At 50.7% G+C, this 70,401-nt stretch overlaps 2 protein-coding genes across 3 annotated transcripts in view; both read right to left on the reverse strand.

Moving 5' to 3' along the window:
* Positions 1 to 6,294: 6,294 nt before the first annotated feature.
* LOC123346489 (butyrophilin subfamily 1 member A1-like) lies at positions 6,295 to 37,936 on the reverse strand. 2 transcript variants are annotated; one of them, XM_044983919.1, is made up of 8 exons: positions 37,925 to 37,936; positions 37,440 to 37,556; positions 35,457 to 35,804; positions 28,083 to 28,364; positions 26,049 to 26,165; positions 14,822 to 14,842; positions 14,692 to 14,718; positions 6,295 to 6,914 (listed from the first exon to the last, which is right to left on the reverse strand). In XM_044983919.1, exons 2-8 carry the CDS (start codon positions 37,543 to 37,545, stop codon positions 6,355 to 6,357), a joined length of 1,461 nt encoding a protein of 486 aa, XP_044839854.1. In that variant the 5' UTR covers positions 37,546 to 37,556; positions 37,925 to 37,936; the 3' UTR covers positions 6,295 to 6,354. The 2 variants fall into 2 exon arrangements, with proteins under 2 accessions (XP_044839854.1, XP_044839855.1); XM_044983920.1 differs by lacking the exons at positions 37,440 to 37,556; positions 37,925 to 37,936 and adding an exon at positions 36,518 to 36,599.
* Positions 37,937 to 60,541: 22,605 nt separating this feature from the next.
* LOC123346683 (E3 ubiquitin-protein ligase TRIM39-like) overlaps positions 60,542 to 70,401 on the reverse strand; it is an 18,456-nt gene continuing 8,596 nt past the window's right edge. Inside the window, exons 3-6 of the mRNA XM_044984158.1 lie at positions 70,003 to 70,233; positions 69,457 to 69,479; positions 69,254 to 69,357; positions 60,542 to 61,163 (exon numbers count right to left, since the gene is read on the reverse strand). Coding sequence (XP_044840093.1) covers positions 60,610 to 61,163; positions 69,254 to 69,357; positions 69,457 to 69,479; positions 70,003 to 70,233 — 912 coding nt within the window. The 3' untranslated portion in view covers positions 60,542 to 60,609. The remainder of the gene's footprint in view (positions 61,164 to 69,253; positions 69,358 to 69,456; positions 69,480 to 70,002; positions 70,234 to 70,401) is intronic.

Genomic DNA, 70,401 nt, shown 5'->3' on the forward strand with positions numbered 1-70,401 from the left:
CTCCCCGAGTGTTGCGCCGCCCAAGTCCCCGCCCCCCAGCGCTGTGTTGCGTCACGCTGCCCAAGTCCCCGCCCCCCCGCGCCACATCGCACCGCCCAAGTCCCCACTCCCCCAATGTCGCGTCGCACCGCCCAAGTCCCCGCCCCCGAGCGTTGCGCTGCCCAAGTCCCTGCCCCCCCCAGCGCCGCCCAAGTCTCCGCCCCCCCCAGCGCCGCCCAAGTCTCCGCCCCCCCCAGTGCCTCCAGGCCAAACCAAAAACAAACCCCGATCGCCACCCCCTCCCAAGGTGCTGCCCCAAGCACGTGCTTGGTAGGCTGGTGCCTGGAGCCGGCCCTGATTCAAGGTGAAGTGGCCAGTTAACAGATTCAGGCTGTGTGAGGTTTGGTTGTGGCTGTGGGCTGGGTTTTTTTGTGTGCAAATGAGGAGTGTGTGTGACTGTTGCAGCTGCTGTGCTGTTTGGAGTGTAATGTATGTAACTGCAGCCAGGTTGTCACAGCGAGTCCACCGGCTCTGCAAGTGCCTATGGGATGGTCATTGCAGATGGTGCATGGGGAATGATATTGATCCCAGCAAAGCCAGTGAGTGGACTCGGGGTGGGGTGGGAAGGGCTCGCGGGGGGCTGTGCATCCTCCGGGGGAGTTCAGGGGGTGAGGAGGGGGGAAACCTGGTCTGGGGAGCAGCCCCTGGGCAGGATGGCCCCTGGGGTCTATAAAGGCTCATTGCAATTTGCCCCACAATGAACCGATGTGCAGGGGGAGGAGGAGAGGTGGAAGTTTTGCCTAGGGCGCAAAATATCCTTGCACCGGCCCTGGTTCTGCCCTGGTCAGAAGCCTGGCCAATATAAGCTCATTACCCAGTCCGCCCCCTCCCTTGATGTGGAGAAGACGTGAACTAGCCTTTGTAAATGTAGCTGAGATGTTCCAAGCACTTCAACCAAAACACACAGTTTTAGTTAAATATCAAACAGATTTATTGGCTACAGAAAGATCGATTTTAAGTGGTTATATGTAGCAAATGTAGAGATCAAAGCTGGTTACCTAAGAAATTAAAATAAATTTCCAGTCTAAGTTCTACAAACTAAAGAGGATTTGAATCAAGCAGTGTCTCCCCCTGACAGATGGTCTAGTTCCTCAATACGCAGGCTGGGACTCTTTTCCAGCCTGGGACCCCCTTCTGTTATAGTTTCTTCCAGCTTGCTGGAAAGATCTTTTGCTGTGACGTGAGGGTCAGTCAGTCCCCACTGGTCAAGCTGTCTCCATAGTACACAATCTCTGGAGAGTGAGTTCTTTCCTTAATGGGTGTTGATGAGCCATTTACCGCTGTCTGGCTACTCCGTTGTTGTACCTGAAAGGCTAGTTGTGATGTTCCCAACCTGACAACATATTTCAGTAACACATGTAGCAACAATTCATAACTTCACATACCATAACACATACAATCCAACAGATCAAGACTTTTAGAATGATACCTCACAAGGCATACTTTGTACTAAACATATAATGATCTGACAGTGGTTAATATGGGGGTTGCAGGGTGCTGCTTTGAGGTACAGAGGCCTTATGTTCAACTCAATGCATTTCACCTCTCTGTGTGTAACACAATAATGTTTCAATGCTGCATCTGATCAATTCCAACACTTCAGCGAATGTTCTAGGCATCAGCAGGCAGAACTGCACTGATTGTGTCAGAAATCTGGAAGCAGGAAATGGGAGACGCTCAGAGGGCCTGGCACTGGGTGAGATGGGCAAATGGGGACCTTCGATGACAGAGTTGGGGGTAACTGAACCTTTAATCCCCTCTGTGGTCTATTGAGAAGCCACCTACAGCAGTGTGTGTGTGTCGGGGGGGAGCAATAACTCCTCGTGGGGAAGCCCCAGCCCAGCCAGTTTGGTTCTGGTGAACAGGGCAGGGATTTAGCAGGAGGCCTCCACACGCCCTGCTGGGACGGTGGACGGTATTTACACCTGTCCGTGAAAATCTGCCTCTAACTCCTCCCAGCTGTGAGTGATGCAGACTCAGCAGAAATTCTGCCCACAGTTCGAAATCGAGGGCCCTAGGAGAGGAACAGGGAGGGGAAATTCAGTCTCATTCATTCATTTCACCACCATGGGCCTCACCTCATGAAATGAGCTACAGGCAGAAAAGCCCAAAGCCCTGAGCCCTGGCACTTTAAGGCCTGTTCACAATTGATTCTGCTTCCCCCAGGATCGCTCCTTAGACTCTCCCCTGTTGCACTGTGCGTTCCAGTGACTCACCAGGCATAGGCGGCGAGTTATATGGGCCCGTGGTGCCCGTGCTCCACCAATATTTAGGAACGTGGGCCCGGCTCCACCAATGTTTGGGCTTCTATTTTCAGAGCCGTCCCATCCATAAGACAGACCAGGGAAACCGCCCCGGGCTCTGCGCTTCAGGGCGGCCTGGGCGAGGGGGGGGCTAGTGAGGGGCTTGGCACCAGCAGCAGTGAGCAACCTCACCAAAGCCCACCCCTGCTCTGCCCCTTCCCTGCCCCCACTCCACCCCTTCCCCCAAACCCCCATCACCCCGCCTCTTTCCTGCTTCCAACCCCTCCCACAAGCGATGCCGAGAGCCGGCAGGGCGGGGTGGGCTGGGGCCAGTTACCTTGCTGCTGCCGGAGCCAGGCCCCCCACTAGCCCCCTGGCTGCCCTGAACCCCGCATCCCCCTGAAGTGTGGGGCCCCCCAAAGCACGGGGTCCCATTCATAGTACAGATCGGGCAACTGCCCTGGACCCCACATCCCCCTGAAGTGTGGGCCCCCCCAAAGCACGGGGTCCATACTATGAACAGGATGGCTCTGCTTGGACTCCATGTTCCCCGAAGCATGGGGACCCCTAAAGCGCGGGGTCCAGGGTGGTTGCCCCGGTCCGTACTATGGACAAGATGGCTCTGCTTGGACCCATTCTGGGCACCACCAAAAATGATACAAACTTGGCACCCCTGTCACCAGGGGCTCTTGCTTAGGGGCCCTGTCCCTGCAGAGACCTGTCACCAGCAGGGGCAGCTCCTCCTTGCGGGAGGGTGGAGTGAAGTCCCAGCAGGAATGTAACTGCTGTGCAGTGCAGCTGAGGTACTGTAGGGGGCAGCACCACCTGCTGCCACTGGGGAATCCTGGAGGCTGCAATACACCAGGCTGCTACCAATGCCTGTGTCCCTCAGCCTGTAGGCAGCACAGGGAGGAGCCCAGAGCAGGACCCAGAGGTGGCAGTGGGGCTGTTTCAGCTCATACGCACTGTAAGGTCTCAGGGGGGTTGGTGATGCAGGGTTCCCAGAGGCAACATGGAATAATGGGGAGCCCAGCGCTGGCCTTGGGGGAGATGGTTGCCCAGCCCCACAGATCTCACTGCCAGGAAGTTTCCCCTGAGACTCAGCCTCACTTTCCCCTTTGTTAATTTCTCCCCATCCCCCCTGCTCTTTTTGCCCCTAAATTCTTTATGTTCAAAAACAGAACCAGAAACAATAGAACCCCCCAGTTGGTGGCCACAGAAAATACTGACTCTAGGATCAATTCTCAATACACATCTCACACTGCCCATGAGACCTCCTGTTCTCAGTCATATCTCTGCCCACAGTCCTGCATGTCTGGATGGGTCCCTTCACAGCTGGGATGGGCAAATCCCCTCCTGCAGACCCCTCCCCTCACAGCTAGGATGGGGGACTCTGGAAAGTCTGGAGGATGCAGCCACATTAGCATTGGCCTCCCCCCTCCTCAGATGCAGTTGGTGGGGCCAGAAATGAGAAGATCCCAGGAGGGGGTTCATACAGGATTTCATGCCAGGCAAAAGTCCTGTCTGGATTGGACTTAACTTTACAACCCCTGCAATGAAGTGTACCTGAGCGGGTGGCTCCCTGTTAAATCTAACACTTTGCATCTCTCCCCATGTTAAATACATCCTGAGTGTTTTTAAACATTGGCCAAGCAAATTGTTTATCGTTCTCTGTATTTATTATTGCTGCACAATAACAGCAGTAACACAGTGCCCCTGTGAACTAATGGATGATGTGGAAGTAGAGCAAGAACGGACAGGGATTTCAATGCATGACAGTCTCTGTGAGCAAGAGTCAGGCTGGCTGTAACCCTAATAACGCGAGGTTTGTAGAAGCGAGGATTGTGTGAGGCGAGTGGGAAAGAACCGTGGGAGAAGTCGTTGCGACCTTGTGTCGATAATGAATGTAGACTGGCGTCTAAATAGAAGTGAGAAAAATAAGATAACAAAATAGCCTATGTATAAACAAAATGCAGCTGTTGCCTATTATTGTATGTAACAAAATTGTAATTGTTTACCTGGGGAGAGACCTGCCTAGGACTGGGGAAACCCTGTGTCCTAGGGCACTCCCTCCCTCTATACAATTGTAAAGAGAAAATAAAGTATCTGACTCTGATGCACCCAACCAAAAAGTGAGAACTAAGTTTTTCTCCGACAATGACAGAGTGCAGCAACGACTTCTATTCACCATTGTTCTGGCACAGCGGCAGGGGCAACAGGTTTGTATAATTTTTGGTGGTGCCCAGAATGGGTCCATGTCCTGCGCCTCCCCTCCCCCCACCACCTGCCTTGTAAGCCGATCTATATATTTTTAAAATAATGTAAAAATGGACTGGAAACAGTAAGCGCTTAACAGTTTCTCTCTATTGCACAATATCACTATTGTCAGAAAAATGTATTTAACTAAGACTATCAACTTGATTAATACTGTTTTGAATACGGAAACAACGCAGCACTCTTGGATCAATAACCCATAAAAGCAAATACCAAGCCCTAGCTGCTCAGGTCCAGACTCCAGAAAGCCCCCTCAGAATCAGTCATCTCCCGGTGGGTGCTAGGGGGAGATGCCATAACATGTGTGTCTCCTCCCCTCCTGCCTCTGCTGGCGCAGTCCCTTTGTTGTGAGGTAGCACAGCATAGAGTGGCAGGGCAAGGGACAGCTCCATCCCCCACTGGACAATGATGAAAAGTGTTTGCTGCCTCCTGGAGAACATTGCAAAAGAAGGGGCTACATTTTGTTTTAGTTTTAGAAAGTATTTGCTTTTATGGCTTATTGATCCAAGAGTGCTGCTGCACAGGGCGCAGGAAGGGATGCCAGCAATGCCTCTCTGCTATGTACATCGGCCAATCTGGACAGTCCCTGCGGAAAAGGATAAATGGACACAAATCAGATACTAGGAATGGCAATATACAAAAACCTGTAGGAGAACACCTCAACCTCCCTGGCCACACAATACAGGATTTAAAGGTGGCCATCCTGCAGCAAAAAAACTTTCAGGACCAGACTTCAAAGAGAAACTGGTGAGCTTCAGTTCATCTGCAAATTTGACACCATCAGCTCAGGATTGAACAAAGACTGTGAATGGCTTGCCAACTACAAAAGCAGTTTCTCCTCCCTTGGTGTTCACACCTCAACTGCTAGTAGAGGGCCTCACCCTCCCTGATTGAACTAACCTCATTATCTCTAGCCTGATTCTTGCTGGCATATTTATACCTGCTCCTTGAAATTTCCACCACATGCGTCCGATGAAGTGGGTATTCACCCACAAAAGCTCATGCTCCAATATGTCTGTTAGTCTATAAGGTGCCACAGGACTCTTTGCTGCATTTAATTCTATCATTTTTTTCAACTATTAATTTTCAAAGATGTAGTGCAGGACGTGAGCATATGTGCCCTGCCTTCCAGAGAGAACCAGTCAAGACAACAAGGGGGCGGGGAGGGGGAGAAAGAGAGAGAGAGCAGCTGCACGTGTGATGTTTATGACACTTGTACATTTGTAACTGAACAACCCAGTCTGACAATTTAATAGTTTATTTTGTTAAGATAAATATTTTGGATTTCTTGAAATTCCACGGTTGAAATACAAATGACGTTATTTAGAGAAGTTAAACTTCAATATAGATTTGAGGGAAGAATTTAAAAAAATGTAAATAATTGCAGTTCTACAAATATGTTTAGATGCTTGTTTTTGAAAGTGTTGAAATGTTAATTAAAATATTCTTGAATTTACACCTTGTTACAATAATATTTTCTAAATTAGAATCATCTTTCTTTCTTTCTTTCTTTCTTTCTCTTTCTTATTTCACATTGAGATTCCCAAGGGTAGAAAATTCTGACTGGAGTGAATGACCCCATACACCTCCATCTGCTACCCCTGGGGCAGGGGACGGGAAAGGTGGGGGCTGGGAGTTCCCAGGTGTCCAGTTTTCGACAGGAACCTCCAGTTGAAAAGGGAAACTGGCAGCGTCCGGTCAGCACAGAAAGTCCAGTTGCTGCAGTAACTGGCCCCCACCTCTGGGGGAGGAAGAGCAGCAGGGCTGGGAGGGGCCAATCTGTGCCGCGGGGTCACTGTCAGGGACCGAGATTCCCTCCGGCCTGAGCTGGGACCGGGCAGATTATCAGGGGAGCCGCGTTTGTACCCCCAGCGTTGAGACCAGGAAAGAAATAAGGGCGGAGCTTCCCGGAGAAGGTGCCAGTGAAAGTGAAGAGATGGGACCTGTCAGTCACATTGTAAAACGAGACCTCGCCCGCCTCATAGTCCAGGAAAATCCCCACCCGGCTGGGCCTGACGCTCACAGGGAGGGGGGTCGGGGGGGAGGTGCAGGCCGTGTATCCCCCATCCCTCAGCCGCACGACCCAGAATCCATTCCCAGGTGTGAGTGTGCTCTCCCCCTTCCTGCACACAGATTCCCTACAAACCCCCAGTACCCAGTCAGTCTTGTCTCCCACCTCCACCTCCCAGTAACGCCTCCCGCCCGCGAACCCCTCAGCGCCCAGAACTTCAGGGTACGTATCAAATCTCTCAGGGTTGTCGGGCAGATCCTGGCGTTTGTCTCTGAGTCTCACACGTTTCAGATCCTCAGACAGGACGAGTTTGGGATGAGCTGTGTCTGGATCCAGAGTCACGTCCACTGGGGAGAGAGTCACAGAGTCAGGGTCGGGGGCAGGGGCTGGTCACTGGGATCAAAGGGAAATTAACCTGCATCCCCATTAATCACTGGGGCGGGGGGAGGGGGTGTTGTTGCCTGAGGGGAGTCAGGGCCCCTCTGCCTGGGAGGAGACAATGAGGGGAAAGGGCAGGAGGAGCGGGGGGGGGGGGGGGAGGGGTGAGAAGGTGGCGGGGGAGGGGAGGTGACAGACTGATGTTGGGAGAGGAAAGGGGAGGGGAAGGTGACAGGAGCAGAGAGGGGGAGCAGGGAGGGACATGGAATGGGGCAGGCACAAGGGCTATGGGGTGATAAGGGAAGGGAGGGGCACCAGGAGGACAGGGGTGTGAAGGGAAGGGCAGATTCCAGGGGGCTGCAGAAGGTGAGGGGAGGGGTGGGCACCAGCGCAGAAGAAGGGGATGGACCACAGGGGCCCAGGAAAGCAAAGGATGGGACAGCAGAGGAGGGTGAGGGGAAGGGTGGGAGACATGGCACAGAGGAGGGAAAGGGGAGAGGTGGATGCCAGGACATAGTGGGGGTGTGAAGTGATGGGAGTGCTCCAGGGTGCAGAGGATGTTTGGGGGAGAGGGGCAGATGCCAGGAAGGCAGGGGGGGGGGAAGGGAGGGGCTGTCCCAGCGGGGCAGAGATGGGTGGAGAACAGGGGCATGTGCCAGGGAGGCAAAGTGGGAGTAGAGGGGGCAGGGGCCCAGGGGAGCAGAAAGGGAGTGAGAAGAGCGGGAGGGATGTTGGTGAGGGGTCAGAATAGATGCAGGGTCCAGGGTCCCTCACAGGGGTGGGGGAAGGGTAAGGGAGGGGCTGGAGCCAGAGAGTGGGGAGGGAGAAGCAGGCCCCAGGGAATCTCTGTTGCTTTCGGGCCATGTGTGGTTGGTTTCTCTCAGAGCAAGTCGGTGCTGTCCCCACACACACTCAGGGTGCAGCCCTGTCCCAGGGGGAGCAGCTGGGACTCTCCATGCTGGCAGGCCCCACAGGCCCCACCTTCCAGCCGGGAAAACCCCACAGCCAGCCCCTCCCCTCGCCAGGCCCAGCCCCACCGCCATGGGGGCAGTTGTCTGGATTGGGCTCTCTTGGGGGGGCATTACAGTGGAAGATTTGAGGGGGGTATAAATGTGTACTAATGGGCTGTTGCTAATGAGGCCAGGGCAGTGGGGAGGGGATGGGGCATGTCATAGGTCTCACCCCCACTTAGAGCTGTTGGGTTCCAAAATGGGGACCTGCATGGACTCCCCTAAACTAAAATCCTAGTTTAGATCTGGTAAAAGCTGCCACCACCCAATAATGTTCGTGTATTGGGACACAGTCCTTCCCCAAAAATCCTTGGGGATCCCAAGAGCCCCAAATCCATGGAGTTCTTACACCTAGGAGTAATAAACCATTCCCTCCTGCTTCCTCCCCCCTCCCTTTTCCTAGGAGAGATACCGGGCTCCAACTACAGAGGGATGCCGTCCTCCTCCCTCCTCCCCTTTCCATAAGAATGCACCCAAGGAAAGATCAACCAAGTCCTTAACAGAAGAGATTTATTAAAGAATAAAAAGAAAGTAACTGTCTCTGTAATACCAAGATGGAACAATACACAGGGTCTAAATTTATTAATCTCTGGAGAGAATCCCCCCTCCTTTCTTTCTCAGTAAAAGCAATAACAGTACAGAATTAAAGAAATTCTATAGCAAAACACACAATTGCAAATGTAGAAATCAAATTATAAGACTAATCCGCCTTTCTAATTAATACTCACTATTGGATAGTAGGAACTACTCCAGGAGAACTTGGAGACATGTCTGTCCTCTCTTAGATCCAAAGAGAGAACGAACAATCCAACAAAGAACACAGACAATCCACAGAGATTTGAAATTATCCTGTCCCTTGATTGGTCCTCTGGTCAGGTGTTTCTCAAGTTACTGAGCTTGTTAACCCTTTCCAGGTAAAAGAGACCTTAACCCTGATCTGTTTATTTATGACAGGGCATTTCCCCACTTACTGCCCCCTCCATCTGGGAGAAGCTGCACCAGGGACCAGTCCCAGTTCACACCTGCACAGCGCGTCTGCACTAGGGGTTTGCACTGGTGCAGCTACATCAGTGCAAGGAAACCCCGGCAGACATGGCCTGAGACACTGCTGTGCCAGAGCCCGTAACCCCTCCCCTCACTGGGGTTATGGATCAATAATTACAGGGTCACTGGAGCAGGGGAGCTGGACTCTGGGCTCCCAGGTGGGGCTTGACCCACTGGGCTGCAGAGTCATTCTCACCCCCATGCTCTGGCCCAGTGCCCATGGCAGTGTTCAGCCACAGGGGGACATCATCAGACACCTGGAGCCCAGCAGGTCGAGCTCTCATGGCATCACACCGGGGGAGTGAACCTGGGGCTCCCAGCTGAGGGCCCAGCCACTGGGCTAAAGGCTAAAAGGGAAGAGGCGGCACCTTTTTGTCTTAATTGAAGCTAGTCAGAGATGGATTCACGAATAGTTTCTCTTGACCCAAAATATAATTTTGCAGCAAATAAACTATTTGTCCAAAACATTTCACCCAGCTCCACTGCAAACCTGTCTGAGCAACTTAGGAGCCCCAATCCCAGTGACTTGCAATGAGAGACTGTCAACATCCCCAGAAACGCAGGTACAGGCAGGCCAGGCTCAGGACATCAGCTATGAAACACTCCAGAGCTGCTGGTTAATTTGCCCTTTGCAGACAAATGCCCCCTGGGCCCCTGATCTCACCCGCACAAATCAGGTTGAAAATGGAGACTTGGCTCCAGCCTGAACTCTCTGCCCAGAGCAATTTGTCCTCTGGACTCTGATAGTAGCACAGTCCCTCTGCAGCTGCACCTGGGCATCTCCCAGAGCGGATAACAGTCACAGAGACCATCTCAGAGCCCCAGGAGCTCAGGTGTCTCCATCTAACGACTCTGCCAGCCACCCCCCACCCCCCCGCTCTCATTAACCAGCCCTGGGACAGACACCCTGGGAACTTTCACACCCAGAAGCTGGAGACACTTTGGGTCCTTCTACACAGCCTGCAGCAGCGAGTCTTGGAACAGGGTGGACAGATTCAGGCTTACGGGGCTCCCTCTTTGGAATAAAAATAGCCGCATAGATTTTCAGGTTCTGGCTGGAGCTCAGGCTCTGAAGCCCAGGGTGGAGCCAGGTCTGCCCCTCACAGAGCAAAAGGGGACATTGTCTGTGTCCACATTCCCTTCACCCCCTTCCTGGGATGGGGAACAGCAGCCCCAGGGCCCCTCCCTTCACCCCCAGGACAGGGGAGTGAGAGCTCTCGGCCTCCTGGGCAGTGGGGCCTCCCAGCACAGGTTCCTGGGTGAGCATGAAAGTGTCTCCACACAGAGAGCTCTGTGCACCCAGCAAATACACAGATGTGCCCGTGGATCAGGATCCGGGATGATGCTCTCCCCAGGAGTGATGGAAGCTCCCTCAAAGTAGAGGGGTCACCGGTTCGTGCCAGCCCTTCTCCCTGAGCTCCTGTCCCCGCACCCCTGAACCCTCGCTCTCACACTGCCCCTCCTTCCTGAGCCCCTGTCTTCACACCACCTCTTCCCCCCAACACCCTGGTTGTTCCTCTCGGCCTCCTCCCCCCTCATCGCTCACCCTTACAGCTGGTAAAAAGTGGGAACGAACAGCCCTCCCATTGGTAAAAGTGATGGGGCCATGGCCTCCTGGTCCCCCTCTTCCAGTGCCCCTTACTCACCCCCCAGCCCCGGGAGGAGATGAGCCTTGGGGCAGTGTCAGTGAGTTCAGTGCTGGGGGTACGAGTCGGGTTTAGACCCTGGTTGCTGGAGCTCTGTGTATTGAGGGTACTAGGACATCACAGCAGTTGTGTGAGCCCCTCACTGTCCTGTCAACATGGCTCAGCCCTGACATCTGCCGGAGCCTCTCCCTGGGGAGGAATCACCCCGGGGCCCATTCAGGCCTTGGCTTCCTTGCAGAGGTGGCCGGTGAGGCTGCCGTTAAAGTGAGTTATGATGTGAGCTCCTGTCCACTGGGAACCGGACTCTCAGCCTGGGCTGAGATCGGTGACTGGGGAGTGAAAGGCCCCAGCTGCAGGACTCGCTCCAGGGTTTTTGCTGCCACAAGCCAAAAAAAAAAAAAAAGCCACGATCCTGATCTATGGCACTTCCGCTGCGACTCTACCACCACCGCTTCATCCACATCAATTCGGCAGCAGGTCCTTCCCACCAAGAGTGAGTGAGGGACTCGCTGCCGAATTGCCAGACGTGCCGCCCCCTTCCATGCACTGCTCCAAGCACCAGCTGGCTATGCTGGTGCCTGGAGCAGGCCCTGCCCAGCTGCCCTCACTGCCCCGAGCCAGCCCAGCGCCTCCAGCCATTCAGTGCAATAACAGCGATGCTCACACTTGGTGACACAGCCAGTGCCCTTAGCGGGCAGGGCGAGGGCCTGTCCAAGGAGCAATGGGCACAATCTGCAGCAATGGAGGTTGAGGCTGGAGATGAGGAAACACTTTCTAATTCTCAGGGCTGTGAAGCTCTGGATCCTACTCCAGGGGAGGTTGTGGGATCCCCGTCACTGGAGGTTTGTAAGAACAGGTTGGACAAATCCCTTCCAGGGATGTTCTAGGCCCTGCCCCAGCATGGGGGTGCTGGACTAGGTGACCTCTTGAGGTCCCTTCCAGCCCTGCATTGCTCTGGTTCTAGGTTACAGCAGTTCCTGGGGCTGGGCTCAGGGCCTGGGGGCTCTAAGCCTGGTGAATGAAACGTGACAGAGTTAACACTGTTAGTGACCATGGCAGTTGGCAGCTCAGCGTCCCTGCCAGGGGCCTGGGCTGGCATGTGGCTGCCTGTCCCTGGCTCAGCAGGGTGTTACTGGGCCATGTGGACAGGACCTAGGGTTGGCACCTGTCCATAGGGTTGCCAGGCGTCTGCTTTTTTATTGGAACGCCTGGTTGAAAAGGGACCCTGGCAGCTACGGTTGGCACCACCGACTGGGACATTAAAAATCTGGTCAGTGGCACAGCAGGGGCCCAGGGCTAAGGCAGCCTCCCTGCCTCCCTAGGTCCATGCAGCTCCTGGAAGCGGCCACCGATTTACTTACCTGGAGTTTGAAACTTTTCTAGCAGAGTCTGCAGAGAGGAACATTTTACATAGACGGTCACCCCTACATTACCCTCACGCCAATGGGGAAATCGAACGGTTTAACAGACGTTTGAACGAGAGTTTGCAAATGGCTGAACTGGAAGGGCGATTGTGGATACCCTTCACTACCGATTTCTTGCAAGCATTCCGGGCTACATGACATTCCACAACGCAAAGATCACCCGCAGAGTTACTACGTGGGAAACAGATGAATACTAAACTGAACATTGTTGGATTGTTAAAGGCACGACCTGAGGCCCCTACCAAGGATGATGTGCAAAAAAACAGTTGAACGGAATCAAGCAAAATATAAGGCTTTCACAGACAAGTGGTGGGATGTTAAGGAACCAAAGTTTGAGTGTGGTTCCTTCGTTAGAATACAAAAACCTGGAATTTTACGCAAAGGGGACCATAAATTCACAGCTCCTCTTAAAATCATAGAGAAGGGACCTTACACCTATCGACTTTCTGATGGGCGGGTATGGGATGCTTATCTTGAACCTGCCTATGCACCAAGAGGAGATTATGCCAACACCCAGTGTGCATTAGATGACTTCACCATAGTATCCACACAACAAGACATTGCGCTGGAACCGGGGCTTGAGAGACGGCCTGTCAGACCCAGACGACCATCTGTCTGGACTAGAGACTGTGTTATGTAGTATCTACAGTGTTTTCAGTGTAATATTTCTGCCAACAGTGTAGTGTCTTGTTTCATATTTGTTCCTGTGGTTAGAACACCAGTGTTTATTCTAATTGGGAGAGTTTCTTAAGAGAGGAGGGAATGTCGTGTTTAGATGTTTGAAATTATTAGAACTGGGAGCATTGGCTGTGGGGAGTCTGAAAGGACAGGAAACAGGAGGTGGGGGGAGGAGTTGAGGAGGCTGAGTGAGAGCTACCGAGGGTGCAGCAGCAGCTTGGTAAAGAGGTTCCACTTTAAAACTAAAGTCCTGTTGAAGTTTGTTAATACCTTGCCTGGTCACTACAATACCGTGGTAAGTGCTGCCGGGACCCTGAGCCCCCTCACGAACCCCCTCCCACACCCCCAATTCCCTGCCCCAGCCCTGAGTCCCCTCCCGCACCCAAGCTCCCTGCTGGAGCCCACACCCCTCACTCCCACCAACACCCCTTCCCCAGCCCGGAGCCCCCTCCTTCACCCCAAACCCCTCATCCCTGGCCCCACCCCAGAGCCCGCACCCCCAGCTGGAGTCCTAACCCCCCTCCCGCACCCCAAACTCCTGCCCCAGCCTAGTGAAAGTGACTGAGGGTGCGGGAGAGCAAGCGACAGAGGGAGGGGGGATGGAGTGGGCCTCAGAGAAGAGGAAGCGCAGGGGCAGGACCTCAGGGCAGGGGTGGGACAGGGGTGTTTGGTTTTGGGAGATTAGAAAGTTGGCAACCCGACCAGTCCAGGTTTTCTCAGGATTGTCTCTTTGTCCATGTCAGTCTCCTGGGAAATCTGTGAGTCTGCCCAGGACATGACAAGTCCCAGGTGTGTCAGTGGCTGTAGCGGGGGAGCTGCGGGGTGGTGGTGCCTATGCAAAGGGAGCTCTGGGTCCAGAGTGCCTGGGAGCTGCAGAGATGGGGCAGCTTGAAACAGTGAGTGAGATCAGGAGCTCAGGGCCAGCAGGGGCCAGTCACCACTGTGCAGGTACCAGCTGTGGGGGGTCACCACTGGGGGCAGAAGGGTAGATCTGGCACCATGTCCTGCTGGGTGAGGTTGGTACTTGGGGCAGTCCAGGTGCAGGAGCCTCTGGTGGCTGGTGCCCTCTCCTGGGATTCGGATGGGGAGACAGTGCCCGGGTGAGGGGACAGGTGATGTACAGGAAGCAGGGAGGTTTCCTGTTTTGTTCCACCTCAGAGGTGGTGACCCTAACAGGACCCCCAGTGGTGTTTGTGTAACTGCCCTGGGTGCCCCTGTCCCTCCCAGCTCTGTGCGGTAGGATACCCCGGAGTGCATGGACCCCTGGGCCAGTGGTGCTGTAATGTGTGTGCATGGCCCCTGGGCTCTCTGATCCCTGCTGGAGCTGCCCAGACTCTCCCAGCATGCACCAGGGCACACACACAGTCAGGCAGCAGGCTGGGTACAAACACACACACGCAGCTCAGCCACGGCTGTGAGGCAGAAAAGTTGCCGCGGGGGCACAATTTGTTGCAACTGAGTCAGGGGAGCATCACAAGCTGGTTATAAAAACCTGTCTGCCCTTGCAGTGGGGACAGGGCCTTCCTCCCCCCAGATCCAGGGGACACTGAACAGCTCCTGTCTGGGCCTGTTACGCTAGAAGGAAATTGTGGGCTAAAGCCCAGTCTGAGCATAGAAACCTGCTGCTGGGAAGACAGAGCCTAGCAGTTCAATGCAAATGATGGACAGATAAGAATGTCCATCCTGCAGAGCCCAGGTACCCCCTGCAAAGGTGACACCAGGGGGCAGCATTTCATCACCAATCAGCCCTTTCCCAAAGGGGACATGTCCCTGCTCTGCAAGAAACCTGGGTTTTGTCTGCCCCTTTCCATCCACCCCAGTGACATTTCTGTTTCCAGCCTATTGAATGTCATAGGAAAATGCTCTGTGCAGGGAAAGGAGCAGAGAGCTCCCGGGGGGAGGTGGGTCTCACCATGGATAAAACACCATCAGTATGTACAGTACCTGAGTAGATCTGGGCACGTCTCCACCCTGCAACCAAACACAGACAGAGGGGTGAGAACGCCCCTGAACACAGACACACTGAGCAGGAGACAATGTCACACAGGGTGATACTGGGGAGAATGGAACTTACTGAGCTCAGCCTGGAGTTTGTCTAAAAATAAAACCAAGAGAAATGAGTTAATATCACATAAAATGACCAGATGTTCCCATTTTATAGGGACAGTCCTGATATTTGGGGCTTTGTCTTATATAGGTGCCTATTACCTCCCATCCCCTATCCCGATTTTTCACACTTGCTGTCTGGTCACCCTAATATCTCTTCTGCAAGATAATGTGAAGTGAGTCAAAAAGACCTTAAAGGAAGGAAGTTAAAATCCTTAGACTCAGCCTGGAGGCTACATCAGCAACCAGAGCCTGGCACCTCCTGAGCAGCAAAGGAATCAGCAAGGGGAGAAATATTGTAACCCCACCTGGCAAGGTGCAAGCGGTTGTTAGAGCCAAATAGGGATCCCTCAGCAAGTGGAAAATATTAACCCCGTGAAGCCTGCAGAAAGGAACATGCAGTACATCCGGTGAAGTGCATGATGGGAATTAGGAGGCTAAAATGGAATTAGGAGAGTGAACATCCAGAGAGATAAAACAAATACCAGGGAAATATTTCAGTCCATCGGTATCAGGAAGCCTGTGAGAGAATCGATGGGTCCCCTGGATCAGCGGGGGGAAAGGGAGCAATTGGGGAGGGTAAGGACAATGCTGAGAGACTGACTGGTTTCTTTGCATCAGTTTCCACCACAGAGAATGTTGGGGAGAGACCTGCCCTGGAGCTGCTCTGTTCAGGAAATGAATATCAGGGATCGAGGTGCGAAGAGGAGTTACTGGAACAAGTGATAAGTTAAAGAGCCAGCAGCCACCCTGAGCAGTGTAGATCCCTGCTAGGTGGCAAACACCCAAGAGTTTTGAAATGACGTCAGACGATATGGCTGAGCTGCTAACAATAATACGCATCTCTCATTAAAATTAGCTACACTTCCAGAGATTCAGAGGGTTGGGAATGTTGTCCCCAGCTTTAAAAATTTGGCCAGAGTAATTCTGAGAATTACAGTCCAGTGAGCCATACCTCAGTGCCTCGTAAATTGGCTGAAACAAGAACTAAACAAGAATTCTAAATCAGCTGTATGAGAATGATGGGAAAAAGTCCAACCAGCACAGCTGGAAAAGAAAACTGTGGGTATGTCTACACTTAAACCCCTCCAGCAGTGCAGCTGCACCACTGCTGCTGGGGGGCTTCGGCATAGACCAGGAGTAGGCAACCTATGGCACACGTACCAAAGGCGGCACCCAAGATGATTTTCAGTGGCACTCTCACTGCCCGGGTCCTGGCCACCTGTCTGGGGGGGGCTCTGCATTTTAATTTAATTTTAAATGAAGCTTCTTAAATATTTTAAAAACCTTATTTACTTTACATACAACAATAGTTTAGTTACATATTATAGACTTATAGAAAGAGACCTTCTAAAAACGTTATAATGGCACACGAAACCTTAAATTAGAGTGAATAAATCAAGACTTGGCACAGCTCCTTCTGAAAGGTTGCCGACCCCTGGCATAGACACCACCTATGCTGAGGGGAGGGATTCTCCCATTGTCATAGGTAACCCACCTCCCCGTAACCCACCTTCCGTTGACCTAGCACTGTCTACACCAGGGGTTAGCTTGGTAAATATAAACTGCATCTCTCAGGGGTGTGGATTCACACTCCAGAAAAATGTAGCTATACCAGTATAAATTCCTAGAGTAGACTAGGTTTGTGTGTCACTAATCGATTAAATGTTGGTGAGTTTGTCAGTCCAGTATGGCACAAAGGAGAACCCAATGGCATAACTGATGTGGCCTTTCAAAGTCTTTGAAGAAGTTCCTCACAAAAGGTTATTAAGGAAACTAAGGCTGCCTACACTACCACTTATGGCTCCAAAAATTAAGTCACTCAGAAGTGTGAATATTCCACACCCTGAGTGAAATAATTTACACTGCCATAAGTGTTAGAGTGCACAGCACTATGTCGGTGGAAGAAACTCTCCTGCCCACATAGCTCCCACTGCCCACTGGACGTGAATCATTACGCTGATGGGAGAACTCTCTCTCGTCGGCACAGAGTGGCTCCACTAGAGATCTTACAGTGGCCCGGCTGCATCGGTTCAGCTGTGGCATTAGAAGCTCTGTAGTGCAGACATAGCCTTTGGCCTGGTCTACACTACGCGTTTAAACCGGTTTTAGGAGTGTTAAACCAATTTAACACCACACCTGTCCGCACTAAGAGGCCCCTTATATCGATTTTAATGGCTCTTTAAATCGGTTTCTGTACTCCTCCCCGACGAGAGGAGTAGAGCTAATATCGGGATTAACATATCGGAATAGGGTTAGTGTGGCCGCAAATCGACGGTATTGGCCTCCGGGCGGTATCCCACAGTGCACCACTGTGACCGCTCTGGACAGCATTCTGAACTCTGATGCACTGGCCAGATAAACAGGAAAAGCCCCGCGAACTTTTGAAATTCATTTCCTGCTTCCCCAGCATGGAGAGCTCATCAGCACAGGTGACCACGCACAGCTCATCTGCACAGGTAACAATGCAGTCTCCTGAGAATCGAAAAAGAGCCCCAGCGTGGACTGCACGGGAGGTACTGGATCTGATCGCTATCTGGGGAGAGGATTCAGTGCTAACAGAACTGCGTTCAAAAAGACGAAATGAAAAAGTATTTGAAAGAATTTCAAGGTCTATGACGGATAAAGGCCACACCAGGGACTCACTGCAGTGCAAAGTGAAAGTTAAGGAGCTCAGACAAGCCTACCAGAAAACCAAAGAAGCAAACGGAAGGTCCGGGGCAGGGCCAAAAACATGCCGCTTCTACGCTGAGCTGCATGCAATTCTAGGGGGCTGAGCCACAAGTACCCCACCCCTGTCCGTGGATTCCGAGGTGGGGGTTGTAATCTCTGCCATGGCTGAGGATTATGCAGACGGGGAAGATGACTATGAAGAAGGTGAGGAGGACGACCTTGCAGAGAGCACACAGCACTCCATGAGCCCCAACAGCCAGGACCTTTTTCTCACCCTGACGGAAATACCCTCTCAAGCCACTACCCCAGATAATGACGCCATGGAAGGGACCTCTGGTGAGTGTACCTTTGCAAATATCAAACATTGTTTTTTAAGCAAGCGTTTTTTAATGATTGATTTGCCCTGAGGACTTGGGATGCATTCGCAGACAGTAAAGTTACTTAGAAAAGTTTGTTAACATGTCTGGGGATTGAGCGGAAATCCTCCAGGGACATCTCCATGAAGCGCTCCTGGAGGTACTCCAGAAGCCTTTGCAGAAGGTTTCTGGGCAAGGCAGCCTTGTTCCGTCCACCATGGTAGGACACTTTACCACGCCATGCATGTAGCAAGTAATCAGGTATCACTGCATGGCAAAGCATAGCTGCGTATGGTCCCGGTGATTGCTGGCATTCAAGAAGCATCCGTTCTTTATCTCGCTGTGTTATCCTCAGCAAAGTGATATCGTTCAGGGTAACCTGGTTGAAAATCAGGAATTTAAGTAAGGGGGATGGCCATTTTCCTATTGGGTTCGTGGACTGCAGCAGCTTAAAAAAAATCCTTTCCTGCACGTAGCCAAGCAGGTGGAGGGGAGGAGTGAAATGCCGATGATCTTTTTCGTGTTTGGTCAGCGGGGATCTTCCCCAAGCTACCAGACAGGCAGTGGGGGTGGGGAGGGGAAGGGTGTTGATTAGCAGGGAGTTAGCATGGTATTAGCCATGCATTGGGGGGAGGGGTAAATCACTGCAGAAGCCGAAAGACAGTGGCTTCCCATAGCCGCATGCAAGCTGAATTCTGATGCCCGGACCTGTGTCTGTGAGATCTGTAACCCCAGAGCTGCAGGCACTCAGTATTAAGATGAAAAATGCGACCTTGTAGAGAAATCACATGTGCTATGTAAGGTGAATAGTGCTGTTCACTGTGAAAGAGTATAACCATTGTTCTGTAAAATGTATCTTTTTAAATACTTCTCTCCCTCATGCAGCTGCAAATTTTTCAAGCCTCCCTACTCCATCCCAAAGGCTAGCCCAGATAAGGCGGAGGAAAAAGAAGACGCGAGATGAAATGTTCTCAGATATTATGGAAGTTACACACAAGGAAAGAGCTCATCTGAATGAGTGGAAGGAGGTGGTATCAAATTACAGGAAAGATGCCAGTGAACGTGAGGACAGGAGGGACACCCGAGATGAGAGGTGGCGGCAGGAAGACGAGCAGGAAAATCAGAGGTGGCGGCAGGAAGATCAGCGGTGGCGGGATGCAACTCTGGGGCTGCTGCATGATCATACTGACATGCTCCGGCGTCTGGTGGAGCTTCAGGAACGGCAGCAGGATCACAGAGTGCCGCTGCAGCCCCTGTATAACCACCCTCAACCCTCACCATATTCCACATCCTCCTCACCCAGAGGTGTAAGAACGCGTTGGGGGAGGCTCCATGCACCCGCCCAATCCACCCCCGTGGACAGCCCAACCAGAAGGCTGTCATTAATGTGAAATTTTTTTACTTCTCCATCCCTCCTATCCTCCTCCCAAACCACACCCTTACTTCTCTCCCTCTTTTTATAATGAATTAATAAATAATTCATGATTTTTAAACTATAGTGCCTTTATTTGCATAAGTAAGCTGTACTCGAAGGGGGAGGGGGAGTTGCTTACAGGGAATGAGTCAATTAAGGGGGGTGGGTGTTCATCAACAAACACAACAGTCACACTGTACCCTGGCCATTGATGAAGCTCGTTTTCAAAGCTTCTCTGATGCGCACCGCTTCCTGGTGTGCTCTTCTAATCTCCCTGGTGTCTGGCTGCGCGTAATCAGCGGCCAGGTGATTTGCCTCAGCCTCCCACCCCGCCATAAAGGTCTCCCCCTTACTCTCACAGAGATTGTGGAGAACACAGCAAGCAGCAATAACAAAGGGGACATTGGTTTGGCTGAGGTCTGAGCGAGTCAGTAATGTGCGCCAATGCGCCTTTAAATGGCCAAATGCACATTCCACCACCATTCTGCACTAGCTCAGCCTGTAATTGAACAGATCCTGACCACTGTCCAGGCTGCCTGTGTATGGCTTCATGAGCCATGGCATGAAGGGGTAGGCTGGGTCCCCCAGGATAACGACAGGCATTTCAACATCCCCAACTGTTATTTTCTGGTCTGGGAAGTAATTCCCTTGCTGCAGCCATTTAAACAGAGTGGTGCTTCTGAATACGCGAGTGTCATGAACCCTCCCTGGCCATCCCATGTGGATGTTGATGAAACGTCCCTTGTGATCCACCAGTGCTTGCAGCACCATTGAAAAGTACCCCTTCCGGTTTACGTCCTGGGTGCCCTGGTGCTCCGGTGCCAAGATAGGGATATGGTTTCCATCTATCGCCCCCCCCCCCGCCCAGTTAAGGAATCCCAGTGCAGCAAAGTCATCCACTATGGCCTGCACGTTTCCCAGAGTCACAACCTTTCGTAGCAGCAGCTTAGTGATTGCTTTGGCTACTTGCATCACAGCAGCCCCCACAGTAGATTTTCCAACTCCAAATTGATTCCCGACTGACCGGTAGCTGTCTGGCGTTGCAAGCTTCCAGAGGGCTATTGCCACTCGCTTCTCCACTGTGAGGGCTGCTCTCATCTTGGTATTATGGCGTTTCAGGGCAGGGGCAAGCAAGTCACAAAGTTCCATGAAAGTGCCCTTACGCATGCAAAAGTTTCGCAGCCGCTGGGAATCGTCCCACACCTGCAACACAATGCGGTCCCACCAGTCAGTACTTGTTTCCCGGGCCCAAAATTGGCGTTCAATGGATAGAATCTGCCCCATTACCATCAGGATCTCCAAAGCGCAGGGGCCCGCGGTTTGAGAGAATTCTGTGTCTACGTCCCCATCACTGTCATCGCCGCGCTGCCGAATCCGCCTCCTCCTCGCCTCGGTTTGAAGGTCCTGGTTCAGCATATACTGCACGAGAGTGCACGAGGTGTTTAAAACATCCACGATTGCAGTATTGAGCTGAGCAGGGTCCATGCTTGCTGTGTTATGGCGTCTGCACAGTTCACAAAGCAAAAAAGGCGCGAAATGGTTGTCTGCTGCTTTCACAGCGGGAGGGGTGAGGCTGTACCCAGAACCACCCGCGACAATGATTTTTGCCCCATCAGGCACTGGGAACTCAACCCAGAATTCCAAGGGGCGGGGGAGGCTGCGGGAACTATGGGATAGCTACGGAATAGCTACCCACAGTGCAACGCTCCAGAAATCGACGCTAGCCTCGGACCGTGGATGCACACCACCAAATTAATGTGCTTAGTGTGGCCGCGTGCACTCGATTTTATACAATCTGTTTTACTAAACCGGTTTCTGTACATTCGGAATAATCCCGTAGTGTAGACGTACCCTAAGTCATCATGGGGTGAGAGGTAAAGTATTGTCCTGGATCAGAAACCAGCTAAATGACAGAAAACAAGGAGCAGGAATAAATGGTCAATTTTCATGCGGAAAAAGGTTAGCAGTGGGGAGCCTCAAAGTTGGGTGTTTAGTCTATTTCAGTGGTTCTCAAACTGTGGGTCAAGACCGCAAAGTGGGTTGTGACCCCGTTTTAATGGAGTTGCCAGGGGTGGCTTAGAGTTGCTGGGGCCTGGGCCCGAAGCCCGAGTCCCACTACCTGGGGCTGAAGCTGAAGCCCGAGGGCTTCAGCCCTGGGCACTGAAGTTCAGGTTACAGGCCCCCCTGTCTGGGACAGAAGCCCTTGGGATTCAGCTTTGGCCCTGGCTTCCAACCCAGGGAGTGGGACTCAGGCAGGCTCAGGCTTCGGTCTCCCGTCCTGGGATCGTGTAGTAATTGTTGTTGTCAAAAGGGGGTCGCGGTGCAATGAAGTTTGAGAGCCCCTGGTCTATTTATCAGTGACTTGGAACAAAGGATAAGCCCTAAAGTGGCAAAATGTGCAGCTAACACACAATGATTTAGGTTACCAAAGAAGTCTGAGTTATTTCAGAGGCACCAAGCTTGAATAACCTGACGGCTGATGAAATTCAGTGTTGATCAATGTGAGGTAACGCATGTTACAAGGATAATCAGACCTGCGCATGCAGGTTATTGGCTTTAAAATACTCAGGAAAAAGACCTGGGCAGCCCTGTGGACACCTCTGCTCAATGTGATCTAAACTCTCAGGGTGAGATTCTGTGCTCAGAACCTGCAGCCCAGGGGCACTTGAGGGCTCAGGCAGCTTTAAGTGCTGCCCCGTATCTTCCTGACCCTGGGTGCTCTGGATGCCAAAGCAGCCCCCGCTGTAACTCAGGGCTTGTCTGCAGGGCAAAGTAACACCAGTGTAAAATAAGTTGGGCATTTAAACCACTCATGTTGTACCAGCGTAATGCTCCATATGATACACTTATTCCATAAGTGAGTTTTTCTGGCTTAGCTTGTGCCTTTAGTTACAGCAGCTCCCTGGGCACATATGGGCAGCAGCACGGCCCAGGATCTCTGCAGCACCGTGCGCTGTGGCCCTGCCCCGACACGTGCCTCTTGTTCCCAGCCCCATCTTCCCTACACCCCTACAATAGGGCTTGTGAGTGGGTCCTCAGAGGGCAGCCCGCAACTGTTCTCTGCACTGCCTGCACTGGAGGAATCCTCCCTCAGCTGGATCCAGGCCTTCTGGAGCCCAGTTACACTGTTTTGGTCCTTTTACTGACCATAAAGGGGTTGAAGGCTGGGTGAAAATCTCATGCTCCATTTATTAAAAGGTGTCCAGCCTTTTTGGGTATGAAGGTAGCATTGAGCAAGTGACCTGGGTATAAGCAGTGCTCCAGCCCACTGAGATCTGCCTGAGTCTGCAGGCAGCGCTGTTCGCTGCTCACACTCATCCAGTGGGGCTGGGATGCTGACATTAAAGCCTGATCGATGACAATTTAATTGTCACCATTTGCAGTTATTTCACTGCTGATCATTTTAACAGAAACATCCAACTTCTGTGCTTCTCCCTCACAGCTGGATGCAAGGACTGATACTGAGGAGGGAGGGGGGCAGTGGGGCAATGGCAGATACTGGGGCAGAAGGCAGTGGGGCAGCTACCTGTCATCAAAGGTTACTGGCTACACTTGAGATTTGCAGCGCTGGTGGAGGCTTTCCAGCGCTGCAATTAGTAAGTGTCCACACCTGCAGGGCACATCCAGCGCTGCAACTCCCAGGCTGCAGCGCTGGCCGTACACCTGGGTCTGCATGGGGAATAAGCATTGCAGCGCTGCTCATCAAGTGTGGACACACGCCAGCGCTGTTATTGGCCTCCAGGGTATTAGCAGATATCCCAGAATGCTTTTAACTAAATTACTCTCTTTGTTTTGTTATGCAGCCTCGCTTTGTTTTGTTGTGAACTCGGAGCTCCGGCTCCATTGCTACCGGAGCTGCTTATCTAAAAAACAAACACAGCTCCTGTTTACTGTGATCAATCAAATGAGATAACCCCTGTGAATGAGGCAGGCAGGGAGTGAGTGTTTGCTTGACAGAGAAGATGCAGGCTGTTTGCAATTAAGAGTTAAGACTAAGGGGTCGGAAACATTTTCTGATTTTTTCAAGGCAGGAAGCTAACACACAGTGTTGGCTCCAAAAATCCACTCTCTCTCTCTCACCCGCTCCATGTCACACCCCACCCCACCCCACCTCCCTCTTTTGAAAAGCACGTTGCTGCCACTTGAACGCTGGGATAGCTGCCCATAATGCACCGCTCCCAACAGCGCTGCAAATGTGGCCACACACCAGCGCTGGTAGCTGTGAGTGTGGCCACACACCAGCACTGTTCCTACACAGCTGGATGACCAGCGCTGCAACTCGTAAGTGTAGCCATACCCTGGGGTGAGGAACAGTGAATTCAATTCCCTCCATCCAAATACACAGTGACCACTTTTATGCTAAGCCAGGAAGGGAGAGAGGAGATACATTTCCCTTTCCCTCCCCTCCCCCAATACGAAATGCCTCCTGGATACGAGAGCAAACACACGCACACGAACACACAGCACATGGTCACTGTGAGTGAAATCCTGCCCCTTCCCTCTTTACATGGCTGTGGAAGGGGGGATCCCAAGTGAGAGATCCTGTTAAATGCTGGACAAGGCTTATAGTCTCCAGCAATGAGCCTGGCCCATGTGGGTTGCTAGACAGAGCTGCTCAGCCCCTTCCCCTTCACGGCTCATCTGTGTCAGTGCGACAGAGAGAGAGAAAAGGGCGAGAGGTTGGATTTCATTCCATCACGTGTAGGGTGAAGTTCCTATTACTGTTTAACGCAGCTCCGCTGTAGTTATGAGACGGAGAAACAAAGAGCCAGACAAATCAGTCACACAGATAGGTCTGTCTGTGCAGACCTCTGCCCTCTGTGTCCCTGCTGCCTGGGACTGGACTGCAGCGATGGGTGAGTCAACCTGTCCCCACAGGCTGTGGCCTCTATGGGTCATAGCAGCCGACCCTGCTGCTTGAATCCTAGACCCACTCACATCAGATATGGCTGTTGTGGGAAGGAAGGTCTCTGTTTATTGAGTTCCCTGTCTGGTGCCCTCTGTGCCCATCCCTTGAATGGCCCCAGCTCCCGACTGTGGGGATGGGGGAGGGAAGAGAGCGATGGGAATGGGACTTTGACCTGGGCTGGATAAGGAACAGGGTCTTGCTGGCTCCATCCTAGGCCAGATCCTGATCTTGTGGGTAGTGTCTGCCCCTTGGTCCTAGGGATAACAGGGAAGAGTTCCCCCTAGGGGGGATAGTGGTAGATAGTGGGTGTCCCAGCAAAGAATGGGGTGGACGTGCCCTTCCTAAGCTGGATGCTCAGGTCACTATCAGTGCTGAGCACAGCCAGTGCTAGAGCATCTTGTGCCCAGTGTGAGCAGCGTGTCAGACCAGCCGTGCAAATCCTGAGTGTGTTTGTGTTATTACAGCATCCTAGCCACAGCTCACCAGTGCAGCTGGTGCGGAGAATTCTCTGAAAGGCCCAGGGAACAAGACAGTGACAGTTAATTGTTCTGTAAAAGCAGCAAAGAATCCTGTGGCACCTTATAGACTAACAGACGTTTTGCAGCATGAGCTTTCATGGGTGAATGCCCACTTCATCGGATGCAAGAGTGGAAATGGTTAATGGTTCTGATAGTTTACTGTTTGGAAATGAGCCCAGCATAGCTCTCTCCGGGCACATACACAAACTTTACATACAACTCAAAATTAGTTAATCCCTGGCACCTAAATATGGACTCAACCCACATAACGTATCTGTTAAAGCAGGGGTGGGGAAACTTTTTCTATCAGGGGCCACTGACCCACAGAAAAAAATAGTCAGGGGCCACACAGCCCCACAGGCAGGGGGCAGGGCGTGGAGCCTCGGGGCTTCCCCTAGGCTCTGGAGTGGTGTAAGAAATGAGGGGTTCAGAGTGCGGGATGGGGCTCCGGGTTGGGGCAGGGGGTTGAGGTGTGGGAGGAGGTGAGGGCTCTGTCTGGCAGTGTGGGCTTGGGATGGGGTGCAGGAGAGGGCTCCCGGCTGGGGCAAAGGGGTTTGGAGTGCAGGAGGTGGCTGAGGGCTGGGCAGGGAGTTGGGGTGTGGGCTCCAGCTGGGGGTATGGGCCCTGGGGTGGGGCCACAGATGGGACAGGGGGTTGGGGTGCAGGAGGAGGTTTGGGGTGCAGGTTCCAGGATGGAGTTTTGGTGTAGGAGGGGGCTCTTTGTTCATTTATTTATAAATGGACACAAATCTGACATCAGGAATTATAACATTCAAAAACCAATAGGAGAACACTTCAATCTCTCTGGTCACTCAATAACAGACCTCAAAGTGGCAATTCTACAACAAAAAAACTTCAAAAGCAGACTCCAACGAGAAACTGCAGAACTGGAATTAATTTGCAAACTGGACACCATCAGATTAGGCCTGAATAAAGACTGAGAGCAGATGGGTCATTACAAAACCTAATTTCCCCCTGCTGTTACTCACACCTTCTTGTCAACTGTTTGCAATGGGCCAATCTCATTACCCCAATAAAAGTGATTTTTCCTCCCTTAGTATCCTGCTGTTAATTGAATTGTCTCGTTAGACTGACCCCCCACTTGGTAAGGCAACTCCCATATTTTCATGTGCTGTGTATTTATACCTGCTCCTGTATTTTCACGCCATGCATCTGATGAAGTGGGTTTTAGCCCATGGAAGCTTATGCCCAAATAAATTTGTTAGTCTCTAAGGTGCCAGAAGGACTCCTCTTTTTTTTTTTTTAATCTCTGTTTCTCTCTCGCTCTCTCTCTCACACAAAGTTCCCACCTCTTGTTACTTCACCTTTTGCTCTGTGCTGCCTCCAGAAGCAGTAACTGGCCAGGGGAATGAGAACAGCCAGGAGAGCCAGGATCACCCCAAGAGCCACCATCCAGGGACTGACTTGTGGGAAAAACAGCTCTGCAAGAGAAAGTGCCATTGACTTAGGAGCAAACGTGCAGAATGAAGGCAGGACATTGACAAAGGTGACACGTTAAAAGAATCTCACAGGGAGATGTGGCTGCTTTGTGCTTTATTATTAAACCAGTGAGAGCCCAAGTTAGCTTGGTTACTGAACATGGTTAATTAATGGGAGCGGGCATGTTGGGGGCTCGGGTGCAGCTCCATTATGCTGCTCCTATCCCCACTGGCATAAGTTCAGGCATTCCCTACGTTGCTCTAAGTGATCCCCAAGCTGCAGCCAGTGCAGAGTAGCCCTTAGAATCAGAGAGTTGTGACCAGCTTCCTGACACATCCGACTCTCCTCAGCCACATGAAAGAATCTGGCCCAAAATATGTTAATGCAGGATTTTAATAAAAACAAAAGTTGAGCCTGGAGATTCAGAGTCATAATTCCTCCAGATTCCTCTTCCCTGGGCTTCGAGCAATGGCTGTCTAGAGGGTCCTTGCTAAGAGATTAGTGCGGTGTATTGAAAACCATGTAAAAATTACAAGCTGACACTTGAAATCCTGAGGGGATTCCTGGTCCTACTTGCAGGCTAGGGGGCTCTGTAGGGAGCATGCATCTGGGTCCTCTGTAGTCAGTCAGCAAAGAGCCAGCCTAGAGCAGGGTGGGTTCCGTTCTGCCTCTCTGCCTTAGGGAGCAGCCTGCTTTGTCTCTCTCTGTAGTTGGCTGTGGCATGTTAAGAACATAAGAGTTAGAGTTCTGGATTCTTAGAGTTCATGTTAGAATTCTGGATTCTTAGAAATAAAGCAGTGTGACATTGCAGCCTTTCAGGAACAGTATTTATGTTTTGTTTCTAACTCTCCATGTGTGCTGTGAACAATCAGGTAATACTGGGCATAGCACAGACTAACCAGCAGTGCAGCACTATGAGACCTCAGACAAATAGTGCTTTACAAATACAACATTCTTACTCTTATAGTGATGAAATATTCATTCGATAGTAACCAAGTTATTTGGTAGATAATAACACATAAAATCACCACCTTTTTTTCTAAAAATTAAGGTGCTCTTAGGTAAGATTTTGTTTCTGCATATTTTGGGCCTGAACTTTTATTGCTGGTATTTTCAGATGTAATCTAAGTAGCAATTCTCAGGCCATATTCAGGGCTCTCTTGTGCTAGTCAGGAAAAGTGACTTTATTACCCAGATTTTCATAAATATTTAGCACCCACAACTCTCACTGAGAACAAAGGAGAATTCCCTCGCCCATCCCCACAGAGAATTGTGATGTTCACAGCGTGTGTGCGTATACACACACACACTCACAAAGTGAGATGTAAGTATAAATACTCCTCCTGGAAGGCTGCCGTGTATCATGACTTTATTTCTTAGAATCCAGAATCTGAATACACAAGAACCCCAGAACAGAGAGGGAGGCGTCTCCCTAAGGCAGCAGGCACAACTCACCCACATTGCTCTACGGTGGCTCGTCTATAGGCACAGTTAGTGCGCGGCAGGCTGGGGTGTAAATCCACTGTGCACTGGCCTGCTGCGCACTAACTGGCTGTGTGCACCCTGCTGCACTGCACTAAAAGTTCCCTGGTGCACTTTGATCTGTTCCCATTTTAAAGTGGGGTAGATCAAAGCACAGCATAGAATTTTTAGTGCATGTAGCAGGGTCCAGCCCAAGCTCAGACATCTATTCCACAATTTAACAGGCCCTTAGCCTGAGCCAGCTGGCCTGGGTCACCAGCGGGTTTTGAATTGCAGTGTAGACATATCCAAGAGAACTGAGATTATACAGGACTTTACAAGACGTGCTCAGCACATTGAAGGTTCAGGCCAGTAAACAGGAGACACAATGATAAATACTCTCTGCTCATGTCTGCAGCATCTCAATTTATCCATGTGCGGCTGGGACGGGCACTGACCTGCTATGAAAATCTCTGACTCTCTCTCCTGGTTGAGTCGGGGGGTTCTGACACAGCAGGACACTTTCTGGTTGGACTCCTCAGTTATAACAACGGCAATCTCTGCTTGAAACAGGCCATTGGCCTCTGGGGTTATTTTTTCAGAGGCTGATGGTAAGAGCTGCCCCCGGAGATCTCGCCACTGAGCTTCGGGCTCTGGGTACCATCCGGAGGATCGACACACAACCCGAATCCCTCCGTCCTGATGTCCCTCCACAGAGATGGCAGGAGCAGAGCCCAAACCTACAGAAGAAATAAATGAGCTTGTGATAATCCTACAGTGCCCAGTAATGAGCCAAACATTTTATTACACAGTTATCAAAAGCCATTTCCTATTAAACTGAGAATTGAATGTGAGTCCACAAGTGCAGCTGGTCCATTAATCTAATCAGATTCCAATTTGATAGAATTAATCTTAATGTCAGGGCTGTTCTATGCACAAACTTGCTCCAGTTTTGTTAAAGTTTTTTTTTTAAACCAGTGCAAACCCTGTGTGGACACTCTTAAATCAAGAAGGGATTGACTAAAGCTACATTAATATAAGCCATTTCCAAACCATTTAAGAGTGTCCATATAGGGTTTTGCACTACTTCATTGTAACCAATGCATGTGGTATGTATAGACCAGAGGAGGGCAAACTGCAGCCCCCGGGACCCTCCTGCCCGGCAGGCTCGCCACCAGCCCCTCCCCCGCTGTTCTCCCTCCACCACAGCCTCAGCTCACTGCACCGCTGGCGCAATGCTCTGGGCAGTGGGGCTGTGAGCTCCTGGGGCAGCGCCACTGCAGAGCCTGGCCTGACCCGGGGCTCTGTGCTGCGCGGTGCGTGGCTGGCTCCAGCTGGGCGGAGCGGCTGCCTGTCCTGGTGCAGCCACGCTGCCAGCCACCGGTGCTCCAGGCAGCTCTGTAAGGGGGAAGGGAGCGAGGGAGGAGGGTTGGATGGAGGGCAGGGGAGTTTGGGGGTGGTCAGGGGCCAGGGCAGTAAAAGGACAGGTAACAAGGGGGTTAGATGGGTCAGGGATCCCGGGGGGCCATCAGGAAGGGGGGGTAGATTGGGCGGCGGGGAGATGTTGGGGCAGGAGGTCTAGAGGCGGTCAAGGGACTGAGTTGGGGGGTGGATAGGGCAGGGGTTCCAGGGGGGCCATCAGGGAACAGGGGAATTTAGATTGGGCAGGAGTCCCGGGGAGGCAGTCAGGGGACGAGAAGCAGGGAGGGGTCAGAATGTTGGCGGGGGCACAGCCTCCCCTAACCAGCCCTCCATTCAATTTTTGAAACCCGATACAGTCCTCAGGCCAAAAAGTTTGCCCGCCCCTGATATAGACAAATGTTAAATTAATTCACTACCAAAAAACTTTGTTACTGGGGAGTTCAAGTTGCCTCGGCTGTGCCTTGTACCCTTCCAGAGCACAGAAGTTGGCAGCAGAAAACTGGACTTCACTGAGAGACAGGAAACACACCCACACTCACACCCACCAAATACAGACATTAGATAACAAAGAAATGCAGGGTAAAGGTATTGCCTTCTGTACCAGGCCACACTTTTACTGATGAGCTAAACTGAAATAAAATGAACTTAATCTGAATGATCTTAATCTTTTGTGTTCATGAATATCGCTTGTGCTGTTCTCTCAGATTACTGCTTGGTTACTTTTATTAAAGAAACTATTTCTGTCTCAGACTCTGTGCTTGCGAGAGGGGAAGAATTGCCTTTTAGGCCTGGTCCACACTAGGACTTTAATTCGAATTTAGCAGCATTAATTCGAATTAACCGTGCACCCGTCCACACCACGAAGCTATTTAAATCGACATAGAGGGCTCTTTAGTTCGACTTCTGTACTCCTCCCCGACGAGGGGAGTAGCGCTAAATTCTACATGGCTATGCCGAATTAGGCTAGGTGTGGATGCAAATCGACCTTAGTAGCTCCGGGAGCTATCCCACAGTGCACCACTCTGTTGACACTCTGGACAGCAGTCCAAGCTTGGATGCTCTGACCAGCCACACAGGAAAAGCCCCATGGAAATTTGAATTCCTTTTCCTGTCTGGCCAGTTTGAATCTCATTTCCTGTGTGGACGTCGTGGCAAGCTCTGCAGCACTGGCAGCGATGCAGAGCTCTCCAGCAGAGGTGTCCATGCAATCTCAGAATAGAAAGAGGGCCCCAGCATGGACTGACCAGGAAGTCTTGGATCTGATCGGTGTGTGGGGCAAGGAGTCTGTGCTTTCGGAGCTGCGCTCCAACAAACGGAATGCAAAGACCTACGAGAAGGTCTCCAAAGCCATGACAGACAGAGGCTACAGCCGGGATACAACACAGTGCCGCGTGAAAGTCAAGACAAGGCTACCAAAAAATCAGAGCGGCAAACAGACGCTCCGGAACCCAGCCCCAGACATGCCGGTTCTACGACGCACTGCATGCCATTCTCGGTGGGTCTGCCACCACTGCCCCACCAGTGTGCGTGGAATCTGAGGATGGGATACTGTCGATGGACTGTTCCTCGGAGATGTTCGCGGACGGGGAAGATGAGGAGGATGAGGCAGTCGACAGCGCTTACAACGCTGATTTCCCTGACAGCCAGGATCTCTTCATCACCCTCACTGAGATCCCCTACCAACCCTCCCCAGCCGTTACCCCGGACCCTGAATCAGGGGAAGGATCAGTCGGTAAGTGCTTTAAACATGTAAACATTTATTTCTAACAGAACAGGAATATTAACTATGCGAAAAGAAGGTCAATATATATGGGGATGGAACAGAAATCCTCTTGGGAGATTTCCGAGAAGCTCTCCTGCAGGTAATCGAAAAGCCTCCACATGAGGTTCCTGGGGAGAGCTGCCTTATTGGGTGCTCCATGGTAGCACACTTTTCCGCGCCAGGCTATCATCAGGTACTCCGGGAGCATTGCCTCCACGAGCATGGCCGCATAGGCCCCCGGTTTGTGCTGGCTTTCACGCAGCATGCGCTCTCTATCTGCCTCAGTGACCCTCCTCAGGGTGATCTCGCTCGGAGACTCCTGCATTTAATTACAGTAATTTGTGTACTATTAGTATTGGGAGTGCTTCACTGTTCCTTTGCATAACAATGAGCGTCACTTTACAGCCACGTGGTGGAGGCTGCAGAGTGGCAGCATACAGGGATCTTTCCCAGGGAACAGACACGAGGGGGTGCAACAGGGGCAGAGTTTATGCTTTCAGGATTGCCTGTAGCAAGAGGACAGTGGTATACATTGACTTTTAAGCAGCCAAAAGTTTTTGGCTTACCATTCCTGGCTGCTCCACGGATTCTGCTGTCCTGCCCCGCTTGTCTGATCTGCAGTGCAAGCCCCCAGGCAATGAAAGCGAATTCCGAAAATTCGAACTTTCCCTGAGTGAGTGCTGTGCATGGTCTTGTTCACAGAGACTGACTAGACTATGTTTCTTCTTTGCAGAAATGTATTTTTATAAGGAAGTCAATCCCTTTTTCCCATCACACAGCTGCACCTGTATCCTGACGTGCTCCAGCATCCCCCTCACAGAGGCTGGCGCAGATTAGGTGGCGCAAGAAAAAGACATGGGACGAGATGTTCGCAGAACTTATGGGCTGCTCCCGAGCCGAGGAGGCCCAGCAGAGCCAGTGGAGGGAGAACCTCTCTCAGCAGCAGCGCTCACACAGCGAACGGGAGGACAGATGGCGTCTGGAGGACCAGCAGGTGACTCAAACGCTGCTTGGACTAATGAGGGAGCAAACGGACATGCTCAGGTGCCTTGTGGATGTTCTCCAGGACTGCAGGCAGGAGGACGACAGAGCCCCCCTGCACTGTATCTGCAACTGCCCTCCCCTGCCACAAAGTCCAATACCCCCCTCACCCAAAATAACAAGAAGGAGGTGCGCCAGGGGCCGTGAAAACTGTCACTGCACCCCAGCAGAGTGCTCAAGTACCAAAAAGTTCTCATTCGCTAACTTTTGAGAAGTCCTTCCCTTCCTGGATCACCCAAGCCCAAATCCCAGTTTCGTTCCCTCACAGTGTAGTTGATTATTAAAAATAGTTTGCTGTTCATTACTGTTTCCGTCATGTTTCTTTACAGAAGACTTTGTGTGAAGGGGGGGAGGGGTTTGGTAATTGCATAGGACGGTCACCATTACCTGGGTACAGACACGGGGGCAGGATCTACAGCAGGTCACACACACAGTGCAGTCACTAGGCACCCTGGTCAGTCTGGAAGGTGTTTTTCATGTTCTGTGCATAGGCGGCAGGTGCACTGCTCCAGCTATATTTGGAGCTGGGTCTCTCCCCCAGCCCTGCCTGGATCAGGCTCTGACCCCCACGGGTCTCCCTCCGCCCCGCCGCGCTGCGTACCTGCCTGACAGTAGAGCTGCTCCCCGCAGAAATGCTGTCTGGTGCCCCAGGGTCCTAGCGCCTGCCATACACAAATGGCAAGGCAGGCTGCCCTTACCCTGCCCTTCCACCATAGCCCTGAGCCTCTCCAATGCCCCAAACCCTCAGCCCCAGCCAGAGCCCTCATCCCCCTACACCTCCTCCCCCTTCCCACACACCCCTCACCCCTTCCTACGCCCCCACCCCCAGCCCAGAGCCTGCACCCCTCACCCCTTCCTTCACACCCACCTGTAAATGTCCTCCCCCTAGTCCTCCCCCGCCACAAGGCCACATAGCCCCCGCACACAGAGTCCCGAAAAGGAGGGGTGGCAGGCTCCGTTGAAACAACCAGTCCGGCAGTGCAGACCGCTCTAGGAGCAAGAGCCTGTCATTCCTCGAGTGTAGAAGCGGTCTGTACATCACTGCCCACCACAGTCTGCGTCCCTGTTTCAACCCTTTAACGCGAATTCATTACTAAAGAAAACGTTGTTAATTAACAATATTCCATTAACTTTATTTTTAAATGTGTGTTGGAAGGGGGGAAACGTGGTGAACGGGGTATGTAGCCGCAGAAGAAAGTCAGCAGTAACTGAAGCAGGGGCAGGTTCAGCTTCTCTGTAAAGAAACTGAACAGTCACATATCAGAGGGGTAGCCATGTTAGTCTGGTTCTGTAAAAGCAGCAAAGAATCCTGTGGCACCTTATAGACTAGCTTACCCTGCTCGCTGAGGAACCTAGCTTTCAAAGCCTCCCGTATGCACAGCGCTTCCCGCTGGGCTCTTCTAATCGCACGGGTGTCTGGCTGAGTGTAATCAGCAGCCAGGCGATTTGCCTCAACCTCCCATCCTGTCATAAAGGTCTCCCCCTTGCTCTCACAGAGATTGTGGAGCACGCAGCAAGCTACAATAACAATGGGGATATTGGTTTCACTGAGATCCGAGCGAGTGAGTAAGCTTCGCCATCTCCCCTTGAGACGTCCAAAAGCACACTCCACTAGGTCTGGTAGTTGGGGTGAGGAGCCCAGCTCAGTGTGCAGCTCAGGCTACATAACCGATGGAGTGTGGGGCCAATCAGTAAGCTGCTGCCGGTGATGTGGGCACCCAGAAACGCAGGGCAGAGGGGAGCTACATGTTGTGGGGGATGGTGGAGAAGGAGACAGACACACCAGTCTCCTCTCAAATGCTTAAAGTAGCCGCTGGGTAATAAAACTGTCCAGGTGTTGGGGCAGGGACCTGGGATGAGATTTCTCTCACCAGCCCTGTTACCAGCTACCCACTACAAACATTGCAGAGCACGACCATTATCCCCACCGCACTGTCACAGAAGGTACAGGGTCGGGGGGCAGTGAGCAACCACGGAGCAACTGAGTGGCCTAACAGAGTTCCCAGGACTGGGACTATTCCTCGCTCTGCCACTGACCTGCTGGGTGACCTTGGGCAACTCACTTCTCTGCTTTGTGTCTCAGTTTCCCATCTGTAAAATGGGGATAATCATGTGAAGCTCTTTCAGGTCTTCTAATGGAAAAGCACCATACTATGCGTTTGGTTATTACCTAGGCCCAGTCGTGTAGCAACTGCAAACCTAGGTGAGAACTACAATCACCTAAATGGCCACTAGCTCCTACAACAAATGTTTCCCCTTCTGTTAAAAAAAAACCACCCAGAAAATTCCCTGACAAAACCTTTGTTAGCACAGAGTTCAGGCTGCCTGGTGATATTATCTCCTGCCCTTCCATGGCACAGTGACAGCTCTGAGACCCTGTCCTCACTATTCTCTCCACTGGTCAGTACAGCTACACTGAACACAGGGAATGCAGCTGCACTGCAGGCAGATACATGTTGCAATTCAAATCTGTGAAACACAACACAAACAATGCCCCCTTCCTGTAATCCTTCCTCATGTCTATTCACTGACAAAAAACTTAGGTACCTCCAGGCAACCTTAACTCTGTATTATCTCCTACCCTTCCAGAATGCCTTTTTCAGCAAAACTCAGACCTCTAAAACCAGGAAATCCACAGTGAAGGTAAAAACCCAAACAACCTTAACTCTGCCCCTTTGGAGATGGTAATAACCACTGGGAATTGGCTGCATGCACTAAAGCTGCATGCACTGTGCTCGGTGTAGCTGTAATGACTAGTGGAGGGGATTATTTGGAGCCTATTGGCAGAACTGTCACTGAGATATGCAGAGAAGAGCAGGTGTACCTTGAGGGATCAATCATGCTTCATTTCAGTGCTGAGTTGTGCAGGTTGTGTCAGTAGCAGGGCACAGACTCCTTGCCATGGGCATTGTGTGGTGTCAGATATGCCAGTGATCACCAAGGCTTGATGAGGGGTAAGTGAAGGCAACGTCCCACAAGGAATCCTCAGGGCAACGGAGACGAGATGATAACATTTTGCAAGTCAGGGGTGGTTTGTGTGCAGCAGGCTCAGTGTTTGAATGGAGACCAGGAGTTCGCTACATCTGACCTAAACCTCATGTCATGGTTACAGAATTAGCTGCATCTCTGTCCCCTTGCTGGTCTCTCTGACAGCACCTTCAAGGGTCAGGCCTCCTGCCTCTACGTGTGCTGGGGGCGGGAAATTCCTCAATTCTTCCACTCTTAGAGCAGGCTCTGGGCTACAGGTCCTTGTGTATCAATCACTGTTACCCTGAAGGGGCCAGACACAAGCTGAGATCAATCCCAGTTGGTGGCATCAGTTTGGGGCAGATCAGAGTCATTGTTCATCTGCATTGCACATCCGATGAAGTGGGTATTCACTCATGAAAGCTCATGCTCCAATACGTCTGTTAGTCTATAAGGTGCCACAGGACTCTTTGCTGCTTTTAGGAAAAACGAATATTAAACAGCAAACTAGAATCAACCTTATCCAGAGCACAGTACCTGCCTCACTATAATGAGAAAAATAGTGTCATCTCACAATTAACCCTGTGACTCCACTTATTACCCCATTGAAGACATTAAATCATCAGAAGAAGTTACTGACCTTCCACCTGCAGTTGCAATACAGCATTTTCATAGGAGACACTGGACTGAAAAAAACACACATACGGCCCATCATCGGAGGGTCGGATATCACGTATTCTCAGGGAAACTCTCCCATTGGTGATGTTGTCTTTCAAGAGCTCAGTTCTTCCTCGATATTCCAGCATCTGCTCTCCATACTGATCCTGCCCACCACGGTACAGGTGCACAGCTGGAGAGAACTGGGATCGGAACCATCTCACCTCCATGTTCTCAGCGCTCATCCTGGGGGAGAGGTGGCAGGGTAGGATGGCTTCCCCCCCAAGGGAGGCAGTGACTGGGTGGTCAGATCCAGCCACTGTGAATTGTGCTGTGAAATGTACAATGGAAAAAGGAAATTTAATTGGCACGGGGGCTGGGGTAACATTAATTCAGCAGTAAGACACACAGTAAGAGAGCGCCCTGCTTTAGAAGTGAGACCATTTAAAGACAAAAGCCTGACAGAGAAAACTTACCATAAATCAATCAAAGGTCTAAACACATGTTACACTTATCCCAAAGGATTCTCATCTGACACTTGGGACTCTTTGGTAGGTTCCAAAGTCTTTCCAACCTTTCTCTAAGGGTTTGTCCTCTTGGTTAACAGGTCCTGTCACTTTGCAGCCCAAGATCTCGGGCCTCTGGACAGTTCAAATCCAGCTTTTATACCAAAAATCTTTGTTCTCTTGGGCTTCTGGGACCTGGTCTAACCCAGTTTATGCAACTCTCCCTAGGGGTGGTACTTCTCTGGAGCTGTTACCTGTCCCACAAGTAATTACCCCCCATGGTTGGCAAATTCTGAAGGAGATGGGGTAACCCTCCCCCATGGCATAGATTACAATCCCGAGCCCATAAAGATACATATTATGTGTACAGATACCATTTATAAAGGGGGTACACAAATAAACAGAACATTCATAAAGTGAATTTGATAGTCCCCAAAATGCCGCATGTGGCTGCAGTATCTGTCACACAGAGTTCACATGTGAATCTTATACACTGTCCCTACTATCTCTGAATAAAGCTCTAACTTCTCATAGGCACCCTGGGGATAATGGTGCTGGGGTCCTGGGTCTCTGATACACCAAGGCCTTTCCATGCTGCTCCAGCACAGGGGCCTCCTCATCTGTAGTAGGGGTGGTGTAAAGGCTGACAAGCTGTAAAGATATGAAAACAGACCATCACTATGCTGACAATGGCTTTAAAGGTAAAGTCAGAGGTCAGATAGTGGAGAGGGAGAAGGAAGCAGATAGAAAAGTGCAGGAAACAGAACTGGTCACTGTGGAACTGCACAGAATGTGGGGGTCTCAGTGCAGAGACTCAACATCAGGAGAGACCGAGAGAGCTGGTTAAATTAACAGGATGGAAACCACAGCAGGAGGGAACCAAAATGCCCAAGTAACTATGGAGCCAGCCCTGGGATGAAGTGGGTCACTCTCAGGGTTTCACTGAGGGCACAGAAGGAAGAAGCCAGCAAATATCCTCACCTCCTCACTGTGAGATGAGGTCTAGCTCTGAGCCCTAGTCAGATGTGCCTAGTGCAGCATGAATGACTTGTGGGTTGTTACATCTAAATCGGAGAGTCTAGGATTCAGGACTCCTTCTTGGCTGAAGAACCTGATTTGTGATGTATACGGTCTGTCAGTGCAGTGTATAGGAACTGGGTAGTGTCCTTTTAAATAGTTTGCGAGCCCTGTAGTGGTGCTCACTGTGTTCTGTGTTTTAGAAGCTGCCAGAAATCAGCCAAAGCAGTAGGGTGGATGTACTGTCTAGGCCTGACAAGATGGTGTATAGATAGTAACTATGGTCAGTGGGGACCCAGGTGTAGCCTGTGATTTCTCCATGTTGTTGGTTGTGGGCAGGTTGAGCAGATGTGGTTTACAAGACAAGGCGGTGATGTGAGATGGACAGTGATGACCAGCAATAGCAACAGCAGCAAACCCAGTGAGGAGGCCAGAGCTCCTACCTGACACCAGCCTGTAAACCTGTAGAGCGAGGCAGAGAGCGACGTAGCTGGGCCGAGCGGAGCTCACTGTGGAGCCGGGGGAGAACAAGGGAACCTTGCCCGTCATCGTAGCTGGGTCTGAGGAACAGGAGAAATAACAAGCCAGATGGCAAGTGAGTGGGATGCAGTGACAGTGCCATGGTTGTCTGACTTTCATAGCCCTGGTCCATTGATCAGTTATGTTTACATTAGCCCACTTCCCAATATTCATAGACTAAGGTCAGAGGGGACCATTAGATCATCTAGTCTGACCTGTGGCACAAGCCAAAGAAACATTTAAAATATTAAATATAAGGGTAGGTTAAGAAAAGAGCATTTAAAAACATTAAATAAAAGAGAAACATATAACGATAGGTTAAAAGAGAGAACAGGGCAAGAAAAGGAAAAAGAAAGTCCCTTTGCAAAGGGCAAAGACAGCACGTGGTTGAGTCAGAGAGATATCTTACCCTTGCAGCTGTTCCTGGGGAAAGAGGGAGCTCCCAAGGCTCTCAACCCCTTGGGCTAGTTATCCCCACCTTTGGGTCAGACCAATCAGATGCTGTTCTACAGCTGCATCATAGAATACATTTTTTCTGAACCAATCCTATAGTTCCAAGATTTTTAAATAAGGACCATCTCCCTCCCCTCCCTCACTGCCCCCTCCCCCTTTTAACTGCCTTATTCTTATCTAAAAAACCAGACCCCAAGCATCTTTCCCACCTCTAGCACTTTTACATGGGTGCTTTAATAAGGTTAAAACCATAAGCCCTTAGTAACAAACACTGGTCATTTTTTAGTGAGGACAATTTGAAGCTGGAGCAAAGCCCCTGTTAGCAAAAACAGCGTCTGTGAGCCAGGGGATCAGAGATAAGAAGGCTGCTTCTTCCCCCACTTTTTAATAAACACTAGTGAAAGTTATATTATGTTTTGTACAGGAATAAACATTTTCAAAGACAATCTGTATGAAGACAGAGCCCTTTATTTAACATTTTACATGTGTTTCAATTTAAAAAAATGAGTCTGCAGAAACACCCCAGATTGAAAACCACAGAATCTTAATAACAGCTAGTTTTGATTCCCCTAATTCTGTAAACCTGTGGATCAGAAAGAAGTTTATTTTCCTCCTCACTTTTTAACAAATCCATGCAAAAGTTACATTGAGCTTTCATTTTCTTAGGACTTTAGATTTAAGTTTGAATTTTTCTGTAGCCCATCTGAAGAACACCCCACCCCTAGACTTTCCCCTATAATTTTAACACTTGCTAAACGTGCTGTGTTTCATTATAGAATGGTTTTCTTAACATTTAACATGAAATAAAAGGTTTTTTTAACATGAAAATACAGCATTGACTGAGATGTAACATAACGTCCTTTTTAAAGGATATTCTCTATGCAGTGAGGCCTATTTGAAGCATTAGGGTTTTTTTTTAAGTTTAACATGAAAAAGCAGTATTGACTGAGCTGTAACAAAACAAAGCCACTCTTAGGGATGCATTGTAGAAGTTTAGTGAACTAAAAAGGCTTAAGATACTAGCCGTATAATGTCTCTTCATGAGAGGGTTGACTGCCAGTGTTGGCAGGGCCATCCTTAGGCATATGCAGCATACGCGGCTGGGAACGGCACCTGAAGATTTGGGGCACCACTGGGTCTTAGTGTCCACCCTTCCGGTTCTTCCTATCCCTGTTCTGACCCTTCCTGCAGGCTCCCTCCACAGCTGGCTGCTGCAGCCTGGTGAGTCTTTCTCTGGAAGGGATCTAGTAACTAAGGCCTGGTCTACACTATGGGGTTAGGTCGAATTTAGCTGCGTTAGGTCGAGGGAGGGAGGGGGGCATGATGACATGTACCCAAAATCACCCGTGACAATGTTTTTGCCCCATCAGGCATTGAGAGCTTAACCCAGAATTCCAATGGGCGTCGGAGACTGCGGGAACTGTGGGATAGCTACCCACAGTGCACTGCTCTGTAAGTCGATGCTAGCCACGGTAGTGAGGACACACGCCGACGACTTAATGTGCTTAGTGTGGACATATGCAATTGACTGTATAAAATCGATTTCTATAAAATCGACCTAATTTTGTAATGTAGACAAGGCCTTAAAAGTGAATAAGCCTCCAGCCTGCCAGACCTATTAGCACAACATTGAACTGTTAAAGAGCCATTCAAGTGGTAATGACGCGATTTAACAGTCATTTGCCAAACCCCAGGTATCTACTGTCAGTTTCTGAATTTACTGACAAAACCAGTTGTGCATGACTGTAATATTTACTCAGAACATGTCAGTCTACAGGACCTTTAGTTTAAAATTTGCTTTAAAAATATTTCATTAGTGAGTTGGTGAAGATTATAAAATCACATCTCTAAAAAATCCTTGCATAGATTTTTAGATGCACAATCATCTTTAGCCTTAAATGCTTGGATCTTCAGCCATACAAAACACCACCTTTATCTAAAATACACATTTTAATTTTAATTACTATAGTAAAAAAAAAACTTGCATCCAAAGTCTTCTTGTCCTTTCTGTCCATCCCTTTCTCCCTTCACACACATCCCCTCCTCCCCACCCCCAGTTGAAGATGGCCCTTAAAGGGACAACACCCCATTTCCTTCCAGATAGCTGGACAAAGAGTTTCTCTTTTTTTACTTCTGACTATCTGATGAACTAATTTTAAGAGAACTCTCCAGAAAAATCAGTACCTAGTAAGATATAAAATCCTTTGTTATGTTTCCAAAGACTTTAGGCATATTTTTTTTAAGTTGGTGAAATTTCATAAGCATGTCTATTGTTATGGAGATCACACAAAGTAAATTAGGGTATGGCCCCACTTGTAGCCGTACAGTGCTGCCACGGGAGCGTTCCCGCGGCAGCGCTTTGAAGTGCGAATGTGGTCGCAGCACCAGCGCTGGGAAAGAGCTCTCCCAGCGCTGCAGGTACTCCACCTCCCCGTGGGGATTAGCTTGCAGCGCTGGGAGCCGCGCTCCCAGTGCTGGGGCAGTGTTTACACTGGTGCTTTACAATGTTGTTACTTGCTACGCTCAGGGGGGTGTTTTTTCACACCTCTGAGCGAGAAAGTTGCAGCGCTGTAAGGCGCCAGTGTAGCCAAGGACTTTGTGTTCCCTTTTTCTAAAAGCAATGAACATTGTTATGAACGCTAAACCTCTGTGACTGATTAATTTAAAATAATGTCTTTGTTTCAGTGAGCTAAATATGTAGTAATCTGGAATGATTACTTTATGAAGGCTTAAAAGTGCATTTGAAATATAAAATCAGCTTAGAAATACTGATTAAGAAAATGTAAAACAGAGAAGAGCTGCATCATGTATTCCATAATATCTAATGTTGTATTCAGCAAGACAGCTGACTTGCCCTTACTAGAAAGTTTTTGCAAATAAATTTCTGACAAACTTCAGGTTATATCAAAAAACCTGTGACTGAGATTTTTTTTATTCCCAAGTTTAGTGCTATTAATTAGGTGCCTTCTGCATATCCAGTCTTCACCTTCTGGCATGCAGTGGAAAACATTCCGTTTTCTTTAGAGAGAAATTGCAGAATAGTGTTTTTTTTTCTTCCAATGCCATTTGCTTTCAGGGGTTTGGGTGGAAGGGGGTGAGGAGGGTGGGGGAGGGAAGAGAGGAGGGAGACAGTGGGGAGAGGGCAGGATCTGGGGCAGAGCAGGGGTGGAGTATGAGCGGGGCCACAGGCAGAAGAGGTGGGTGGGGGAGCTGGCCTCCCCAAACTGCAGCTTCACATGCCACCCATGACAGCAGGTAAGAGCGGGTTGGCTCCCCCACACCCAGCGCGCACTGCAGTCTCCTTAGGCAGGGGCCGTATTCACAGAGCTGAATCCACCAGCACCGCATATTCTGCATGAGGGAGAGGGTCCGGGGGTCTCTGCAGGGAACTGTGACTCTCCACTGCTGTGAGATGGGCCAGGCGTCTCATCCCTCCCTTCGCTGCCTCATTCCTCCCCATGCCAGGCTGTGAGCCCGGGCTGCTGTCAGGCATAGAGGCACCAGCTTAATAATACTGCATAAGACCCCATAAATCCTAAGGATGGCACTGGGTGTTGGGCAGGGCCTTCTCGGTGCCGCCACCAGACCCATTTAAGTAGAAGCTCCTCCTTACTTTAGCTGGCGTTGCTCTCCCTCCCTAAGTAAGGGGGGGTGGGGTGGGGAGACTCTTTATCTCTGGTAAAAAAACAGCTAATTCTTTTTACAGACACTATTTTTTTTCTTGTTTTTTGTATGAATCCAAACTTTAAAAAGCAATCTTGTGTATTTTTTGTTAATTTTGTTTTTTTTTATTAAAACACATATAAACTCCCCTCATTTGCCAGTTTTCATATTCTTACCCAGTTGCTGTTTTGGTACTTTAAAAACACTATTTTTAGAAGGATAGGCTAGCATCTTAAGCCTTTTTAGTTCACTAAATTTCTACAAAACATCCCTAAGAGTGGCCTTGTTTTGTTACAGCTCAGGCAATACTGCTTTTTCATGTTAAACTTTAAAAGAAAGTTGTACTTGTGTCTCAGCACATGGGTTGCAAACATTTAAAAACAAAGACATTCTGATAATGCAACAGAAAAATTCATACTTAAATCTAAAAGTCCTAAGAAAATGAAAGCTTAATATAACTTTCACATGGATTTGTTAAAAGTGGGGAAGAAAATAAACTCTGATCCACTGGATTATAGAATAAGGGGAATATAAACTAGCTGCTATTAAGATTCTGTGGTTTTCACTCTGGGGTGTTTCTGCATGCTCTATTTTATTGAAACACACCTGCAAAAATGTTAAACAAAGGGATGTGTCTTCATATAGGTTTGTCTTTTAAAGTGTTTATCCCTGTACAAGGCTTAATATAACTTTCACTTGTATTTGTTGAAAAGTGGGGGAAGAAGCAGTCTCCTTATCTCTGATCCACAGACTCACAGATGCTGTTTTTGCTGACAGTGGCTTTGCTGAAAAAGCACGCTGCTTCAAAGTGTCCTTATTTAAAAATGAGCAATGTTAGTCTAAAACAGGGGAAACTTTATCGCTATAATTTATTTTTATAAACAGGTTCTCTGTGTTTTTAATCCTGGGGTGCTTCTGCAGGCTCACCTTTTAATGAAACATATGCAAAAGTGCTAAATGAAAGGATGTGTCTTCATATGGGCTTGTCTTTTAAAGTGTTTATCCCTGTACAAGACTTACTATAACTTTCACCTCTATTTGTTGAAAAGTGGAGGAAGACGCAATCTTCTTATCTCTGATCCACTGGCTCACAAATGCTGTTTTTGCTGCAGCGTCAAATTGTCCTCACTAAAATCATAGGGAAAAGCTTTTAAAAACATTTTGTTAGTAAGGGTTTGTGGGTTTAACCCTGGGGTTGTTCTGCATGCTCATTTTTTATTAAAACACATGGAAAAGTGCTAAATAAAGGGCTATTTCTTCATATAGGCTTGTGTCATAAACAGATAGTTAAGGGTTAATGTCTCTTTTACCTGTAAAGGATTAAGAAGCTCAGTAAACCTGGCTGACACCTGACCAAAGGACCAATAGGGGAACAAGATACTTTCAAATCTCGGTGGAGGGAAGCCTTTGTTTGTGTTCTTTGTTTTGGGTGTTGTTCGCTCTCCGGACTGAGAAGGACCAGACATCCATCCAGGCTCTCCAAATCTTTCTGAAGCAGTCTTTCATGTTTCAAAATTGTAAGTATAGCCAGGCTAGGCGGATTAGTCTTATGTTTGTTTTTTTTTCAACTTGTGAATGTTTTTCTTTTTTGCTGGAAGGAATTTTACCTCTGTTTGCTGTAACTTTGAATCTAAGTGTTATATCCTTGGGGCAGCCGGTGTAGGAAGCAATCACTTGAGGCCAGAGAGCAGGCAGCTAACCAAAACCTCCATTTTATTTACAGATATACAGAGAGCTCACTCAGCCGGTTGAAACCGGCTGAGCTATCCCTTAATAGTCTAACTCAGTTGCCATAGTAACAAAACCCATGACAACCAAATACACAACATATTCCTCCCCCCCTAATAAGAACATCCCCTAAATAAAACACACTAAACTAGAGAAGGAGGGTAGACTGCCTCCATTCCCAGCTAAACCCTGGGGATTATTTTGCCCCATAACCGTGGGTTCGCCATAACTAAAGATCCAGCCGATGAGGAGGCCTTCTGTCTCTAGGTGGATTACGGCAAACTTCTGGTGTTGTTGCACCCGAAAGTACTAGGGGCTCAGGGTCCGCAGCACGAATAAGTGAGGAGGTGGTATCAGCTCGTGCTGGGCAAAGGGGTATCTCAGCTGCCGGCAGTAATGGAGGAGAACAGTCAGGAACAGGTGACTCATGATTCGGTGTCTCACCAGGAGGGGTGAAGTCAGACCCCTCAACTGCAGATGGGTCCTGAAGACTGGCATGACCTGGCAACAGCTGATCTACATGTCGCCGCCAGGTAAGATTCTCTGCAGTCCGGACTGTATAGGAAACAGGTCCTGTTTGAGTGATGACTGTGGCCGGGACCCATTTAGCTCTGGAAGTATAATTCCGAGCCAAAACTGGCTGTCCTGGGCTAAAGGTTCGGTCTTTTGCTCTGGGTGCCCGTCTGATGACTTGATATTGCTGCTGACGTTGCACAGTTTGTCTGGGTTCAGAAGGTTTAAGCAGATCAAAGCAAGTGCGCAGCTGTCGTCCCATCATTAGAAAGGCTGGGGAAGCCTGGGTCGTAGCATGAGGTGTGTTTCTATAGGAAAGTAAGAAGGTATCCAGACGCTTTTTAATGGAGTGTTGTCCCTTTGTTGATTTCAAAGCGTTTTTCATTGTCTGCACAAATCTTTCAGCTAATCCGTTGGTGGACGGATGATATGGTGCTGACGTGATGTGGTGTATCCCATTTGCCTTCATAAAATTTTGAAACTCCTGAGAGACGAACTGCGGTCCGTTGTCGCTCACAAGTTGTTCTGGCAGACCAAAACGACTAAAGAGTCCTCGTAGTTTTTGGATAGTACTCTCTGCAGTAGTGGACTGCATTATAGAGATTTCTGGCCATTTAGAATGGGCATCTACTGCCACCAAGAACATGCTTCCTTCAAGGGGGCCAGCAAAGTCAACGTGAATACGTTGCCATGGGTTTTCAGGCCAGTCCCATGGGTGTAGGGGTGCCCACTGGGGTGCATTTCTTACACCCTGACATGACATACAAGCTTTTGCCTTCTCTTCAATAGCACTGTCCAATCTAGGCCACCAAAAATAGCTTCGTGCAATTTCCTTCATGCGCACTATTCCACAGTGACCGGAATGTAGCTGTTCTAACATCTGTGATCTCAGGGGTGGTGGAATAATGACACGCCTCCCCCACAACAAACAACCAGATTGGACCGATAACTCCGTCTGCCTGGACATGTAGGGAACAAGGTCGGGTGAGACCGGAGAGGTTTGTCGAGATTTTCCATGCATCACCAGGTCCATAACTTGGGATAATACTGGGTCAACGCGGGTTGCCTTCTTTATCTGAGTAGCAGTGATGGGTGTATTCTCTACCTGTTCAAAGTAGAAGATTTCCTTTTGGGCACTATCTTGATGTTTGACCGGTAAAGGCAACCTTGAGAGGCCATCTGCATTGCCGTCCAGAGTGGATTTCCGATATTTGATTTCATATGTGTGTGCAGAAAGTATCAATGCCCAACGTTGCATACGACTAGCAGCTAATGGGGGAATGCCTGTGTAGGGTCCAAAAATTGATGTCAGAGGTCGATGGTCTGTAAGAAGAGTAAACTTTCGCCCAAACAGGTACTGATGAAACTTCCTAATTCCAAAAACAATTCCTAATGCCTCACGTTCGATTTGGGCGTAGTTAGTTTCTGCTTTGCTTAGAGTGCGTGAAGCAAAAGCAATAGGTCTTTCTTCTCCCGAAGGCATAATGTGTGACACGACCGCTCCCACTCCATAAGGGGAAGCATCGCAGGCCAATTGCAGGGGTAAGGATGGATCAAAGTGCGTTAGAACTTCAGAATTTAACAATGCATCCTTAGCTTTGTTAAATGCAACATCACAGGCTTCAGTCCACTTCCAGGCCTTGTTCTGCCCAAGGAGCTCATGAAGTGGTTTTAGCAGTGTGGCTAACTGTGAGATGAACTTCCCATAATAGTTCAGTAGTCCTAGAAATGAGCGCAGCTGGCTTACATTTCGAGGTGGGGGAGCTTCCACAATAGCTTTAACTTTTGCAGGGGCCTTATGAAGACCTGCAGAATCGATGATGTGTCCCAAATATTCAACAGAGGGCTTGAAGAATTCACACTTGTCTTTGCGAACTCGTAGGCCATACTCTTCCAGTCTTTGTAGGGTAGCCTCTAAATTCTTTAAGTGATCCTCTTCATTTCTTCCAGTGACCAGGATATCATCCAGATAGCACTGAACTCCTGACAAGCCACACAAGATCTGGTCCATAGCCCTCTGGAACAGGGCGGGAGCCGATGTGATTCCGAAGGGTAGGCGACAGTATCGATAAAGCCCCTTATGAGTCACAATAGTCAACAGCTTTTGGGACTTTTCATCGACGTGCATCTGTAAATATGCTTGACTCAGATCAATCTTACTGAACTTTTGTCCCCCAGCCAGGCCTGCGAAGAGGTCATCGATGCGGGGAAGCGGGTATTGCTCTGCACACAACACTGGGTTGACAGTGACTTTAAAATCACCGCAAATCCGGAGAGAGCCATCTTTCTTCACTATTGGAACGATAGGAGTGGCCCATGAGCTATGGGTAACTGGTATTAGGACTCCATTGGTGACCAGGCGCTCCAGGTTTGCTTCAACTTTTGGCCTGATGGCATATGGCACAGTTCGGGCTTTCAAATATTTTGGTGGACTGCCAGGTTTAATGTTCAATGTCACAGTGATTCCCTTCATACTTCCCAAATCATCTCCAAAAACAGCAGCATCTTTCCTTAGTATAGGGGTTAGACTGGTTTCTTCTTTAGTCATCCGGTGCACTTCTGCCCAGTTCAGCTGAATCTTCCCAAGCCAAGACCTACCCATTAAGACTGGGTAGTCACCTCTCACCACAAACAGTGGCAATTTAGCCGCCTGTCCATTGAGCTCCACCTTAACATCAATAGTGCCCAACATGGGCACAGCTTCACCTGTATACGTCTTCAGAACAGTTTTTGTTGCCTTAAGCGGAAGATGCTGTAGCTTTTCCTTATACACAGTCTCAGGAACCAGCGAGACAGCTGCACCGGTGTCTAGTTCCATGCGTATAGGTTTGCCCTCCAATAAGGGGGTTACCCAGTATTCATGTGAGCCCGCTGCCAAAGACAAAACATGCAGTGGCACTTCCTCTTGTGAGGAGGTGTCACCTTGATCATCCTGGGTCTGCTCTAGGGTATGCAAGGTTCCTCTTTTTGTCGGCCAGACCACAGGCCTCTTTTTCTTTTGTTTACAGGCATACTCAATGTGTCCCTTTTTGCCACAGTGTCGACACACCAGGTCCTTACACCAGCATTCTGATGCCTGGTGACCCGGCTTACCACAGCGGTAACATTCTTGACTCTGCACCGTTTTGTGGGTCAGTTCTTGTGACACTTTTTGCACCCTAGGGGATACACTGATGTATTGTGCCTCCCTTGTAGCCAGTTCCATGGAGACAGCAATATCAACAGCCTTCTGTAATGTAAGCTGAGCCTCTGTCAGTAGGCGCTTCCGTATAGCTTCACTGCAGAGGCACACACTAACCTGTCACGCAGGGCATCATTTAACATCTCTTTAAATTCACAGTGTTCTGCTAGCTTTTTTAAAATGGCTACAAATTGTACAACTGTTTCATCTTCCTTTTGGTCTCTTTTGTGGAACCTATATCTTTCAGCAATTACCAGTGGTTTTGGGGAGAAATGAGACCCCAGGATTTCCACAATGTCACTGTAAGATTTAGTCTCAGGCTTAACAGGGTGTAGTAAGCTGCGTAGCAGAGAGTAGGTTTTAGCCCCTACAACAGTTAAGAATATTGGCACCTTCTTCGCTTCTGTAATGTCATTTGCAATACCAAAAAGCTCAAAACGCTCAGTATACACATGCCACTGCTCTGTATTCTCATCAAAAGGCTCCAGGGGCCTGGTCAGAGTAGCCATGATTTTTAGTTTCACTTTCACAGTCAGTGCAAACAAGCAGCTTTTTTGTTTGTTTGTTCTTTACCTTAACTTCTACTTCCTTCTGTTACTGGAGCAGCACCGGAATCCCATCCTCGTCGCCAGTGTTATATCCTTGGGGCAGCCGGTGTAGGAAGCAATCACTTGAGGCCAGAGAGCAGGCAGCTAACCAAAACCTCCATTTTATTTACAGATATACAGAGAGCTCACTCAGCCGGTTGAAACCGGCTGAGCTATCCCTTAATAGTCTAACTCAGTTGCCATAGTAACAAAACCCATGACAACCAAATACACATCACTAAGGCTGGGGATGGGGGGGTCTCTCTAGTCTATAGGAATCTGAATACCCTGTAAAGCATGTTTCCATCCTGATTTTACAGAGATAATTTTTACTTTTTTCTTTCTTTAATTAAAAGCTTTCTTTTTAAGAACCTGATTGATTTTTACTTGTTTTATGACCCAAGGGGATTGGATCTGAACTCACCAGGGACTGGTGGGGGAGGGGGGGAAAGGAGGGGAAGGGTTAATTTCTCCTTGTTTCTAAGATCCAAGGAGTTTGGATCTTTGTTCACCAGGGAATTGGTGAAGTCTCTCAAGGCTGCCCAGGGAGGGGAAAGTTTTGGGGAAATAGAAGTGTGCCAAACACTCAATTTTGTCTGGTGGTAGCGTACCAGATCTAAGCTAGTAGTTAAGCTTAGAAGGGTCCATGCAGGTCCCCACCATCTGTACCCTAAAGTTCAGAGTGGGGAACCAACCCTGACAACTTGTCTTTTCAAGTGATTATAAAACAGAGCTTTATTCTTTTACAAAACTTAATATAACTTTTACTTGCATTTCTTAAAAAGTGGGGGAAGAAGCAGCCTTCTTATCTCTGATCCACTGACTCACAGTGGTTTTGCTAACAGGAGCTTTGCTGCAGCTTCAAATTGTCCTCTCTAAAAAATAACCAATGTTAGTCTAAAACATAGGGGAACACTTTTAAAAAGTGTTCCCTACTAAGGCCTTATGGTTTTAACCTTTATTAAAGCACCTATGTAAAAGTTAGCCATTATGGCAAGCGACCAGCTTGGCTTAACAGTGAAATCTTCAGTGAGCTTAAACTAAAAAAGGAAGTTTACAAGCAGTGGAAATTTGGACAGATGACTAGGGAAGAGTATAAAAATATTGCTAGAGCATGCAGGAAGGCCAAAGCACAGTTGGAGTTGCAGCTAGCAAGGGATGTAAAGGGTAACAAGAAGGGTTTCTACTGGTATGTTAGCAACAAGAAGGTGGTCAGGGAAAGTGTGGGCCCCTTACTGAATGGGGGAGGCAACCTAGTGACAGATGATGTGGAAAAAGCTGAAGTACTCAATGCTTTTTTTGCCTTGGTCTTCACAGACAAGGTCAACTCCCAGACTGCTGCACTGGGCAACACAGTATGCGGAGGAGGTGAGCAGCCCTCAGTGGTGAAAGAACAGGTTAAGGACTATTTAGAAAAGCTGGACATGCACAAGTCCATGGGTCCAGATCTAATGCATCCAAGGGTGCTGAGTTGCTGGCTGATGTATTTGCAGAGCCATTGGCCATTATCTTTGAAAATTCATGGTGATCGGGGGAGGTCCTGGACGATTGGATAAAGGCAAATATAGTGCCCATATTTAAAAAAGGGAAGAAAGAGAACCTGGGGAACTATAGCCTCGCTTCAGTGCCTGGCAAAATCGTGGAGCAGGTTCTGAAGGAATCCATTTTGAAGCACTTGGAGGAGAGGAAGGTGATCAGGAACAGTCAACATGAATTCACTAAGGGCAAGTCATGCCTGACCAACCTGATTGGCTCTGTGGATATGGGGAAAGCGGTGGACGTGATATATCTTAACTTTAGCAAAGCTTTTGTTACGTACTCCCACAGTATTCCTGCCAGCAAGTTTTAAAAAAAAAGTATGGATCGGATGAATGGACTATAAGGTGGATAGAAAGCTGGCTAGATTGTCAGGCTCAATGAGTAGTGATCAACGTCTCAATGTCTAGTTGGCAGCTGGTATCAAGAAGGGGAGTGCCCCAGGGGTCGGTCCTGGGGCCAGTTTTGTTCAACATCTTTATCAGTGATCTGGATGATGGGATTAAATGCACCCTCAGCAAGTTTTCAGATGTCACTAAGATGGGGGGAGTGGTAGATACGCTGGAGGGTAGGGATAGGGTCCAGAGTGACCTAGACAAATTGGAGGATTGGACCAAAAGAAATCTGATGAGGTTCAATAAGGACAAGTGCAGAGTCCTGCACTTAGGAAGTAAGAATCCCATGCATTGCTACAGGCTGCAGAACAACTGGCTAAGCAGCAGTTCTGCAGAAAAGGACCTGGGGATTACAGTGGACAAGAAGCTGGATATGAGTCAGCAGTGTGCCCTTGTTGCCAAGAAAGCCAACGGCATATTTGGCTGTATCCAGAAGGATTGGTTCAGGAAAATGTATTCTATGGTACCGCTGTAGAACAACATCTGATTGGGCCAATCCAAAGGCAGTGATAACTATTCTGAAGGGTTGTGTGCTTTGGAAGCTGCCTCTTTCTCCAGAAGGAGCCACAAGGTAAGATCTCTCTCTCTCTCTGATTCAACCATGTGCTGGCTATCTTTGCCCTTTGCAAAGGGGCTTTCTTTTCCCTTTTCTTGCCCTGTTCTCTCTTTTAACCTATCTTTATATGTTTCTCTTTTATTTAACTCTTTTTTTAAATGTTCTTTTCTTAACCTACCATTATATTTAATATTTTAAATGCTTCTTTATTAACCAACCTTTATATCTTTACCATGTGCTTCCTAAACATTCTCTGCCCTATAAAATTCCCTTTTCTCTGCCATGTGTTCTTTTTAACCTAACTTTATATTTAATGAATGTTTTAAATTTATTTCAAGTATTTTTTATTCTTTAATAATATGCCAAACTAGTCCTTTAGAATCACCTCTCCTTAGTAAACCTAACAAAAAATCTTTCATCTTTTTAATAATCTTTCTTTCCTTTTTTCCTCTAAACCTAACCAAAGCTTTCTTTTTTTAATCTTTAAGTTCCCTCACTCTATTCTTTCAACTTTTTTCTCTAAATAATCAACCAAATGTATGACAGCACAAGCATGCAACATACTCCCTATTCAGATATAAAAAAATAATATATTTTTTTTCAAAATGGCTGATGGTGCCAAACCTTGACACCAATGGAAACAGGAAGGGAGGGTGGGACATAAGCCCTAAAGGGGGCTTGGAAACCTGTCAAAAATACATGGTGATGAATACTATTGAAGTTATACTACCTTTACTTTGGTAGTGTAGTGGCTGGGCTCTCCCATTGGAGCTTCTCACTCTTTCATAGATTGGGGAGATGCTCTCCCTCTGACACCGCCCCCTTCTCTGCTATCTGGTCTGGGGGTTGGGTTATCCCACCCCATGCTGCCTCCTACTCACTGGTCTTAATTGGCTCTTCCCCAGTGCTGCCTTTTCCTCCACTCCCAGGCGAGGGAACAGAGAGGATGCTCCATTCCCAGCAGTAGAGATACAGCCAGGAAGGTTTTAGTGAGAAGGAAGCTGAAGAGGCTTTAAACCCCTGAGGGAAACCTCCTCCCCACTAAAACCTTCCTGGCTGTGTCTCTGCCACTGGGAATGAAGCAGCCCCAGCAGGGGGAGGTGGGAGATGAAGCCTTTGGAAGGAAATGAGAAACCAATGAAGTGGGTCTCATTAAACAGACTGAGGAACTGCAGTGACAGTTCTGCTCAGTGTCAGGTGCCCAGGACAGAGGCAGCTCCCTGGGATCCAGGACTGACCCGGCCAGGGGAGTGTGAGAAATGGCCCCAGCGTTCCCCAGGGGTGAGCTTTGTCTATAACACTCTGATTCTCTCTCTCCCCAGTGAATGTGACGCTGGATCCAGACACAGCTCATCCCGACCTTGTCCTGTCTGAGGATTAGAAAAGTGTGAGATGGGGAGACACATGGCAGCAAATGCCCAACAACCCTGAGAGATTTGACACTGAGCTCTGTGTGTTGGGCTGTGAGGGATTCACCTCGGGGAGACATTGCTGGGAGGTTGAGGTCGGGGGATGGGCGATACTGGGCTGTGGGGGTGGCCAGAGAGTCTGTGGGGAGGAAGGGATGGATCAGCCTTAACACTAAGAGGGGGATCTGGACTGTGGAGCGGTGCAGGGGTCAGTTCTAGGATCTCACCTCCCCTGTGACTCCTTGCCCCAAGCCCGGCCCCCAGCAGGATCCGGGTTTGTCTGGACTGTGACTGGGGTAGGTGACATTTATCGATGCTGGTGATGAGGCCCCTGGATCTAGGTGCTGGGACCCCAGCTCAGACTGTGTTCCTGAGACACGGGCGGGGGAATATCCCACCGCAGTCAGACAGCGCAGTCTCTATGACCTCCTCCTGTGGAATTTCTATCATTCTGTCTCTGTGACCCTGTAGGCTGCATCAGGTCTCAACTCTGTGCAGCTTCTGTACTGTCAAACCATAGAGAGCATTCAGAGCGCGAGGTAGAGAAGCCAATCTCATGGCTCCAGGAATTGTGCAGCCTATTTGCCACTGTGCTCTGTGATCCAGGAGGACTCTGGGGATCCTGGGTCAGAGAATGTCAAAGAATCTGCCCCTGGTTCTGGGTATGGCTCAGAGTATGTCCCTGAGACATGGAGGGTGGGAAATAGGGTGACCAGATAGCAAGTGTAAGCAGAGTCAGGATGAGCTCTACCCTGACATCCGGTGGTGAATTATAGGGGGTGTGGAAAGGAATTTCAGATATTTGCATTTGCACACCCACCCCGCCTAGCATAGCCCAAGGCAGCCTGGGATGGTTATTTTGATAGCTCTGGGATCCCCAATTTCTTTGTCATTGGGGCAGGAGGAATAAAGTGTTGTCACCCTAATTATGTGAATAAGGAACTATGAGACTGCTTTATGACAGAGAGTCTCGCCATCAATTAAGTAGCACTTGCTAGACAAGGGACATGGGTGCCAAAGCCCAGTGAATTGAAAGGGGCTGGGGAGGGGATGATGGGTGTGTGCATCTGGTTATGTCTAAGGGCCTGGAACACCAATTGCACCGCCTTCTCTTTCCATGGTTGAAGAGCAGAGCTAATTTTGATTCTATTAGGAGTCCATCTAGAGGCTGCTGAGTTCACTTTGGGCCAATGGTACACCAGCACTGGGGCTCCCCTACTACAAGTTGAAATCACTAAAAGAGCTAAGCTTACTGAGCTGAGATTACTGAGTGCTGTGAGGGAGCCTGAAGATCTATGGCTAAGTGGATAGCAGAGCAGTTTGCGGCATGTTGAAGCAACTCATGGTGGAGCGGAGTGGTTTTCAGGGACAGCTGGAGCAGCTCATGGGTCTGCTGGAGGAGCAGCACAGCTGGTGGACTGGAACCAGTCGTGGTGAAGGCTGCAGAACTCCATGGAGAGGGGGAGCAGTCGGCCCTGGCCCATGTAAGGTGCCCCTTAACACCCTGTGTGCCCCCCCTCATTTCCACCCAGGTGGGGGCGGGGAGAAACTCTGCAGATAAACTTTTGAACTCTGGGGCGGCGCTGACCAGGGACAGAGACTTTGGGGTTGTTGGACTTTGGGGTGATTGGACATAAAACCCTAAGGGGAAAAGGACATTGCCAAAACTTACTTGGTGGGTCTTTTGCTCATGGTTTACGTTATGAATCCTGTTTGTGGTGTTTCCCCAATATGATGCCACATTGTTTCCCTCCTTTATTAAAAGAATTTTGCTACATTCAGACTCTGTGCTTGCGAGACGGGAAGTATTGCCTCCTAGAGGCGCCCGGGGGGTGGTGTGTAATTGTCCCAGGTCACTGGGTGGGGGCTCGAGCTGGTTTTGCATTGCGTTATTGAAACGGAACCCCTGGATACTGAACCCGGCCCTTGTTGCTGCCAACTCAGGGGCAGAAGGGTTACACAAGTGTGAAAAATCAGGACAGGAGGTGGAGGTAATAGGACCCTATATAAGAAAAAGCCCCAAATATTGGGACTGTCCCTATAAAATCAGGACATCTGGTTACTGTAGTGAGGAATATCCCACTCTGGACCCTGAAATCAGCCTCTCTAGCTTTATATAAGCTGTGGGGTGGTGTGGGGGTCAGTTCCAGGTTTTCATCTTCCCTCTGACCCCACCCCCTGCCCCAGGTCCCCAGCAGGATACAGGTTTGTCTGAACTGTGAACAGGGGCAGGTGACAGTTATCGATGCTGGTAGGACACCAGCAATCAAAATGTGTGACAAATGTTTGTAATGTGGAACACCTACAGTTTGCTGCATGCTAGACCAGACGCTACAGATTATAACGGTTTAGCTATGGTCTCAATTAATGAAAGCATTGAAATATCTGAAAATAAAATGATCACCTGCAACCACAAAATCACCCCGTCTATTACTTGAGTTTCAGGAGTAATTGCTATTTCGCTGTTCGTGTTTGTTGTGTCACATTCAGGAGGCAGCGTTTTATGGCCCTGTGCACAGGGCTAAGGAGCTGGGGTCCCCAAGAGCTGATTCCTGCTCTGATTCTGCTGCTCTGTAGGTGAAAATCCCCCATGGCCTGGAGAGCCACAGAAACCCGCCTCCCCGAATAATGAACCCCTGGGGGCTGTGGGGAGGCCTGTATAGAGTGACCAGGCTGGGCTGCTGCTGCTCTGAGCACCATGGGAGGGTTCTCCCTCCAGTGACCCAAGTGCTGCAGAGGGGCTGCAGCCAGGACTGCCACCCAGGGGCTGGGGACGCAGTGACTGTGGGAGTTGAGGGGGCTGGGCTGGATGCCAATGACTTGGGCCTGGGATGTGGGTGGGTTTTACCTTCCCACTGTCCATGTACTGCCCCTACACGGACCCCAGTGACTTGAGATCCCTAGTGAGACTTTCGCTTTCTGTCCTATTGGATTTAACCTCCACTCCTGCCCCTCAAAAAGGGCTGAGTGACACTCACCTGCCCCACAAGGGGGCTGGGAGGATGCAGGGGCAGCCTTACGGAGCCACCAATCTGGCAGGCAGGTGCCTGACTCCCACTGACTGTCACCATCCCCCAGCAGTTGGCTGATGTTTCCATGGTGCTGGGATGACGGGAGTTGTTACAAGTTAGAAGCACAGAGGGAGCTGGAGCAGCAGCATCCATTAGGGGAAAGCGTCTGCAACATGATGACAGCACCAGGGGAGTTTGTGTCTATTTTCCTTCTGCCCTGGGACATTCCCTGCCCAGCTCACAGCGACTGGCCCTGGTCACCCTGTCACTGCCATCACAGGTGAGGATATTGTGTTACCTGGGCCCTGTCCCCCAGGATGAGTGCTGAGCACATGGAGGGGAGCTGGCACCTCTCAGCCTTCTCCTCAGTCCTGCACCTCACTCTCCATGGAAAGGGTCCGGCTGAGGCTCAGATGCCAGGGTGTTGTGCAGGGACAGAGCTGCCGAAAGACGGGCTCACCAAAGGGACGTGTTGCCTTGGGGCGGACATGATCTCAGATCTTCTGGTGAATGACAACATTGATGTCTTTTACAATCAATAACTTTTTTTTAAGAACCCTCATCAGAGCTGAGGACAGCAGACCAGTGACTTGTGTTGGTGTTTGCTGCTGTGCTGGGGTTTGATGTTTGATGTTTCTCACCTGAATGTGAGAACCCAGAATTTTACCTCCAGCTTGTTTCCAAGCAACAACAGGGATCCGTTTGTTCTGAGGAGGATGTTAAATCCAGCTGAGTGACAGGAATATACAGATCAGGGCACAGGTTAGGGGAGCGGTGGGGAGAAGGGGAAGGATGTTGGAGAAAGTAGTCTAAGATCCTCCCATAAAATAAGTGCCACCCATGTGAGTCACCAAACTGAGATGCTGCTCACAGTAACTGGGGCAGATGTTTGAAATATCCTGCACCTCTGAGATCCCCTGGGCCCCTTGAGTGGGGCAGCTGCTCAGTGGGGCTTGGATACACCCAAAGGTTCTGCTAGGCTCTGTGGGATCAGCTCCTTCTTGACTAATGGGGGAAATAAGTGTAAGCAGAGTCAGGATGAGATCTACCCTGACATCTGGTGGTACATTATGAGGAGTGGGCAAAGGAATTTTAGGAATGTGCATTTGCATTGGAAAACCCACTCCACTTAGCATAACACGCAGCAGCATGGGATGGTTATTTTCACACTGTGGAATCCCGAATTTCTTTGTTATTGGGGCAGGAAGGAAAAAAAGGGGCTGTTACCTTAATTATGTGAATGAGGAACTATGAGACTGCTTTATGACAGAAATGACTCAACCTACATTAAATAGTACTTGCTAGCCAAGGGACATGGGTTCCAAAACCCAGTGAAGGGAGAGAGGGTGGGGACTGGTGTGTGTACCTGATGGTATGGGCCCCTTTTGAGGGCCTGGAACACCAATTGCACTTCCTCCTCTCTCCACTGTTAAAGAGCAGAGCTAATTTTGAATCCTTTAGGAGACTATCTAGAGGTTGCTGACCTGAATTCACATTGGGCCATGTGGCACTGGGGCTCTCCTACTACAAGTTGAAATCACTAAGAGCTGAAGTCACTAAAAGAACTAAGCTTACTGAGCGGAAATCACTGAGTGCTGTGTTAAGTAGTGGGAGAGCCTGAAGATCTATCACCAAGCAGCTGGCAGAGTGGAGCAGTCTGCAGCACGTTGGAGCAGCCCATGGAACAGTGAGCAGTGTGGAGCGGTTTGTGGGGGACGGCTGACGTGGTTCACGGGTCTGCTGGAGGAGCAGCACAGCTGGTGGTGTGGAGCCAGTCCTGGTGAAGGCTGCAGCAGAACTCCACGGAGAAGCGGGGCAGTCGGCCCTGGCGAGAAGCGGGGCAGTCGGCCCTGGCCCACGTAAGATGTCCCTTAGCACCCTGTGTGTGCGACCCCTCCCCCCATTTCCACCTGGGGGGGGGGGGACTCTGCAGATAAACTTTTGAACTCTGGGGTGGCACTGACCAGAGACTGAGACTTTTGGGTTGTTGGACTTTGGGGTGATTGGACTTAAGACCCTAAGGACAGTGCCAAATGTACTTGGAGGGGGGTTTTGCTTCTGGTTTGTTCCTCCTTTATTAAAAGGATTTTGCTACACTCAGACTTCGTGCTTGCGAGTGGGGAAGTATTGCCTCCTGGAGGCGCCCGGGGGGGTGGTAGGTAATTGTCCCAGGTCACTGGGTGGGGGCTCGAGCCGGTTTTGCATTGCGTTATTGAAACGGAACCCCTGCATACTGAACCCGGCCCTTGTTGCTGCCAACTCAGAGGGGCAGAAGGGTTACATAAGTATTTGCAACTTCCAAATGCAGCCCTCTTGTAGCACAAAAATGAAGCAGCACTTGATGAATGGCGCAGATCCGTGACCCCACCTGTCTGTTCAGATATGAGGATTAACTGTTTGGCTTTGTGTTTTCTGAAACAGCAGTTATCTTGGGGGCAGGATCAGGGTTTTGTTCTGGGATTTGTTTCCGCACCAGAGCTGAGACCTAACCACCACCAGGGCCCAGACAGACACAGTCACTATGATAAGAGCCTGGGAATTACTTTGATGCAGTGCACTCTGGGTCTATGGAAGATTTGGGACTGTGCTGTCTCTGCACATTAAAAGTCCAGGCCACATGCAAAGGTCAGGAAGGCTGGAGCAGCCACTGAATAGGAGAGTCACCGACTGATTCCCCTCTATCCCTTTCTTATTACTATTTATTCTTGTAGCACCAACGAGCTCACCAGTCATGGACCAGTGAAGATCCTGTTGTGCTAGGCACTAAATACCTCTGAAAATCTGGCCTTACATCCCTCCCTGCTTACCTAGAGAAGGAATTACACAAACCAAACCAAACCCAACCCAACACTGGAAATCACACCCAGAAATCCTCTCCCGACATTCCACCCAGAGATCAGTCACAGGCCACCTTCCCCAACGCACGCCTCCTGCGCAGGGATTCATGCCACTTTGCTTGTGCACTGGAAATGGCAGGCGACCAGCCTCCCGTGGTCTGGACCATAGGAGGGAGCTCCTGAGCCTCAGCTCAACAACTGGGACTTTCTGATTCTGCCTCTGTCTAGAACATGCCTGGCAAGAGCTGGACGCTTTGGTTCCCTGGAATGCTGGACAATCCCAGTGAATATGTGACTGGATTCAATCCCAGGCTCACTGCTCTCACAGGGTGGGTCCCATGGAGGAGGCTGCCCCGGAGTACAGGGTAGGGAATAGGGGCTTGATCCTACACTGCAGAGTTAGATTGACGTAAGGCAGTTTACATCAACCTAATTATGTCAGTGTAACACTACAGCCTTGCTCCTATTGATATAATTGCCCTACTACACTGATATAATAACTCCACCTCCACGAGAGGTGGGTGTGGTTAGGGCCACGCAGTGTGTGTGTAGACATTGTCTCACATCAGCTGTTGGCTGTCATACTTGTCAGTTCATGGCTCCAATGACTAGAAAGCCAGGCTGTTCTGGGGGCAGGTAGGGGGCTCCAGCTAGGGCCCAGCTGCCTTGAGGCTCCCCTGTCCTAGCCTGGCTGTGCCCTCCGTGCCTGGAGCTTGGATGCCCCATGGCTTGACCCTGCTCCCAGCCTAGCTGCTGCCCAGGTTTCCTGCTCTGAGCTGGGCTGAGCCTGCCCTGCTCCATGTGGCCAACCGGACTGCTGCCTGGAGCCTCCCAGCTCCCTGTGGGGAGCCCTGGTGAGCTCACTAGCTCAGCGCTGAGAAGAGAGCAGCAGTATAAAAGTCTGAATCAGGGAGCAGGCTCCTCGTAACTGCTGCTATGTTGTGATGCACCATAAAAAGTCATAAAGACACTTGGTGGAGGTTCCCTGGCAGACTGCCTGCTGCTTCATTCACACAGAGGTCTGCCAGCCAGGGGTTGCAGGAACTGATGGAGGAGCTCATTCAGAGTTAGAAGTTTAAAAATGAACATTGCCTGCAATCTCTTCATGACACTTCATGGTGTAAATTGTGAGTGACAACACATTTTTGTGTCTTGTCAGATAGTAAAAACCCATGTTGTATATTAACCTATTTGCCAACATATTTCCCCATGTAATAACACAATAAGATTGGAAGCACGGTAATTACAAATAATTCAGTGAGAAATAGGGAAAGGAACACAGATATTTCTGAAGGAAATTTATGGGAAAATTATCTATTTTTAAGATTAAAATTTCCCTGTGTTAAAAACTAGAAAGAACACATAGCTTCAGCAGCCTATGCCACCTAGACACCAGCAGACTGGATAAAAAGCACAAATTAATCCATCAAAAGATAATTTTAGGGTATTTATTTTCAAATAATCAAGGTAAGTTTAGAGCACTCTGCCATGAATGGCATATTGTGAATAAATCTTCAAAACTGAATTATTACATTGAAAATGTTCATCACACATCACGTTTAAAACAAAAAGTAGTCTTAGCAATGCCATGTGATGTGTCTCCCCTCAGACTCTGCTCAGTAGCTCTTCAAGAAATTAGTCTCAATCTCTAATTTCAAGGAATTAGATCAATCAGTCACTATTTTTACAGAAGCAGCAAAGAATCCTGTGGCACCTTATAGACTAACAGACGTTTTGGAGCATGAGCTTTCGTGAGTGAATACCCACTTCGTCAGATGCAAGTGAGTATGGTATTCACCCACGAAAGCTCATGCTCCAAAACGTCTGTTAGTCTATAAGGTGCCATAGGATTCTTTGCTGCTTTTACAGATCCAGACTAACATGGCTACCCCTCTGATATTTTTACAGAGAATTCCAGAAGGTGGTGGACAGAACCCAGAGGAATTGTGATGAATTTCCTGGAGCAACTTTCTTTTCTTTGTACCCTAAACCTCACATGACATCAAAAATATCACCCTTTCAACTGACTTATAGTAAAAAAGAAAGGTTTGTCAAAAAGCTTCACTAAATTTCATGTTATGTGTCACTAAGTGTCAGCATCTTTAATTGTGTTAATTTGTGATGATTCAGTAAAGGAATACAACCCCTTCTCTATTTCTTTATCACGCTACATTTGTTGTGTCCTTAAAACCAAGAACATGAAGAGCCTGGCAGTACATTGAAATCAACAGTGCACAGTGACAGTACATTGCCTGCAAATAATATTTCTAAAGAAAAATAAACTAAAAAATGGAGATTGTAGAAGAGATTTCTATCGATAGGAAGAGAGCATTTGAAGTTGGGGACCGTGTTTTGTTAACTGATGTGAGAAAAAGAAAGGAAGAGTCATATCTTGATTACCAATGATATGTAGCTAGAAAGTTAAAAATCACATGAATTAATGCTGACAGAAGTTCAAAGACTATTATATAATCTTCTGTGAGTTAACTTAAATATATTGCTTAATTAATTCTATCATTTTTTCAACTATTAATTGTTAAAGGTGTAGTGCAGGAGGTGGGTGTATGTGCCCTGCCTTCCAGAGAGAACCAGTCAAGACAATAAAGAGGCGGGGGGAGAGAGAACAGAGAGCAACTTGTGTAGTTGTGATGTTTATAACACATGTACATTGTAACTGAACAACCCAGTCTGAGAATTTAATAGTTTATTGTGTTAAGATAAATATTTTGGATTTCTTGAAATTCCACAGTTGAAATACAAATGACGTTATTTAGAGATATTAAACTTCACTATAGGTTTGAGAGAAAAATTTAAAAAAATGTAAATAATTCCATTTCTACAAATATATTTAGATGCTTGTTTTTGAAATACTGTTGAAATGTAAATTAAAATATTCTTGTATTTACACCTTGTTACAATAAAATTTTCTAAATTAAAATATTTTTTCTTTCATATTTTACATTGAGATTTCACAGGGGTAGAAAATTCTAACAAGAGTGAATGACCCCATTCCCCACCATCTGCTACCCTTGGGGGGGGATGGGAAAGGTGGGGGCTGGGGGTTCCCAGGTGTCCGGTTTTTGACTGGAACCTCCAGCTGAAAAGGGAAACTGGCAGCGTCCGGTCAGCACAGAAAGTCCAGTTGCTGCAGTAACTGGCCCCCACCACTGGGGTCGGGAAGAGCAGCAGGGCTGGGAGGGGCCAGTCTGTGCCGCGGGGTCACTGTCAGGGACAGAGATTCCCTCCGGCCTGAGCTGGGACCGGGCAGATTATCAGGGGAGCCGCGTTTGTACCCCCAGCATTGAAACCAGGATAGAAATAAGGGCGGAGCTTCCCAGAGAAGGTGTCAGTGAAAGTGAAGAGATGGGACCTGTCAGTCACATTGTAAAACGAGACCTCGCCTGCCTCATAGTGCAGGAAAATCCCCACCCGGCTGGGCCTGACGCTCACAGGGAGGGAGGTACGGGGGGAGGTGCAGGCCTTGTATCCCCCATCCCTCAGCCACACAGCCCAGTATCCATCCTTAGGTGTGCCTCTGACCTTCTCCTTCCTGCTCACAGATTCCTTACAAACCCCCAGCACCCAGTCAGTCTTGTCTCCCACCTCCACCTCCCAGTAACGCCTCCCGCCCGCGAACCCCTCAGCGCCCAGGACACAGACACAAGGATCAAATCTCTCAGGGTTGTTGGGCAGATCCTGGCGATTGTCTACGTGTCTCACACTTTTCCGATCCTCTGACAGGACGAGTTCGGGATTTGCCGTGTCTGGATCCAGAGTCACGTCCACTGGGGAGAGAGTCACAGAGTCAGGGCCGGGGGCAGGGGCTGGTCACTGGGATCAAGGGAAATTAACCTGCAGCCCCGTTAATCACTGGGGCAGGGGGGGAGGGGTTGTTGCCTGAGGGGAGTCAGGGCCCTCTGCCTGTGAGGAGACAATGGGGGGAAAGGGCAGGAGGAGGGGGGAGGGGTGAGAAGGTGTCGGGGGAGGGGAAGTGACAGACTGATGCTGGGAGAGGAAAGGGGAGGGTGAGGTGACAGGAGCAGAGGGGGGAGGGAGGGACATAGGGGTGGGGCAGGCACAAGGGCTATGGGGTGATAAGGGATGGGGTAGGCACCAGGGGGCAGAGGGGGTGTGAAGGGAAGGGCAGGTTCCAGGGGGCTGCAGGGGGTGAGGGAGGGGTGGGCACCAGGGCAGAAGAAGGGGATGGACCCCAGGGGGCACAGGGAAGCAAGGGAAGGGGCAGGCACCAGGGGGCAGAGGAGTGTGAGGAAATGGGGGAGCTCCAATGGGGCAGGGGAAATCAAGGGCAGGGTGAGCTCCCAGGGGGTGAGATGATGAGGAGTGGGGAGGTGGAACCATGGGGGGGGGGAGTGAATGAACAGTCATTGGTGCCAAAGGGGCAGAATGGGGTGTGAGGGAGCGGGTGAGCAGAAGGGGGACAGAGAGGGGTGTGGAGAAGGGCAGGCCCTAGGGGGGCAGAGGCGTGTGCAGGGAGATGTGGGCACCAGGGGGGCAGAGGGAGGATGAAGGGAGGGGTGGGGCCCAGAGGTTAGCAGAGGGTGAGGGGAGGGGTGGGGCAGTGCTGAGGTGAGGGGAAGGGCTGAGACCAGGGGTCCCAAAGGGGGGTGAGAGAAGGGACTTGCACCAGGGAGGCAGATGGTGCCAGGGTAGAGCTGGGACTTGGGGCAGAGGAGGAGCTGGCACCAGGGGACTGGAGCGGTGCTGAGGGCTGCAGGTGTCACGGAGCCAGAGGGGGAGGGGAGGGGCAGGGGTGACAAAGAGAAGGTGGCATGGGGGATGGTGGCAGAGGGGCGAGAGGAGAGCAGGGTCAGTGGGGCAGAGGGTGGGGAGGGGATGGGCACCAGGAAGGAAGGGGACAAGGGGAGGGTCAGGTGCTGGGGGGCAGGAGGAGGGAAGGGGCAGGCAGCAGGAGGGTGCAGGGGGAAGGGAGAGGGCAGGTGCCAGGGGATTGAGGGGGTTGAGCAGAAGGGCAGGCACAGGGAGGGCAGAGGAGGGGAGGGACAAGCACCAGGGGGCAGAGAGGGGTGAGAGGCAGGGCAGGTGGGTAGAGGGAGGTGTTAGGAGAGGGGATTGGGGAGAGGCAGGTGCCAGGGGGTCAGAGTGGGGCTAGAGGAGGGGTGGGCACAGGGGGACGAGGGAAGGGGCGGGTGCCAGGGGTCAGAGAGGGTGGGGAGAGGGGCAGGTGTCAGGAGGGCTGAGGGGAGTAAGAAGGGTGAAAGTCAGGACAGCAGAGGAGGGTGAGGGGTGGGGTGGGAGACATGGCACAGAGGAGGGGAAGGGGAGAGGTGGATGCCACGATATAGTGGGGGTGTGAAGTGATAGGAGGACTCCAGGGTGCAGAGGATGTTTGGGGGAGAGGGGCAAATGCCAGGAGGGCAGGGGGAGAAGGGATGGGCTGTTCCAGTGGGGCAGAGATGGGTGGAGGGCAGGGGCATGTGCCAGGGAGGCAAAGTGGGAGTAGAGGGGCAGGGCCCCAGGGGAGCAGAAAGGGAGTGAGAAGAGAGGGAGGGATGTGGGTGAGGGGTCAGAATAGACGCAGGGTCCAGGGTCCCTCACAGGGGTGGGGGAAGGATAAGGGAGGGGCAGGAGCCAGAGAGTGGGGAGGGAGAGGCAGGCCCCAGGGAATCTCTGTTGCTTTGGGGCCATGTGTGGTTGGTTTCTCGCTCAGAGCAGGTCGGTGCTGTCCCCACACACACTGGGGGTGCAGCCCTGCCCCAGGGGGAGCAGCTGGGACTCTCCATGCTGGCAGGCCCCACGGTCCCCACCTTCCAGCCAGGGAAACCCCAAAGCCAGCCCCTCCCCTTGCCGGGCCGAGCCCCACCCCGATGGGGGCAGTTGTCTGGATTGGGATCAGTTGGGAGGCAGTACAGTGGAAGGTTCGGGGGGGGAGGGGTATAAACGCGCACTAATGGGCTGTTGCTAATGAGGCCAGGGCAGTGGGGAGGGGAGGGGGGATTTCCTCACTTACTGCCCCCTCCATCTGGGAGAAGCTGCACCAGGGACCAGTCCCAGTTCACACCTGCACAGTTTGTCTGGACTAAGGTTTGGCACCGGTGCAGCTACATCAGTGAAAGGAAACTCCGGCAGACATGACTGAGACACAGCTGTGCCAGGGGCCGTAACCCCTCCCCTCACTGGAGTTATGGATCAATAATTACAGGGTCACTGGAGCAGGGGAGCTGGACTCTGGGCTCCCAGGTGGAGGCTCAACCCACTGGGCTGCAGAGTCATTGTCACCCCCACGCTCTGGCCCAGTGCCCATGGCAGTGTTTAGACACAGGGGGACGTCATCAGACACCTGGAGCCCAGCGGTTCGAGCTCTCATGGCATCACACGGGAGGATTGAACCTGGGGCTCCCAGCTGAGGGCCCAGGCACTGGGCTAAAGGCTACAAGGGAAGTGGCGAAACCTTTGTCTGTTCATTGAAACTAGTCAGCAAACACGACATGGAGTCACAAATAGTTTCTCCTGACCCAAAATATAATTTTGCAGCAAATAAACTATTTCTCCAAAACATTTCACCCAGCTCCACTGCAAACCTGTCTGAGCAACTTAGGAGCCCCAACCCCAGTGACTCGCAATGAGAGACTGTCAACATCCCCAGAAACGCAGTTACAGGCAGGCCAGGCTCAGGACATCAGTGATGAAACACTCCAGAGCTGCTGTTTAATTTGCCCTTTGCAGACAAATGCCCCCTGGGCCCCTGATCTCACCCCCACAAATCAGGCTGAAAATGGAGACTTGGCTCCAGCCTGAACTCTCTGCCCAGAACCATTTGTCCCATGGATGATGCTAGCGGCACAGACCCTCTGCAGCTGCACCTGGGCATCCCCCAGAGTGGATAACAGTCACAGAGACCATCTCAGAGCCCCAGGGGCTCAGGTGTCTCCATCTAATGACTGTGCCAGCCACCCCCCCTCACTCCCATTAACCAGCCCTGGGTCAGACCCGCTGGGAACTTTCACACCCAGACTCTGGAGACGCTTTGGGTCCTTCTACACAGCCTGCAGCAGCGAGTCTTGGAACAGGGTGGACAGATTCAGGCTTGCGGGGCTCCCTCTTTGGAATTAAAAATAGCCGCAAAGATTTTCAGGGTCTGGCTGGAGCTCAGGCTCTGAAGCCCAAGGTGGAGCCAGGTCTGCCCCTCACAGTGCAAGAGGGGACATTGTCTGTGTCCACATCCCCTTCACCCCCTTCCTGGGACGGGGAACAGCAGCCCCAGGGCCCCTCTCTTCACCCCCAGGGCAGGGGAGTGAGAGCCCTCAGCCTCCTGGGCAGTGGGGCCTCCCAGCACTGGTTCCTGGGTGAGCGTGAAAGTGTCTCCACACAGAGAGCTCTGTGCACCCGGCAAATACACAGATGTGCCCGTGGATCAGGATCCGGGATGGTGCTCTCCCCAGGAGTGATGGAAGCTCCCTCAAAGTAGAGGGGTCACCCACTCGTGCCAGCCCTTCTCCCTGAGCTCCTGTCCCCGCACCCCTGAACCCTTGCTCTCACACTGCCCCTTCTTCCTGAGCCCCTGCCTTCACACCACCTCTTCCCCAACACCCTGACCCCCTGGTCTCTCCTCTCGGCCCCCTCCCCCAGCGTCACTCACCCTTACAGCTGGTAAAAAGTGGGAGGGAATAGCCCTCCCATTGGTAAAAGTGATGGGGCCATGGCCCCACGGCCCCCCTCTTCCAGTGCCCCTTACTCACTCCCCAAACCCAGTAGGAGAGGACCCTTGGGGCAGTGTCAGTGAGATCGGTGCCGGGGATACGAATTGAGTTTTACACCCCGGCTGCTGGAGCTCTGTGTATTGAGGGTATAAGGAGACAGAGGCCGTGTGAGCCCCCCACTGTCCTGCCAACGTGGCTCAGCCCTGACATCTGCCGGAGCCTCTCCCTGGGGAGGAATCGTCCCTGTGGCCCATTCAGGCCTTGGCCTCCCTGCGGAGATGGCCAGTGAGGCTGCCGCTAAAGTGAATTTTGATGTGAGCTCCTATCCGCTGGGAACTGGACTCTGAGCCTGGGCTGAGATCAGTGACTGGGGAGTGAAAGGCCCCAGCTGCCCTCACTGCCCCCCTGAGCCAGCCCAGCGCCGCCAGCCATTCAGTGCAATAACAGCGATGCTCAGGCTTGGTGACACAGCCAGTGCCCCAGCAGGCAGGGCGAGGGCCTGTCCAAGGAGCAACAGGCACAATCTGCAGCAAGGGAGGTTGAGGCTGGAGATGAGGAAACACTTTCTAATTCTCAGGGCTGTGAAGCTCTGGACCCGGCTCCAGGGGAGGTTGTGGGATCCCCGTCACTGGAGGTTTGTAAGAACAGGCTGGACAAATCCCTGCCTGGGATAGTCTAGTCCCTGACCTAGCGTGAGGGGCTGGACTAGGTGACCTCTCGAGGTCCCTTCCAGCCCTGCATTGCTCTGGTTCTAGGTTACAGCAGTTCCTGGGGCTGGGCCCTGGGGGCTCTAAGCCTGGTGAGTGGCACGTGACAGAGTTAACACTGTTAGTGACCATGGCAGCTGGCAGCTCGGGGTCCCTGCCAGGGGCCTGGGCTGGCATGTGGCTGCCTGTACCTGGCTCAGCAGGGTGTTACTGGGCCATGTGGACAGGACCTAGGGTTGGCACCTGTCCATAGGGTTGCCAGGTGTCTGTTTTTTTATTGGGACGCCTGGTCGAAAAGGGACCCCAGCGGCTCCGGTTGGCACCACCGACTGGGACATTAAAAGTCTGCTCAGTGGCGCAGCGGGGGCCCGGGACTAAGGCAGGCCCCCTGCCTCCCTCGGTCCGGGCAGCTCCTGGAAGTGGCCACCAATTTACTTCCCCGGAGTTTGAAACTTTTCTAGCAGAACATAACCAAGTGTCAGCCATGGTCAAGCCTCCCTTTGAATACAGGTTGGCTCTGGGGGTGGGGGGAAATGTATCAAGAGGGCTGGTCCTTTTAGGGGACTCAGGGACCAGACTACCTGTGACAGGCTCCTGTAAGGGAGAATGAGACAACCCAGACCAACCTGGCAGTAATTAAATCCCTAGGTGGCTACTTTGCAGCGAAACAGCTAATGAGGCTGATAAAGGGTAACCAGGGCTCAGCTGAAGGGATCCTAGGGAGAGGAAGCTGCTGAGGTGAGGAGCTCCCAGGAGAGCTCACCAGAGCAAGGGGCCTGGAAGGGGCTCCTAGAGCAGTGCTCCCCAAACTGTGGGTCGTGACCCCCTAGAAGGTGTGGAGGAACATTTGGGGGGCTTGACAGGGCCTGGACCAGCCCCCATGGGTGGCGGGAAGGGAACGTCACCCAGCTCTGCTCTGCCCCCAGCTCCACTGCAGCCCCACCCTCAGCCCCAGCTGCATCTCCGGCCCGGACTTCAGCCACCCACTCCCGGCCCTGCTCCAGGCTGAGAACCCAGCTGCAGCCGCAGCCCCAAACATGGTTCCGCCCCCGGCCGAAGCCCCCAGCTCCTGGCCCCAAATGCGGGTCCACTCCCAGCCATGGCCCCCAGCTTCTGGCCCCAACTGGAGCCCCGTTCCTGGCCCAGATCCTGACAGCAGCTCCCAGGGTGGGGGCGCAAACCAGGTAAGGGAGGACTTGATCAAAAAAGTTTGGGGACCACTGTCCTAGGCAGAGGAGCTCCCCTAAGGGGGAGGAGCTGCCAGAGATGACAATGACAGCAGCAGCTGTAGCAGGACAGAATCCTGGAGAGTTGCCCCCGGCTGGAGAAAGTGGATGCAGAGAATAAAGGCACAGTCTGAAATGACCCAGCTCCAGGAAGTGGGGCTGGAGTCATCTGATTACACCATGGACACTAATCCAAGCCCAATTCTGGGAAGGACTGAGGGCTCCTGACTTGAGGACAGTGAGGAGCTGCAGTGAGAGCTGGAGGCTGGAGCAGAGTGAGGGAAAAGATTTTATTTCGGGGTTTACTTGGACTCAGAGCAGACCCCAGGAGGGGACTTTTCTCTCAGACCTTTTGGACTGTGAGGTGTAATTTAAGGAGTGCTGAAGAGGGTAAACTGAGGCAAGATGCTTGCCAAGATACCCTGAAATGGCTGAGGCTGGTATCAATAACAACACTCACTGCCCAGCCCCTAGAGGTCTGCATGACAGTGCAGGGCCTTCCCCATTGCACACGGAGACCCTGGGGCTCAGGGAGCCCTGGTTACTCTGCCCCACACATTTACCCAGAGACTCCCCTGAGCTGCCGGACCTGGGTCCCTGGGGTCAGAGTGCAGGCAGTTGAGTGGCACTGACCGGCCAGGGCTGCTGGGGGGGTGGAAGAAAGGGTTAATCTCAGCGTGGTGGCACTTTGCTGCCTGGCCCTGGCAGGTCTCTGCCCTCTGGGTGCAGCTCAGGGCGGGTGTCTCTGAGCAGGTCCCTGCCCACTCACCCGCCATTTGCCCCAGACACAGAGAACCCAGGTGCCGAGGGAAGGAGCAGCCCCAGCAGCGCCGCATTGGCCCTGGCACAGGCTGAGCCTGGGAGCACAGCAGCAGAGGCAGCAGCAGAGAGAGGGGCTCAGCCATTGGCAGCAGCGTCCCCACCCACAGGGGAGGGGTCAGCGCTGGGGCAATAGGTCGGGCTGGGTCAGGGGCTGGGAGCTCTGGCAGCGAGCGCGGTGCCAGCACCAACAGCCCTGCTGGAGACCCTGGGCCTGGCCAGCCTGGAGCAGCCAGCGAGTGACTCAGGGTGTGGGACCCTGCCCAGGAAGGGGCTTCTGGGGGGCTGACAGGAGGCTCCCCAGGGGCTGGTGATCCCCTAGAACGAGGCACTGAGGTGACTGGCTCAGGGTCCCGACAGGCTCAGGGGCCAGGGGTGTGGAATGGCCCAGAGCCCAGCCGGGTTCAGGGCCCAGTGGACACAGACTGTGCTGGGCTGGGAGCAGTGAAATGGGAGGGGAGCAGGGACGTGCTGGCTCCAGCCAGGCACAGAGAGGAAGCTGCTTCCCCCACAGCCTGGGGTTCCTGCTCCCCAGAGCCCTGAGATCCTGGCCCTGCAGCCGGCACCGACTGCGCAGCCTCCATCGGCCGGGACAGACACACCCAGCTTGGCCCCTTCGACTGTCCCCTGCTGGGGGTGGGTGGGAGGAGAGGAGTGGGGGATGGGGGTAGGAGGAATGAGCCAGTTCAACAATCACAGACCGAGCTCACTGAACCTTCCCACCCTCCTCTCCTCTGCCTTAGCTTCTTCTCTGTCCCTCCTCGCTGTCAGGTTTCTGCCTTTGCCCCCCGGTCTCCGCGCTGGGGTTGTGGGAGGGGTTTGGATGGGGGCAGCTCACACTCAGCTGTTGTGACAGGGTCACACTCTTGTGAGTGAGTCTTACTCACTGAGCAGCAAACCACTGACCCAACCTCACACTGGGCTGTGCTCAGAGCAGACGAGGGGCCCGTAGGATTCATCTTGTTACCCAGTAACACACGGCCCAGGTCAGACCACAGCAGCCAGACTGGCCCCTCCTGCAGCTCAGAAAGCTGGGCCAGCCTTGGCTAATGGGGGCTGGGGCAGCGCTGAGTGCTGGCCACACAACGCAGCCCTCACGTGTCCCAGGAGAGAGGCACAGACACGTCATCCATTACCCGTCTGTGCAGCTCCCAGCACAATGGGCCCAGTCCAGGCCTCACAGCACCTGGCTCAGTGACACCCAGTAACTCAGCCATGGAGGGGTCAGGATGTCAGAGTGACGGGGCCTGGTCAGACACCTGGGCAAGTACCAGCAGGTGGCTGTAAGTAGCAGGCAAACTGCCCAGCACTGAGTGCATCAGCCTCCAGCTATCACAGCTCTAAGCCTGTCAGCTGGGCGCAAGCGTGTCCTGGGGTCCCAGGCTCTGTCCAGAGCCCCAGCACAACACAGCTGAATGTCCCAGTAGAATCCACTCACCTCTGAATCTCTTCAGCGCTTTCCTCATGTCAAGGGAAATTTTATACATGTTCCTCAGGCCAATAGAAACAGCTTTTGGTTTCTGGAGTTTCACATTCTCACTCCTATAAAGAAAATGTCCCATCATCACTCAGCTGCTCTGTACACACATCATCCCAGAACCACCACCAAGCATATAAGAGCAATGAACATAGGAAACACACCTGCTCAATGTGCTTTTCACATCCTGAAAGGAAAAAAGAGAATCAATGTTCTGTATTAACACAATGTGCATAAAACTGTGAGAGTTTCACTCTGGGCATCAAACTTTCATCTAGAAAATAGATCAACCCTCCCAGGCTTCACTGTTTTGTGGTAAAATCTCGTACACTATTTTGCATTAACACTTGTTTCATTTATGTAGGTGAGACAGGAATTTAGCTAAAGGATTCTCCCTTCTAGGGACCCAACCCATCAGTATCTGTGTTTATCGCCTGTGTTGGGTCCAGTGTTCTGGAGTCAGAGCAGGGATGGGTTCAGCTCAGTATCATTCTTGTATCATCCATTTAAACTCCCATGGCCTCACTGGGTCTCCATGAGGAAAATTCTCCTCTAACATGAACTGGGATATTTTGGAACTGATGGAGCCCTTAGCCGGATGTTCTGTTTATCAGTAAACCACAGAACACATTTACTCTAATTGTTGGGATCCAGACCCAGGGATCTGAGTTCTAATTCTGGATAGGTGGAGAATTTTGATGCCGTCTCACCTTTAGCAGCTCCACAACTGGTTGCTGACACTTCTCCTCTAGCTCTGTGATAAGCTGCTGCAGAGAGGAGCTTTGCTGGGAGAGTTTGGTTACATTTTCCTGTAGTCTCTGCAGAGTCTCCCTCTCCTCCTCCTCCAGGCTCTGCAGAAGCAGCTGCTCCTCCTCTCTCAGCAGTGTGTGCAGTTTGTTAAATTCACCTGCAATCATCTCTCTCTTATTCATCACTGTCCTCTGGAGATAGAAGAATAGGAAAGGCACAGAGAAAACATGAGTTACGCAGATGTTGAGTTACACAGACTGGGCCTCTGTCCATGAAGCAGGGAATGTTAAATCACTATCAGGTTTGTAAGGATATTTACTTCTTTGAGAAACGTACCACAAAGGGTTTGTTTAAGTTCA

Source organism: Mauremys mutica, chromosome 12 (assembly GCF_020497125.1).
Source record: "Mauremys mutica isolate MM-2020 ecotype Southern chromosome 12, ASM2049712v1, whole genome shotgun sequence".
Classification (NCBI taxonomy): Eukaryota; Metazoa; Chordata; order Testudines; family Geoemydidae; genus Mauremys; species Mauremys mutica.

Bases quoted from the DNA above. Each gene is read 5' to 3' on its own strand.
- LOC123346489 (XM_044983919.1), bottom strand. From the start codon at position 37,545: ATGACGGGCAAGGTTCCCTTGTTCTCCCCCGGCTCCACAGTGAGCTCC. The intron at 28,365-35,456 runs GTCAGTAACTTC...TTTCTTCTGTAG, and splicing joins ATTGCAACTGCAGGTGGAAG to GTTTGGGCTCTGCTCCTGCC. The intron at 26,166-28,082 runs GTCAGTGCCCGT...TTTCTCTTGCAG, and splicing joins GTCAGAGATTTTCATAGCAG to AGCTGTTTTTCCCACAAGTC.